The following is a 72,089-nucleotide window of genomic DNA, read 5'->3' on the forward strand; positions in this document are numbered from 1 at the left end:
ATCCTCTAGTCATTGAAGGATGTCTTTTTACCTTGGCATCAACCAGCTGGGAAATGGTTTGGGGGGTCGGGGGGAGGAACTGAATCTTGGGCCAGGGCTTTTGGTGACTTAAGGAACCCAGTGGAACCTTCCTCTTCCCTATAGTCATGGGAGTATTCCACTTGTGGACAAAAACAGACATGTAAAAACAGTAACATTGAAACAGCTCAGTTTCACATTGTATTACTTTGTAAAAATCTTTTAAAAAATGTTCTGTTCCTTTCTTCCACTTGACATCAGTAAAATTGTTCAACGCCATGAAACCAATTTGGCTGTAAAATGGAGAAACAGTACCCAAACCAAAGTAAAGTAAAACACCCCAAAGGACACACAGAAAGTCCTCAATAAACCCTCAAGTTTGGCCTTGGGAGTTTACGTATCACAAGAACTGGCAACTCAACCCCCATGCAGTGTGGCTCCCTGAAGGACTGTTGGGTACACACCATCCGTACAGGAGACCGCCAATGACTTCTCTGTTAATTAACACAGCAAGTGTGACACTGGGTAACTTTTTTTTTAAATACAGTACATGGTACACAGGGTCCCTAAGATAGCCCTGCATAAACCCCCGTGAAGACTTGAGCCAAGCACTGGCTGTTTATAAAAATATTATGTTGCTACAAAAGTATAAATTAATACTACTGGTATTAAGAAATATTAAACACATAAAACTTATAAGGATTAAGAAAAATATTCATTAATACCTGTAGAAAACTCTGGCCTAAAAAAGATATTTTTGTGTGTGTGTTTGCTTTTTTGTAAATTTTTTTTTTGTGTTTTTAAAATTTTTTTTTTAAGATGACTTGAGTTTCTTGCACTCGAAGCGAGACACAGATGTGTCTATGGTATTGCCTAGAACGTCTTTACTACTGAGACAGGATGGAGGCTCACACACGTGGTCACTGAGTAGGGGGGCAGGAGGAATGGGGCACCAAGGCGTTCTCAAGATTTACCTGATGTGAACGGATCACCAACGTGAAGTTGTGGGGAAAAGAAAAAAACAAAGATAGGATCAGAAGACAACTGAAAATAATTCATGCGTCTTAAAAAATATCACTGCTTCGGGTTGTTATACAAAATGGTTTCCTGATGCCTGGGATCTGGAAGGCCCTGCCACATGGCTCTTGCTCTTTCATGGTTGGCCAGGCCCAGCCCAAGTCAGGTCACACGCTCGAGCCCTGTTTGGGAAGCCTGGCTGGGTGGGAGAACGGTCCTGGGTGAGCCTTCTGGCACCTAGATTGTGGGAGGAGCCCTCCTTCCAGCGGGCCTGCAAATTCTGGCTCCTAAGGACAAGGTTGGGCTCTGCCCCTTTAAGGAACTTTGGTTCAAAGAGTCAAGGTGCCCAAGGATGGGGTAGGACCTTGGTGGGTGGCATGCCAATGCCAACTCCAAGGCTAGACAACTTCCCATATGGGAGTGGAACCTTAAAGCACCATCCTCTTGTATGTGAGGCCTATACATGCTCAGAGACTACAGGTTCCCTTGGTCAAAGCCAGGGCTCTCCAGACTACCATCCTCAGACCCAAATGAGAAAGGAAGAAAAACCACAGCCACAAAATCCCCCTGGAGAGCCCGAATAGGGGAGATGGGAGGGAAACATGAGGAAACACCGCATCATTGGTTTGCCATAACTGGCCTAGCAAACATTTGCCACAGTGAAGGGGGTGGGGGCAGCCTCCTCGCCAGCTCTCCCACTGCCCTGGGGACAGGAGCCCCTCTGCACTGTCTCCAGGGTATAGCCTGAGCCTCACTCTCTTGGTTCTGTCCTCCAGAAACCTTCTAGACATGTGGCAGACATGGCAGGGTCACACCGCTGCCAAGACCAGGAAGCTAGGAGCTTGGCCTAGCTTACAGGGTAACGAGTGTTCCGTGCTCTCCTCTTCAAGCATGACATGACAAGGTCTGGGGTGGCATTGCACCTACATTGGAGCTTCGATACTTTCCTGGTGACCCCGTGTTCTCAGAGTGAGTATGTACGGCTCCCACCTCTCCTCAGGAAGTCTAGCCCAAGTTCAGGAAAATAGTGGACCTTGCTGAAAAAAAATAAGAAAAAAAAGGGGGGGGGCTCTAAAGCAGAGACTCCGCTTCACAGTGACAAGCTTCTGCCTTGCAGAAGTCTTCCGTTTCTTCAAAGTGCAGGAGATAAAAGTTGTCGAACTGAACTGAAGACTCTTGGCCAGCCCACACGGCTGGTGTCCAGGTTCTTCCTAGAAGCCTGGAGATGAGTTCTCACCAGTGTCACCAGCTGCCCTTCTCACCAGGAAGCAGCTTACCTTTCCCTCAGCCAAGGGCCAACCCCGCAAATGCAGAGTCACCAAGTGGAACAGTGATGGCATTGTTGTTCCTGCTATAGCACGCAGCTTCCTGTGCAAGCCAGCCCTAGGGGTGGGATTCAGGCAGCTGTGTTCACACAGAACTCATTGCATCGTGGGCGCTGAAAGCCATGCAAGGTAAGCTTGTCAGGAGGGCTCGGGTGTTGGGAACAGAACCATGCTGAAACAAGTGCTTCCGTGTACAACCATTCCTCATAGACCTGAGATCTCTTGAGTGACTGAATCCCAGGCAAACAAGCTGCAGGCCCTGGCTTGGGCTTCACCAGTAAAACAAAGTGACTGCAGACTGGGGTAGACCTTGCCAACGGAAGCGCCTCTTTTCTACTTCTGTGTTTGGGTCTATGGATGTTAAAGCAATGACCATTTTTGTCCAGAGAATCATACAGCTTAAGGTAGGCTGTATGCTAGAAATGGCCCAGCTTCCTGGTGTCCCAGCCCCCAATAGCCTATGGTAGAAAGACCTATAGTGGTCACAGAATCAGGAGGCAGATGACAAAATCCTTCTGAAGTCTGAGGCCAGCCCAGGCCACTGCAGATCCACTGAAAGAGCCTATCTTAGTGCTTTGGCTGAACTAGAATTTGGTAAGTTGGATATTGCTGTCGATGGGGCCTGTGGCTGAACCTGGGAGATCTTTGGGATTTACTGAGCTGTTGATTGAGGATGGGCACTGTGGAGATGACCCATACGACGGCAGACACTGGGCACAGTTTTTCCGGTTGGGAACACTAGAGAGAAACGACAGCCTACCACCTTACAATCTTTAAGGATGAGGCAACCCAGAGACGGGATTCTGAGGATTTAAATGGGGCTCACGCTGAACCTAGAGAGGCAACCTAAGCCCCAAGGACAGGTGATTCAAGGTGCAAATGAACTGGACGGGAGGTGACAGCCTATGACCAGATGCCTGGAGTTTAACACTAATTTTCTTTCTGGAAGGAGAATATTCCATACTCCAAAAGAATACCTGCAGTGCGCATCTGGGCTTGGCTGTGACAGGAGCTCGGGCCCAGCTCTGCCTGAGGATCTGTTTTCACTGACTGCACTAAGCACCCAGCTTCCAGTGTGGCTACAAGGGCTGGGTTATGGCCCCATTCCCAACAGAAGAGGGAGACTGGAGGTATCCTTCGCCATCAATCCAGAGTCCACCTCCTGGAATGCCATGGGCAGTGTGAAGACATTCCTACATTCTTCAGGGATCGACGCTCAGTTCTTGTCTGGATCTCTCCACTGTGGACAGAGGTTCCTCTGATGATAAGGGCCAAGTTGAAGACGCCGTGATGGAAATGTCTAGAACATCCCCTGCAGTAGGTATTGTATGGTGGTTCCTGAGACCATAGCTTGCTGGAGTCGATGTGGACGCAGCCTTCTCTGATCTGTTTGTACGTCTGAAACTCTACAGGAGAGCTTGCTTAGTCTTGTGAGGTGAAGAGTGTGGGCTTACGTCTCAAGGATGGAGTTCTGGAACCTTGAGCATAACTGGAAGCCGCTGAGTCTTTAAACCATCTTCGCTCCCCTCCTGCCCTGGTGACCCAGGGAAGAGGGCTACGGGTACAGAGCTTTTGAAGTCGAGGTATCTTTCAGTTGAGTAATGCTTTATGTTGGAGGAGGGGGGCAGTCCAAGCCCCAGGTAGAAGAGATGCTTTTGCAAATAACCCCTCAGGGGCGGCCATTCTCAGCCTGAAGTGTAAGCATCCCCACACCACTGCTGTGGTCTCTGGAGGGATCAGAGACACCAAGCTAAAGACCCTCACAGGGTGGTTATGCTCGTCATCCTGTGAAGAGAATGGCAGCCCCCTCTTGGCATCTGGACTGTGTGTAAAAGCATTAGTTCCTGGCCAAGGGGATTAGACGCAAGGGTTAAAAATCCCTTTCACAGCATTTAGTCAAGCACATCCACCTGCAGGATGCCAACTGCTCAGCCAGCAACATGCTGGTCTGAGGTGCCTGTGGGGACCTCTGAGGGCCACACACTCCCAGAACCCCTGGGATTTGGGGAGGGAGAGAGACTGTGGGTCTGGCAGACACAAACATGGACTTAGTGTCCCTGCAGAACTGGAGGTCAGGCTGTGGTGAGGGAACAGTCTGAGTACAGGAGACAGACATTCAAGAAGTGGACATTCACACTACCACAGGCAGGAACCAGGCAACGGCTCTCTCGATGACATTCAGGACCCCTAAAGCCACATGCTTCCCATGATAGCTTCCACCAAGCCCCACAGCCAAGGACCCACGACTCCTCCCAACTCCCTACTCCAGACCCACAGCCATGGCCTTGACCTTGGTTTTGCAAGTCCTGAACACCGCCACTGAGATGAGCTCGTTTACAGTGTGACATAGGAATAAAAAGGGGCAAGTAAAACAAACAAGACTCCGGAACATAAGTCAGACATTCAGTGCCTCCCAGAAGAGTCTAAATCACATGTGAAAAGAAACCCAATCCCCCAAAAGATAAAAAAAAAAAAAAAAAAAAAAGCATGACGATAATTAAAAAAAAAAAAAAAGGAGTGGAGAGTTAGCTATATGTCTCTGGAAAAAGAAAGTTGTTTTCTCTCTTATATTAAAAAGTAGAACATCAGCTTTACATTTCTAGAGCCTCCTTTCCTGATTTGGGGAGATAGATAGTGTGTATTCTAAGGCAGCTGCCCTGGACATCTGAGCGGGAGGTCACAGGTACAGCAGCTTAATGCCCTGAAGGTGAAACAAGAAATAAAGTCCAGTGCAGAATCTGTCCATCTGACGCAGTCTGGGGAATCGGTCAGAGCAGCTGGGGCACCATGGGTTGAGGGAATGAAGGGATGGTGAGGGAGGGCTGGGGTCGGGGGTGGGGGTTCAAGCCACTTCAGCCCTCAGCTGCCTGAATATTTCACAACCCCAGCCTCTCCCAATCTGCACACCTGAAAATGGAGTCCTTAGAGCCCCTGTCTGAGAAAAACGAAACCACTCCTACTTTCCCAGTCTCTTAGCTTTCCTGGCACACCCCGCTCAATGCAAACACACCTGAGGAAAGGCATGCGTGCACGCACCAGGGTTGTGTGTTTGTGTGTGTGTCTGTCTCTGAGTGTGTGTGTGCGCACACATGTGGAGGTCCTCTGGCTGTGCATTTGAGTATGAGCTTCCCACACCCTTTACCCATGCAATGTCATGTGTGTGGGTATGGACACATGTGCATACACTACACAACACACACACACACACACACACACACACACACACACACACACACACACACACACCGAAAAAAAAGCACTTAATTTCCCAAGGGGCATTTACAATGAGGTTCCACAGTGTTTAGAACTTAAATTTCTTTGTTTGTGACAGTGTTGTGTGTGTGTTTTCCTAATGTCTTTCTTCTTTTTGTCTTTTCTTTTTTCTTTCCCTCAAAGTAGAGTCTTAAAGCATGTTGGATTTCAAAAACATGAGCTTGTTCATATCTTCGGGACTAAGCAGTCGCCTCCTTTTGATCAGAAGTGCTTGTTCACACATATTTACACACCCACTGCGAGCCCCCACAGCAGGAACTGCCAGGAGCCAGAAGGCTAGTTTGGCCAGTTTTGTGTGCTTTTGGGTCACGCATGACCAGTACTGGAAGAGATCGGGAGTGGCCTGAAAGAGGGGTTCCTGAAGGTAATCGTATACCTCATTCTTGCCCAGCCGGTCATCCTCCTGAGCTGCGGGGTGCTCTCCAGTGGCTGAGCGGGCCTTCTTGGCAGAAGGCTCGAAGTCGGCCTCCTCAGCCCAGGACTCCTTTACCTCATTGATGAGCTCACACACCTTGCTGATGATCTCCTCGTGCTGGTAGGGTGGCACTGGCCGCAGTTTCTGCTGAGGATCCAGGATCATGGCCACCTTGTGGGCTGGGTGCACCTTGAAGTTCTCCTTGAGTGCTTCCAGAAAGAGATGGCACAGCTTGCTGACGGTGCCCGCATCGTTGGCCTTGGCTGTGAACAGTTTCTCTAGCCTGACGTAGATAGGGAGCACCAGCTGCAGGGTGGGCTGGCTCTCGTTGCTTAGCTCTATGACCGCCTGCTTCACCGGTGTCAAGATGGCGGCCAGGTTGCTCAGCAAATGCTTGTTGAGGCTCTGGATGAGGTTCATCTTCTTGGCACGGCTGTAGAACTCGCAGATCTGCTCATAACGCTCATGCACCAGCAGCAGCGAGTCTGTCACTGAGTTCCAGCAGGGTGGTGGTGACGTCTCCTCCAGAGAGCCGAAGGTCTCCTTGGCCAGGCCGGTCGAGCCTGCCAGATCCTCACACACATTCAGAAGCTCGATCACCTCATGCATGCTGCGGGCCTGCAGCGTCCGCTTGCTCAGCACACTCTGCACCACTGAGTTCAAGGCACAGGCTGAGCAGCGAAGGCACATGCCAGCCTTAGAGAAGGCGGACGTGCTCACCCGGCAATCTGTCACATATACGGTCCGGATCTCCGACATCACGAACTCTGATAGCACGTTCTGCACCCAGTGATGCACCAAGTCACCACTGTCACGAATGTCTGCGCCCTTCACACCCAGCACGTAGCTCTTGATGTGGTTACCCTCAGCCTGGTAGGCTGTGAGGATGTAGCAGGAGTCAGGGCCCACACTCTGGGAGTGACAAGTCACCCCGATGCCCAGGCAAGCGTTGCTGCCCAGGGCACATGTCACCTTCACCTTCACCTGGTTGTACATGCGTGGCAGGTGCTTCAGTGCCAGGGTGTTAAAGTTGCCCAAGATCTCAGTGACTGAGAAGGCCCCGTAGCGGGCACCACTGTCTACCAAGGTCTGAGCCAACTTGAGGAACTCCTTCCCACTGACCACGCTCAGTGCACCCAGGTCAGCACACATGACCCGCAGTAGCCTCTCTGCGATGTTTTGCCGCTCCTTCTCAGGGATTACACTGTTAGGTGTCAAACTGCTGGTTGTGGCTAGCAGGGGACACAGAAAGAGAAAGGATTAACATTTGACATTCAAAGCTGCTTAACATGGCAGCAGCAATATCCTAAATGGCTAGCAGAAAGAATAGCAAATAGATTTTGTCTTGCATATGGATTGGTGTGGTCTGAACCATATCCCTAGGGTACCATAGGGATAAAGTTCTATGGTTGATAAGTAATGTCTGCTGTGGGCCTAAGTATGGTATACAGGGGTATGCATGCAACATACATGCCACATGTGTCAGTCACATAAACCTTTGAATACAACATTTTCCTTTAGTCTCCCAGGAAGTACAGGTGTTAGAAATGAGAGATGGGCTATAGATGCAGTGGGGAGACAGAGTGTAGATGCAGTGGGGAGACAGACTGTAGATGCAGTGGGGAGACAGAGTGCAGATGCAGTGGGGAGACAGACTGTAGATGCAGGGAGACAGAGTGCAGATGCAGTGGGGAGACAGGCTGTAGATGCTGTGGGAAGACAGACTATAGATGCAGTGGGGAGACAGAGTGTAGATGAAGTGGGGAGAAAGGCTGTAGATGCAGTGGGAGACAGAGTGTGGGTGGGGGGAGACAGTGCAGATGCAGTGGGGAGACAGACTGTAGATGCAGTGGGAGACAGGTTGTAGGTGTAGTGGGGAGACAGGCTGTAGATGTAGTGGGGAGACAGGTTGTAGATGTAGTGGGGAGACAGGTTGTAGATGTAGTGGGGAGACAGGTGTAGGTGCAGTGGGGAGACAGAGTGTAGATGCAGTGGGGAGACAGGCTGTAGATGCTGTGGGAAGACAGACAGTATAGATGCAGTGGGGAGACACAGTGTAGATGCTGTGGGAAGACAGACTACAGATGCAGTGGGGCTGCAGGACTTCCAGGAGCCCCTGGCTCCAGCATGCCGAGACCTACTGTTGTTGGCACTGTTCCTCTGGGCCTGAGGTTTCCACTTTTCTTCCACTGCAGCAGGTGGAGATCGAGACTGGTTAGAGGTGATGTTGTTTTCATTGTCAGCTGCAGAACAAAGGTAACAATGGGTCACATGGAAGGGTAGGAGGAAGCTGAAGAGCAAGGAAGGAGCATGGGGGCAGGGGCAGAGGGTGGAAGGGGAGGAGCAGCAAGGGGTAAAGCAACACACGCCACGAGGAGTTGAGTTCAGGCTTCTCACACAACTGTCTATGGTTTCAAAGCCTCATCTGTACAATGCAGAAACTTAGGACAATGGTATGGTGTAGTGGCTATTCCTGGTGGTCACCTGATTATATCTGGAATGAACTACAATCCAGAATTGGAAGGTTCACCTTTGATCCTGATCTTGAGGCTGGGAGATACAAGTTTCTGACCTGGGTCTTGGTATGGAGATCTTGAGGCAAAGTGGCTATGAATCCTAGGAGCTTAAGGCAAGGAGATCTCTGAGTTCAAGGTTACCTGGGACAAAGCTAGTCCTAGACCCAGGTGCGGTGGCACACACCTTTAATCTGGGTAATCTGGGACACACCTTCTGCTGGAGACCTACATAAGGACATTGGAAGAAGGAAGAGTCAGTCAGTCTCTCTCTCTCTCTCTCTCTCTTTTTCTCTCTCTCTCTCTCTCTCTCTCTTGTTTTCACTTAGCTACTGTGGAACTAGATCCTTAGACTTCCATTCATAGCTGTGGCTGATCATTGTTGGGGAGTTGGACTACCGACTGTAAGTAAGTCATTGACCAATTCTCTTACTATATAGAGACTACCCATAAGTTCTGTGACTCTAGAGAACCCTGACTAAGACAGTATGGCTACCTTGCAACATCAAGAAGGACTACGGAGACAGCAGGGAAAGGCCTAGGACATAGAGACTCTTACAAAGTCCATGATGCTTACCCAGAGGCCACCAGCTTTGTGACCCATCTACAGAGGAAACCACCACAACTTGCCACGGGAAATAAAGAGAAGGGGAATGGTCTGAGCAGTATGAAGAGGGGTGGGACTGGAGACATGAGGGTGGAGAAAAACATCCTTATGTGAGGAGCCTTCCTGCCACCCGAGGCCATGGTGAAGTCCTGACTCCTGCTGAGGACCATGTCTGGCTCGATGGCCATGGAGCAGTCAGGGTCTATAGCTCATATTACCACTCGTGCAACTATGTTGATGTTCACTGTCTGTGGCACTCAGAAGAACTGGCCCTACACCATGCCTAGGTAGCACAGTAGAGCTGGCCCTGCTGGTGTGGTGGTGGTGGTGGTGGGGCGGGGGAGGACACAGGTGAGCCTCATGAGAGCAAGAGAGCCAGCCCAGCCCTTCATCTGCCTTGCCTTGGTGTGGGTGGGGAAGAGTTGTTTCCCTCTTGCCCCCTGCTGCCTGTAACATGGCAGGTGGGAAACGGGTCCAGAGGCCTGGTCCCTCACTGGCTGAGTAGTTAGGAGGGCAGGCCCTGCACCTTGCCTAGGTGACACAGTAGAGCTGGCCCTGGTAGTCAGGTGCAGGTGAGCTGGCACTGAGGTCATGATTTCAGGAGAGCTGGCCCTATCCCTTGTCGGCTGCAGCACTGGGTGAGCTAGCCAGGACAGTGCTAAAGAGCTTGCCCTGGTGGTGTGGGTGCAGGAGAGCTGTTGGGCTGACAAATTCAGCTATAACCCAGGCCTACAACCAGAGCTTTGAGTTGGTCCATCCCAATATCTACTTCATCTATGAACTGCTGGAACACATGAAGAGGCTGTTTCTGCAGAACTAAAGCTGCAAGATCTCCATGACAAGGGCAACAACAGGATATCTGAGAGGAGTCCCGGTGAGGATCTAGTATTGATAGTGTAGCAGAAGCCAGAGGCTTCAAACCAGACAGTGACTCACTGCAACGAACATCTGCAAGTAAAGATGTGTGGACAAAAGACGTGGGACATACTGGGACACATTACAGCTAACATGACAAGATGTGTGATGTATGTATGTATGTATGTATGTATGTATGTATGTATGTATATATGTATATATTACTCTCTAATATTTTCTTTTTGGGGGAGTTATAAGGGCAGAGGGTAGATACAAAGGGATGGAGAGATGAATGGGATTGGGGTGCATGATGTGACATTCACAAAGAATCAAGAATCTTTTTCTTAAGAGCAAAACCAATGAAAACAAAAGCTCATTTTTTATAAAGATTAATACACTTGATAAGCCTCTCACCAGAGGATAAAAATCACTAGGATCAATAATGAAGAGTCATCACTACAGAGCCCACAGATGTCAAAAGTACTAAAAGTAATATGAACTTTAGCCCAATGAATTCAACAAGTTAGGCCAGACACACACCTCAAACCCACAAAGATCGCTCATCAGAGAAAAAAATAGATTACTTGAATCCTATGCTCATTAAAGAAATACCTCATGGTTAAGTAACTTTCCATAAAGAAACCTCCAGACCCTTATAGGTTCACAGGCTAATCAGGATAATTTGTTTTGTTGTAAAAAAAAACAAAGCAAAACAAACCTTAAGTAATCACATAAATTCTACACAAATTCTTCTAGAACACATGGGTAGCAAAACTACCCCACAATTTATTTTATGAGACTAGTATTGTCATTTATATTCTTGATGACAGCCATTCTGACTGAAGTGAGATGGATCTTTTAATTAAACATTTTTAAAAAATGTATGTGTATGTGTGTTTTGCCTGCATATATGTCTGTTACTACATGCATGTCTGGTACCTGTGAAGACCAGAAGATGGCATCAGATCCCCTGGGACTGGAGTTACAGATGGTTGTATACTGTCATGTGGGAGCTGGGAATTAAACCCAGGTCCTATGCAAGAGTAGCCAGTGCTCTAAATCACTGAGACAGCTCCCTAGCCCCATGAGATGAACTCTTAAAGTAGCTTTAGTATGCATGTCCCTGAGTGCTAAGAATGTGGTACACTTTAAAAAGGTGTTTATTAACTATCTGTATTTCTTCTTTTGAGAACTCTCTGCTTACTTCCATAATCTCCTTTATAGTTGAGTTGTTTGTTTTCTTTATGTCCAGTTTCTTGAGTTCTTTCTAGACTCTGTCCAACATACAGATGCATTTTTTTCTCTCTTTTTGTAGGCCACCTCTTTATTCTATTGGCAGTTTTCTTTACTGTACAGAAGCCTTTTAGTTTCAGGAGATTCCCTTTGTCTACCGTTGGTCTTATTTTCTGTGCTTCTATGACTCCTTTCAGAAAGTAAATATTTAAGGTGCCTCCCTACTTCCTTCTCTGGCAGTTTCAGGGAATTAGTTCTTATGTCAATGCCCTCGGTCCATCTGGAGTTGAATTTTGTACAAAGTGAGAGACAGATCTAGTTTCATAGTAAACTAGTGCAGACACTTTGGAAATCAGGTTTCTCAAAGCAAAACAATACAACACAACTAGAAATCCCACTACCAGATGACCCAGCTATACTTCCCCTGGGCGTATACGCAAAAGACCTTATATCATACTCCACAGATACTTGCATATACATGCTTGATGGGCAAGAGCAAGGAAATGAAAGCCTAGACGCCCATCAACTGATCAATGGATATTGAAAATGGGGTACAAATACTCAATGGAACTTCAATCAACTAGAAAGAAAAGTTAAATCGTGAAGTTTTCATGTAAATGACTTGAACTAGAAAACTACTATACTGAGTGAAATAACCCAGCCCAGGAAAAACACCAAGCGGTCTCTTTCATATGTGAACCTCATCTTCCATTCTTGAACTCTGTTTAACTAGAGCATTCCTCCTGTGTAGTCTGGAGGCTATAAAGAGAAAAGTAGGATGGGGGAGGGGCACCTTACAGGAGTGTGGTTAGAACACAGGCAAAAATAAGTAGAGAGTGACAAAACTAGGAGTGTCAATATTTAACCAGGGTGGGGGTGGTAGATTAGGGAGAGAGGGTGGGTGAGAGTTAACCAAAATTAAGGATGAACAAAAGAGCCACAAGAAAATTTACTATTTTGTAAGCAATTAAAAGATATAGAGATTAATGAGACACCCATCATAGCTTGATAATGCTTCTCCTAGAAGCACTGGGTTACCATACAAAATTCCTGGTGCCAGATGTGGGGTACCTCCAAAAGAATTGGTCAGGAGGTTCCAGAGGGCCCAAAACAACATAGGTTCTTGTCCTTTCTCTTGGATGCCAATCAGAACTACAGTGTAAAACCCCATTGCTGAAAACTCTACATATACCAGTTATAAGAAAAAGAGAAACCAAGCTGGATCTCACTGGAAATAGCCTCCCTCCTAGCTAACTTTCAAAGAGCCAGAGGTTGTGATGCAGGCAGCTAGAACAGAAAAGGCATCAGAGAACTTACCTAGCTGTGACTCTTACTAATTACAAAATCAACCTTCTAGGCAAGACATGTCCACCTGTGTAGTTGTGGTACAACTGTTGTGCAATCCACTAATCACCCTCTGATTCAATTCGAGCCCCACGCCACAGAAAGGAATCCATGCTTAGTACAGTAAGCCAGGCCAACAATCCATACTTGGGGAAGCCATTGTTTAACTAAAATGACAAAATATCTCTTTCGTACAAATAGATGGAGACTACTACCAGCCTTAATGAGAGAAGCTTCTCTTCACAGTGGATATACGTGGATGCAGAGATTCGTGGCTGCCCAGGGGGCCAAGGATAAGTGATGTCTGAGTGCCAAGCTCTAACAAAAGAATTTGTACTACTCCTCTTCAGGCGTAGGGAAATTGAGGATGGGAGATCAGGAAGAATGAAGTGCCACAAACAGGGAGAAGGGCTGAAAAATGTCACTTAGGTATTACACAACCATTACCGTCTTGAACTCACAGCAGTTATGGCTTCCTGCACTGAGCCTATAGAAGACTTTCCCTGTCAACAACCAGCCATGGATGTGGAGGCTATGGAGCCTTATCCCTTACTGCTACACTATTAGCTATAACAGACTCTGGGAGATGGGAATTAATCATCTTCAATTGCTTGCCCACTGCTAAGCTCACCATGATCCAATGGATAATTCTAAACCCAGGGTCACACAGGACAGCTGTAGATAAATTTAGTTAAGTCACAAAATAAACCAGATGGACAGGAGTGTGATGAAACGCTTTTGGGGGGAAGGAGAAAAGTGGGGCTGGGGTGGGGTGGCAGAAACTGAGAAAGAGTAGGAATGAGAACAGATAGAACTCATTCTCTTCATATTCAAATATCTCAGACTCTGAAATGTGTGAACTGAGACACTTCTGCTTCCAAGCATTTCAGAAGAGGGATATTCAACTTGTACCTCCGATGGGTGATGGAGTAAGGTCAGGCTAGTCACTGAAGGCATCATAGTCTTTGAATACATCACCTCTGCAGCCCTCTTTGGGAGGAAAGGTTTGAAAAACTCTTACAGCAGAAAAACAGGAATTCCAAAGTCGTGAAGTGGTTCAAGGGAAATTAAGTGGTTCAGAAATCAGGGTTGGCCACTTCCCCAGTCTACACCAGAGAACCACTGATTTAATTTATCCTCTGCAAAGACTCCTGGGCATCCTTTAACTGTGCTCTCTACCCCTACTGGTGAGAGGTGCAAGGGCCCAGTTCTGAGGGGTCAAGTCCACTGACTCCAACAGGGCAGACCACAGCTTCAGCGTAAATGTTAAAGGCTGTGCAATCTAAACAGAGATCATTCCCAGAGTGAGAATCCCGGTCTAATTATCACTGATTTTATAACCCTGACAAGTGAATTCAATCACTTTTGCTTCAGACTCTTTCCCTGGTATGTGTGTGAGCATGTGCAAGCGTGTGCAGGAAGGCCAGATGACAGTCCTGCCTGTTGTTCTTTAGGGGTCACCCCCCCACTTTTTTGACAGAGTCTATCACTGGTATCTACCTTACTAGACAGGCCAGGCTGGCTGGTCAGGAAGCCCCAAGGAGTCACCTCTCTTTGCTCCCACCCCAGGCTGGGATTCTAAGTGGGCATTGCCATGCCTAACCGTTCTATGTGGGTTTTGGGAACTGAACTCAGATCCTCATTCCTGCAAGGCAAAGACTATACTTAGGAGCCATTTTTTTCTAGCTCTTTAGCATCTTTTTCCGTGAAGTGGAGTTAATGTGGCATTTAGAGAGCTACTTTGAGAATTAAATGGTGAATATATATATATAACTCCCAGACCAAGACCCGGCAGCAAGTATCAGTTGAAATGTTTCTAGATACTTATGAGCTATGCCAGAGATTGTCTTCTAGGCCTTTATAAAGGGGATGGAAATGCCAGCATTTGTAGTTTCTTGTACCACAGTCAACATACCCGACCCATGGCCAGTGCCCAAAGCAAGCACTCACTACCGTTCACTACAGTTGGCATCACGACTGCTAGTCCTACTGCTGACCTGTCACCAAGGCAGACAGGTTCACTAGTGTGAATTAGCCTTGCCATTCAGAGGCTCTTAATGAGATTGGTGTTACTGGAGGCTGATCCCTTTATCAGAGACGTTGTGAACTGTGCAGCTCACAATGCTTAATTTCCCTCCATGAAGCCAATCCTTTAATCCTGATTCAGCCTGGCTGGGATTCCGCCGAGCTTTGCGCTGGATTGTGAGGGAGGCATTCTCTGGCTGCGCTGGACCAGCACAAAGCAGCCCTTCAATGACTCTGAACAAGCCAAGAGGCTGGGGGATAGTGCAGCTACTTCCTGCTCAACCCAGACTTGATTCATCATGGTTCTGTCCACCACCAGCCAGAATGACGGGGAAGCACCCACATCCAAAGTCACACCTAGTTACAACTTCCTGCAGGACACACACACACACACACACACACACACACACACACACACACACACACACAGTGAGAGACAGAGACACACACAGAGACAGAGAGACAGAGGCAGAAAGAGAAACAGATAGAGACAGATGGAAATGGGAGGGTGATGAACAAATATGAATTAACTGTGGGAGCCTGGGCTGTGTGGCTCAGGAACCAGGCTTTGTACCCAAAGAGAGAGACCATGGCTACTACCCTCCAGAGCTATAAGTTCCCATTGAGGGCATGCGTAAATGCTTTGAGCCATCCCTGGCTGATCATGGAGTCATTGGGAAATGGGAGATACCCGAAATGTGAGGCAAAGACACCAGGCAACAGGAGTCTGTGTGTCCTTGCTTTAAAGATGAGAACAGTTTTCTGCCTGATGTCTCATGTCATTTAGGGAGCAGAACTAGAGCCCTGGAGTCCTGATTACCACTCAAAAGCTTGTGTTTGTGGAATGACTTATAAGGAGGTGAAACCCTCTCAAGGCAATATGAATGACTGCCTCATGTACAGCACACTCTTTGAAACGAGTGAACAGAGGAGTAACATCGCATTATCTAATGGAAGATGGAGTCTACCCCTGTGTTGTGGTTTGATAAGAACAGCTCCCATTCTATATATTTGAACACTTAGTCACTAGGGAGTGGTACTACTTGAAAAGCATTGGGAAGTGTGTTCTTGTTGGGGTACCTGTGTCCTTGTGGGAGGAAGTGTGTCACTGGGATGGGCTCTGAGGTTTCAAAAGCCCAAGTCAGGCTTAGTGACTCTCTTCCTGCCACCCACGGAACTAAATGTTGAACTCTCTGCTACTTCACCAGAACCTTGTTGGCTGTGTGGCGCCCCGTTCTCTGACATGACGATAATGGACTAAACCTCTGAAACTATAAGCAAGGCTTCAATTAAATGCTTTCTTTTTTTATAAGAATTGCTGTGGACATGGTGTCTCTTCACAGTAACAGAAATTGACTAAGCCGGAGTTGACACCAGGGAGTGGGGCATTCCTGTGATGGGCCTGATAGCTTGTGGGTAGAATGATGACTTTGGAACTTTGGATTAGAAAATGGATTGAAGGCCTTACGTGGGGCTTAATGGGCCATATTAGCAGGAGCATGGGAAGCAACAGAAAGCAGTCTGGGGGTGACGTGAGCTATGAGGCCCAGCTCAAGGACTTTCGGGGGGAATAAATATTATAAATGGCCTAGAGACCCTTTTTGTGATATTTTGGCAAAGAATGGGGCTACTTCCCCCCTTGACTGTGGTTATTAGTGGCCACTCTTATGCAGATCTATTATGAAAAGGAGCGAGCTTATTAAAGAAAAATGCAAAATGTACAGTTTGAAGAGAAAAGCAGACCAGGAAGTGTAACAGAGCTATGTCCTGAATTCAAAGACATAAAAAGTTTTTTTTTTTTAAATGCCTGAAGCTAAATGAATAAAGGAAGCGGTAACCTCAGGGTAAGACCTTACCCAGCTGAGCTTCCAACTTGTGAAGAGGAATTAAAGAAAAGATTAAGCAGTGAAGGAAGCCATCAGCAACACAAAACTGGTGCAGATGGAATCGAACAAGGGGGCCATGTTCCAGCCCCAACAAGCAGCAGAACTTGGCAGCTTCGGCCACACCCTGGCTTTAGAGTTGGTGATGAGCGTTGGACTTCTGAAGACTATGATAAACTACAGGGATTCTTGAAGTGGAACTGAATGCATTTTGCTTTACAATATGGCTGCCAGCCTATGGGGGAATGTGGGATTCCAGAGAGTGGAATGTGGTGGTTTGAATAAGAATGGCCCCCATACACTATATATATTTGAATGCTTGGTCATCAGGGAATGGCACTACTTGGGAAGGATTAGGAAGTGTGGCATAGTGGAGTAGGTGTGGCCTTGTGGAAGAAAGTGTGTCACCAGAGGTAGGCGTTGAGGAAGCTAAAGTTGGGCCTGATATTTCTCTCTTCCTGCTGCCTGTGGATCTGGGTGTAGAGCTCTCGGCTACTTCTCCAGCACCATATTTGCCTGTGAGCCACCATGCTCCCTGCTATGGAGATCGTAGACTAAACCTCTGAAGCTGTAGGCAAGCCCCAGTTGAATCTTGTAAGAGGTGCTGTGGTTATGGTGTCTCTTCAGAGCAACAGAAGAGTGGCTCAGTCTGGAGGACGACCTGACAGGCTTGTAAACCTCAGGGGACACAAACGATAGGTGACAACCATGCCGACTACCAGCAGCCCCCATCATGCACCGCACACACTTCATACAGTATTTCCTTTTTTTCCTTTGATCTTCTTTTGATACGAGGTCTGTGTCACCAAGGAAGGCCTCAAATTTGTGATCCTCCTGTCTCAGGTTCCCGGGGCCGGAATTATAGTGTGTGCCACCACCCACTTCACGTGTTATTTCAAATGCCTCTAGAAGAACTGGCTGGGTGGACAGGCACCAGCTGCCCCTTTGTCTAGACTCACAGTTCCTTTTGCAAAGTGTTGGATTGTTCCTGGACAGAGGCCCTGAGCAGCCTTCCATCACAGACATAGGATGGTCATGTGCCAATGGAGACAGCATTTAGGATCTGTGTCACTGTAACCCCTTACCTCTCCCCACACCTACCAGTCAGAGAGGAAAGCCTTTGACTTTCCCAGGGGTGTATGGACTGTAAGAGGGCAGGGACCGGAATCCCTGAGTATCCACGTAGGAGGTCCCCAGCCAGGCTTCTTGCAGTGACTGTGTGGCTGCATAGTAACTGTCTGTGAAAATGCTGGGGCCTGGGGACTCTCCCTGTGGACACACAGTAATTCTGCCTAAGCAGAATTTACACCAGAAGCTGGTGCCAGCGTGATTAATATCTGCGGGTGCAGACTGGAAAGCTGGACAGCTATGTATCTGCAAAGGGTAAGGGTGGGTTTGGAAGGGGGCAGTGGATGGCTGAGCCTGTGAGGGAGAGCAGAGCCCTGTGGACTTGCTCTGTCCCAACTCTCCCTCCGCCCTGCTAATTCCCTCATGGGCTCCAGTTTGAGAACCGGAGCTCTGGAGAGGCAGAAATGGTGAGTGCACATGAAGGTCTGAGCACAACCTTCCCAACTGCTGGCCTCTCTACCATCAGCTCCTGCTCATGTTGACCTCGAACCTATTTAGAGGTCTCTTTTTAGGGCCTGCAACTTCTGGGAAGCCCATCTTCCTCCCTCCTCCCCAAACCACCCTGGGATAGAGCTGAGATGCCATAGTTCAGACTAGCTAGTGATGAAGGACTGGCTGGCTGGGGCTCAGTAGGTAAGTTCCTGGAGAGTGACAGAGATGCGTGTCCGGTTACGGGTGGGATGGGGAGGGTGTGTGTGTGCTCTGAGCAGGTTCTGCTAGTCGCTTCCAATTTCGTGTTTGGGGCCCTCTGGGCCTTACCTGCATGGGACTGCATGTGCTCCAGCAGGTTGCTGTAGAACTGAAACTGGATCCCACAGGCGCCACACGTGTAAGGTTCTGGAGAGACAGGTAGGCATGTGACAGGTGGGCATGTGACAGGCGGCCCATACTCAGGTACCCTGACACTGGGCTGCAGGCAGCTTTGGAGGTAGGGATCCAGGTGCATACTTGGGGCCCTGGGCCCAGCCTGTCCACTGGCCTGTCACTAGCCTGGAGACAGAAAGGCTGGGGAAAGGCAGGAGCACAGAGAGGGGAAGCCACGCAGATACAGGCTGCTAATTCAGTGGGCCTGCTGCTTACTGGGGGCTTACTCCGTGGCAGGCACTGTTCTGAGCACATGGGAAGGACAACATCCAGGCACCAAGAGCTCCCAGGAAACAGACTCTGTCCCTTGGGACTCAGAGCTTAACCCTCTGCCCGTGGGATCACACGAGGGTCACTGCTCACAGAGGGAACCAATGAACGGATGCACAGATGAACAAGGAAACTCACAAGGGGAGGGAGGAAGCAATGAGAAAAGAGAAGGAGAGGGGGCAGTGAGGCAGTGGGTATGAGGGAGGAGCGGAGGATGGGCTGAGCCGAAATGACTGCACCTGCCGAAAGCTCAGAGTATTCAGGACTCCCACTGGTGCCTGGCAAAGAAAGGGTAGTGGAAGGAAAGAAAGACAACACTGTTAGGTAGAAGGGGAGGGAAAGAGCGAGGAAGGCGGTTAGGAAGAGAAGTCCTGAGGCTGTCTGGATAACCAGAGGTGGGTGACCTGTCCCCCCTCCTGTGGGCTCAAGGTTCCACCTACCTGGGTACCTAGCCACCCTCCGGGGCCCTTAGCAGCTTCCTGAGGCTATTACTGGGTGTTTCCCCGAGGGCGGCCAAAGGCCTGTCTATACCTCAGGGAGGCCAGCAGAGTCTTTCTCTGTCCTGCCTTGCCCTCTTCAACCCCCCAGGAGGAGCATCACTTACTCTGCAGGAGAGGGAAAGGGTTGGAAATCAGGGGACTTGCAGTTTCTGCAAAAGAGAAACAGTTTAGCTAAGTGCTTTTCCGTCCTGGGGCTGGGAAGTCATCACAGCTGGTGAGCCAGGGGCCGTCTCAGTGAAGGGAGCCCCTCGGTGGGCACACAGTCTGTGTGGGAAGGTGGGCGAGAGGGTACTGGCAGAGGCACAGTCATCAGGGGAGGCAGTATCACGGGATACCGGTAGGGCCATTTCCTTAAGGCCACTTCCTTAGGGTGCTCTGATGGTGAGGCTGTGTGACTCAGGTGTGATGCCCAATATGGCCACACATTTGGCCACTTGGTTGTTTCCTGGCCAGCTCTCCTGCTGTCTGACATTGCCAGAGAGTGGGGCTGGGAAGCCTCCAATACAGCAGGCAGCAGAGTGGGGTGCAGGCAGAGTACTGGGGTTCTGGCTCCACCTGTAGTACGGGGAGACCTGGGGCTACAATGGACTTATCCAGAGTCTCAGTTTCCTCATCTAGAAAGTGGGGGAGCGACAAGAACATTATCCCCACAGGACTGTGGTAAGGGTGAAAACATACAACACACAAAGCTCTGAACACATGCCAGCCACGTCATAAGTGCTCAATGAATGGTAGCTGCCAGCAGCAGCCCATGACAGTGCCATTCCTACACAAACATTAGCCCTGGTGGCAGGAGAGGTGTAAGGGGTGCAGCATGGCTTGGGTGGGGAGCCCAGGGCGTGACAGGAGACCTTGGTTCTAGCTCTAGGCTGCCACTTAATCTTCTGTGGCTCCGGGCAGGTCATGCCATCCCTCCTACACCAACCCCTTACAGAAGCTCTGAGGATCACAGTGACAATCCAAGTAGTCCCCTCCAGTCCTGGCCATCACTGTGCATACACCCTTCCTATCCCTAAGATAGGGATTGCTGGTGACCATCCATATTCCTGCCAAGGCTAAATAAACCCTGGAGTCTCCCAAGCTGTGACTAGTACAAGGCAGCCACCAGGTGGCAGCAAACACTACCAGGATCTCTCAGGCAAGGGCACAGCACTGCAGGATCTAGAAGAGAATCTGTTCTGGTTGGAGACTTAGTATGGGTGCAGAACCTGGGATCTCTGGCCCCTGAACCTCTGCTGTACCCCATTTGCTTCTCCTGGAAAGAAACCTGCTACATATGGCATTCCTCAACTTAGCAAATGGCTCTCTTAGAGTTATCCATCTGGTCTGGCTAAATTGAGGCCTGAGTTTGGGATTAAGGAAGTTCCCCTCTCTGTGGGCAAGGGCCAAAGGACAAAATGCAGACACAGAAGGGCATCCATGGATAGAAAGGCCCCTCTGCTTCTCATAAGTTCTGCTGTCTCTCTATTTCCCCAACCAGCTCCGCTTCCAACAAGCCCCACCATGCACCAGAAGACCCCAGTCATAGGTACCTGCTCTTCTGTGGGAGGTGACACTAGAATATAGCCCACACCTGAAGTCACATGTCACACCGCAGGCACACTCACCATTGGAATTCTGTGAGCTCCTATTGGTCTCTTCAAAGTGGTTCTGTGCTTTGCTTTCTACTCGGCGACTGAAGGTGTTTTCTGCTGGAAAGAGGCAGAGAGGGGGTTGATATGCCACGGGGAACGGTCAGCTTGCCTGTCAGGGCCGAGTGGGCAGGAGGCCCCTGAGGCTCAGAAAATGTGTGTCTGGGAGATAGAGGGATGGAGAGGGAAGGGGTGACCTGCCCAAGGACACACTGGTGAAATGCATACAGCAAATAGGTCAGGGCCCCATTTTCTACTCCAGGGCCATGTATGTAAGGTTGAGTCATTGGGATGAACTTTCTTGTTTTCTCTGGCAGATTCTGCTGCTACAGCCTGCAAATGAGGATTGAGGATGTCAGACCATTTCCTGGAGGCAACTTTGACCCAACAAGTATCCTAAGGCATAAAGGATGTCCTGGGACAAAACACGTGACAAGGAGGGATGGGGTAGTTTCACACTTGCTCTGGGAAGGCCAAAGACTGGGTGAGGATGGTCAGAGCTCATAGAGGAACAGGAGCACTTGGCCCCTTGTCAGCCCTGTCTATAGAGAACATTCCCCAAAGCTTACCATCTCCCAGGATCTCCCTGAAATCTCATAACGCAGGGATGGGCTCAGCCAAGCAAAACTCTATACTGATAGCCCCACCCACAGGAGAAGAAGATAACCCAGCTTTTCTTCCCATGATGCTTGGGTACTATAGAGCACAGCTGACCCCAGGAGGAGAAGCTCTCAGGAAAGTCAATTTGAGAAACTCTGCCATCCCTGCTCCTTTAAACAGCTTGGATGAGGCTACCAAAGGCTTGGAGAAACTGACCAGTAGGAGAGCCACTGAGCTTCAACTTAACCTGTCACCAAAACATGGGGATTTTTAAAGATTAGATTCCACAATATCCTTCCAAATGGTGCCATTTGGAAATCACTTGGAGAAACACCACTCACCAGGTCCATCCCACCCAACAAAGTGCTGGGTATTGGTGCTCTGGGGTGAAGAATGACATGGATAACGGATAACACAGACAGCCAGAGGCAGTGCCTATAGGTCTGCTCAGGGCTTTTCCATTTACCTCAAACTCTCCAAAAGCCTGTAGAAGCTTTTGGCACTGTAAGGATCATGCCCCTCCTCCCCACCCCCGTTCCCCTAACAGCCTGGGCTGAGTCCCTCCAGGCAGCATGCAAACTGACAGAGGCCCATTCATTCTCTATGTACAGAGGGTGAGGGGCTCTCACTCCGGAGCACCTATGTATACCAGATAAGCCTCCCGATATCATGAGGCTGTGCAGTACCACACACTGAACAGGCTGAGAAACAAACTGAAGCCACCAGGCTCCTGGACCCACTAGGACAGCACATGAGGCTTGATCTGGGGGCAGGTACCTCGCCTGTGAGAAGGAAGAGATCCCCTTCTCTGCCTTAGTCTGTGTTCACAGGAAAACAGGCAGGTGGGTATTTCAGGTGAAATATAAACCCACGTGTACATGTCCACTTGAACACAAACAGCCATGTTCTGCAGGAGATGACAGTGACAATCTTGACCTACCCTGGTGCCCTTAGACTTGACCATACAGTTTGTCCAAGTAAGATCCATGATACGGCTTCCAAAGTCTCACAGGGACAGCCACTGAGGTACCCATGGTTTGCTAGACACTCGCCTGGAGATAGTGACATTCAATGACTGACAAATGCTGGTCCCCACAGACAATTCTCTGCAGATGCTATGGACCTTTAAAAACTCAGCCACAAAGCTCAAGAAGAGAGCAAAGCCAAGAAAGCCATGACCCTACAACCTAGTGAGTCAATGTCTACCACCAAGGAGACCATGGCAGACGATCTTTCTAATTGTTTTAAAGTGCTGAGGATGAACCCCATGCAAGGCCTCCACAATCATTCTTATCGCTGAGCTATCTCCCCAACCCCCTTTTCTTACTTCAAGACAGGGTCTAAGTTGATTAGTCTGGCCTTGAAGCTACTCTACAGCCCAAGCAGGGCTTGAACTTTTGATCCTCCTGACTTAGCCTCCCGCCTAAAGGCAAAACCACAACAGTCACAGCACTTGAGAAATCCACACTTCAAGGTTGGTCAACTCCCCTCCTTTTGGGAAGTATAAGTACAATAAACACAAAACCACAGCCTGGCCAAAATTAGCTTCTTAAACCAGAGGAAAGGCAAGCACAACTAATTACCTAGCCAGGCCACCAATGAATACTAGGCTACTAATGAATGACCTCAGTGGCCCATTCATCTGACCTCTCAATGCAAGCACTCTATGTTTAGTGGACAGCTTTGGCCTCCTGAAAGCAACTGAAAGACCCAGAGCTCAGAAAGTATAGCACTATCATCTGGGTATGTGGCCCAAGGTTTTTTCATGCAAATCTGAGTCCTAGGACTCCTGGAAGCTGGTACCTAGCACATAGTATGTCTTCTATTTTGGAAGAAATGATCACTGGGGACCTTGCTACCCAGTCATGTTCTGGAGCCATAGCCCCTTTTTGCATAGGCCTGGAAACTTCTGGGGCTGACATCCTCTGGTTTCCTGCTGGGCCTCTAGCTTCCTCCTGGAGGGTTTCATTAAGTCAACTCTAGGGAATGGGGAGCCCAGAGACAGAGCCACAGTGAGCCACCCATTTGATGGAGAACATTTCTATGCTGAAATAGTCTGAAATAGTCTGAAAGGTGAAACTGAAAGCTCGTGGCAAGGGGTCCACATAGGGCTGGATGATCACAGACAACAGAAAGGTCACAATCAAAGGTGATACCTGCTATCCTGCCATGGGGCCACTGTGGCAGGGATGTAGCAGGGGGTTGTGGGGATTGTGGAACAGGGGAAGTGCACAGATACCTACTGTAAAGGAGGCACGAACCATTGTCCTGCAGGAACATGGCCCAGGAGTCAGAAACCCAAACTTCTTTCTATACAGACTCTCCTCATGTTCAAACACTTCCTATTAATCTTTAATAAAAAGGCTTTTAAGCTTCACAAAGACCAAATAAAACAGAACCCATTAGGCCATGATTTGGGAAAACATCAAATTACTTTTAAAATGTTTGCAAATTTTGTTGTATAGACCTCCAATTGATAATGGCCTGCCAGGGTTACAGAGGTGGCCAGAGGCCATGGGTCCCGATCTGTCCCAAAGCATGATGGGAACTCCAGTCTCGTTCTTGCAGGGGAACAGGCGGTGGGTGGGAAGCCAGGGAGGCATGGGTAATAAAGGTTGTCAGTACCTGCAGTTGCCTTGCTCGCTGGAGATCCCGAGTTCGGAGTCCGGAACGTCTGAGTTTGTGTAGCTGGAGGGGTGCGGTGTAAGAGGGTGGTGCATCGGACCACGGAGCCTGGAGCTTTTTTCCCCGACTGGTTCGTCTGGGTCTTCGCTGCCACGAAGCGTGGAGATGGGGTGACCTCTGGATGGGAACACTCAGAACCCGTGTCTGGATCTTCTGGTGGCTCCCACCCGGGGGCGGTACCTGAGAGGGTCATGCTCTCAGTCCTTGAGGGCCCTTGGAGCCTGCCGAGTAAGTGGCCTCTCAGCCACGGGTCCCTCAATGCCCACTCTGACACCTCTCTGCCCAGCCTGCCCTCATTCTACAGAAAGCAAGGGTTCAAGCTCCCACCAGGAGCCCAAGAACCTTTGAAAGTCGAGACTCTTCCCTAGTTTTCCTTTCACCTTCGGGGAAGCCTGACCTCTGGTTCCTGCTCAGAGCTTCCTGTTTGCTCCCATCACCTCTGTGCAGTCTCTGAGAATCTACATCTCTAGCCTTGGGGCATCTGGCCTAGTTACCCCAGCCCTAAGAACATCTTCTAGCATATCTGCTTCTCAGCCCTTTTCCTTCAAAGGGAATCTGGCTCGTGAGTGATGGTGAGGAGCAGAAGGTGGTTTGGGGCTGGATAGTGGAGTAAAGAAGGGAGAGGGGCTCTACAAAACCCTGTGGACAGGGGCTGGGAACTGCTCTTCTTCAGAGACTCGGGGCCTGCCATTGTCACACAGGTATGCCTGTCCCCTGTAAGGTTTGGGAAGCCTTCTTTACCCACATCCTCTAGGGAGCCAGGTCCTGAGAGTGGTGGTCTTGGGTGGGCAGAGTGCTTTGAGCCTGGTTCTAAACTGACTCACTCAGAAGAGAAGCAAACAAGGCCTGCTTCATGAGACCACGGAAGGTCTACAGCTATGTCTCCCAATGGAAAGAACAGGACCAGGCAGAGAGGGAATTCCAGAAACCCCAGGAGTGAGCACCGTCCTGAAAGCCCTATCTATACACAGGGCCTGGGTCACAGCTCTGAGCCAATTTGGTTTTCTGGCTCCATGGGGCAGGTCCTTGCTACAATTCTGTTCTCAGTGCAATGCCCATACTGGAAGTTGGAGACTCAAACTCCATGTCAGAGGCTGAGATGAAAGGTTAGCAGCCCTCAGCTTCCAGTCATTCCTCATACCGATGCAGAAGCTGAGGCCCAAGAAATCCAGGCCCAGTGCAAATCACAGTTCTCTTCCATGAGGAGTTGAGCACGCTTCGTACCTCAGAGATGCTTGTCTTTACAGGGCCAGCTGTGCCACAGGAAGGGGAGTCATTTAGTCATAGCTCTAACAACATCCGGCCTGGCTGAGGAGATCCCTAGGGCCTCAGTCTGAGGGAAGCTAAGGGAGCTCCCATTGGCAGGATATCTCATGTTTCACCTTTCTTTCTGATTTGCATCAAATTGGAAGGATGGCTTATCTGATGGTTTCTCCCAACATCTTCAACACTATGTTGCTGCCCTGGGAACACCTCTGACTGTTGACTGTCTCCCAGGGGGAGGAACAGTTGAGGGCTGAGGCTGGAGAAGCTAGCCCATCATGAAAGCCTAGCTCCAGGGCTTCTAACCTCAACAGTCCTGGGCTCCATACTCTATAGGGCACATAGTTCCCTTGCCTAATGTCACTGATAAAGCAGGATGGCCCTCTCTGAGTCTGTAGCCCCACAGGGATTCAGTAAGACATCTATAAAGCCAGAGAGATGCCCTTAAAGTAACGGCTCCACACAAGGCAGTTGCTACTGATGTTCCTTCTTAGAGACAGGAAAACTAAGGCCCAGGAACCCTAACGTGGTTCTTAAGGACACACATGAAGAAAGGTGCTGCATACTCTATAGGGCACCAGGGATCTCAGGCAGCCAGAAGCTCAGGGAGGCCAAAGAATGTTATAGATCCCCTCCACGAATCATGAGACACTGATTCACACATCCAGAGCCCTGGGTACAAGGACAGAGTATCTACAAGCTGCTTTCCTCAGAGACCTGTCTGTCGCTGCAGAACCATGTCTGGGGGTAGTTTCACATTTTATTCCTGCTGCGACAATCCTAGTATTCCTTATACCAGGGACCTCAGGGAACCTATGAGATACCTGATCCAATCAACCGAGGTAATCATCTGTTCACTCCAGCTGCCCTGCCTGGGCCTTCTCGCCTCTTCAGGCTCTGCTGAGGCCCCTCACTTTCTTAACTCCTCTAACACCTGTTCTCTTTCCATCTCAAGGCCTTCGTCCAGGCTGTTCCCTTTGATCCCCTAACACTGTGACTGTTGGACCTATGTGCTGCCCCCGGAAAGCACTTCCTCAGGAAGCCCTCCTTGAAAGTGCGTTTCTTGACCATCCACACATCTCATCACCACTTCCTTTCCATGAACTGACTGCCATCAATGACGTGTGTTATAACCATGGATGACCCTGCTCTCTAAAGGTCACCATTTCAGGATCACTCAATGGGTTGACCCTGAGCATGGATGGGTCCCTGCAGGTTCCCAACTGACATTACCCACCAGTCTGCTCCAAATGTTGACCTCCTATGGAACCCATATGAGCTGGAGCTGCTACCTAGGCTTGCACTAGGAATGAGCATCTCAGACAGACTGCCTACTTCCCATTGTAAGAAACACGAGATTTTTATTCATAACACACATAAACAATCACAGGGTACAAAGTCCCTCCTATAGGACGTTCAAAAATTAACCCAGGTAGAAAAAAATTCAGAGAAAAGTTAAGAGGGTAGGGAGGCATGGGTTGTCTCTATAAGGCAGAGGTGAAACCAAGGAAGTCCGTGCACAAAGGCTGAAGGTGGGAACGGGTGGAAACTTCATGGTCTGGAGAGAAGACTTCTGGCCATGATGCAGTGGCTGGGATGGGACTGGAGTTCCTGATGAAGCCAGACAAACAAATTGTACACTCTACTGGAGGTAATAAGCTCAGAGGACTGAGTAGGGCCCACTGGGCAACACCCACTCACTGAACCTAAACCAAAAGAACTGTGATCCAGGGCAGGACTTGTGATGAGGCTGGACAGGGCAGGACGGAATAACAAAGAAGAGATAACTGAGCCAAGAAAGAATTCCAGAAATGTGCAGCGAGCCTTCCTTAAAGACTTCAGCTGAATTGTAAATCATTTGTGTAGAGCAAGTCTCTGCTGAGAAAACAGCCCTGTGCATGCGTGCGTGTGCATGTGTGTATACTCAGAGGTTTCAAAGAAGCTGCACAAGATGAGACGGTCTTTCTGGTCTCACCTGCCAGGAAGGAGGAGGCCTGATGACTTCAGCAGAAAGGCTCTGCCTTGGAAGAGCTAATGTAACCCTGGAATTAGGACTCCTGACTTCATCTAACCCTTTCTCAAAACAAGACTACAAAGTATCGAGTTGATCTGTAAGAAAATCTGCCAGGATGAAGGTGATGCTTTTCAGAGGAAGAAAACACAACCCAGTTACACTCACAACATACCTTCTACAATGGGCAGCATAAAACACTTACTTTTGAGGAGAACCAGAAAAAAAATGTAGTTAAAAATCAAAAGGAAGACCAATAAGAAGCAGAAATAAAAATGATAATAAAATTATGAGTGAAAATCCTTAAAGCAGCTATTATAAATGTACCCAGTATCCAGAGGTTTAAAAAAGACCACGAGTATAACAGAGCACAAGGAGAGCTGTTAAGAAGGAATTTGCAGAGATTAGATGTTATAGAAGAAAAGATTGATGAATCTGAAAGCAGGGCAAACTGAAGCACAGAGGAATAATAAGGCTGAAAAAAAATAAACACTGACTGAGCTGACTGTAAGTACTTTCAGACATCTAATAAATATGCAATTAAAGTCGCAGAAGAAAAAGAAATTAGGGAAGAAAAATATAAATCTCTTGGTCAAAGCTGATGAATCTCAGCAAAAATCAGGTTGGTAAGAACTAGTATTACTGGTTAGTACTTAAAAGGCTTCAAAGGGCTGGAAAGATGACTCAGTGGCTATGACCTAAATACATGATAGGCTATAATACATCGAAGATGTATACTATAAACTACAAAGTAAAAAAGAGCTAGTAGCAGAATATTAACAAAATAATTGAAAATACTTTATTAGTACTGCAGTACTAGTAGGCAACAAAATAAGAGTAAAAATGATCAATGTGAATGGAAAAGTAAATAGTGGCAAATGAAATCCAAACATGTCAATAAGCTGCAATAAATGTAAATGTATTAAAGTGTCCAATTAAAAGGAAACAGTTCTATTTTCTGTTTACTTTCACATTTATTGTACCATGACTTTATGTTCCTTTTGTGTGTGTGTGTGTGTGTGTGTGTGTGTGTGTGTGTGTGTGTGTGTGTGACAGGGTTTCTTTATGTAGTCCTGGCTGGCCTGGAACTCATTAAGTAGACCGGGTTGGCCTTGAACTCACAGAAAATCTCATGCCTTTGCCTTCTGAGGGTTGGGATTAAAGGCGTGTACCATCATTCCTGGCTTATATGTTCCATTTTTAATTTGAAGCTTAAAAATAAATTTTAAAAATATTCTAAAAGGGGAAAAGCACAGATTACCACAGCAGATAAAGAAGTCAGAACTACTTATATCTTTATACTTAAAATGACAGAAAAAGAGCAAAACTAAAGCCTGGGGAAAGAAACACTGTATAAAAGAAAAAGAGCCCCCTCTGTGTGGAGGCCATAATACAAGGTAGGGAAGATTACAGAAGAACTGACATGAGAGATAAAGGTCACTGCACCATCTGCAGTGATACTTCAGTTCTCAAACACAGTGACATCGTGTGTGCATTCACCAGCAGACATCCAAACCAACTAGTCAGAGATGGATGCATCTTAAAGAGGAAATGGAAAAGCCCAGAATGGCAGCTGAGGCTTCTGAGGCCTTGGGGATAGTACCTGATAAGGCAAACCAATTTCTTTTTGAAGTGAAGAAAGGCCAGAGAGACTTGAACATTATCAATTAACTTAACCTAACTGATGCTACAAAACAAATCACACACTTATTCAAATTAATTAATTAATTAGTTAATTAATTAATTTTGGTAAACAAACATGGAAGATGTAGCAAAGAGAGACCATATATATGGTTGACCATAAAACAAAACTCAATAAATTCCAAAGATCAGAAATAATAATATATATTTGATCACAACAGAATTAAATTAAAATCAATTACAATTTTATAGAAATACTTGTTTTTATATTTTAAATATATTTAATAAACATAAATATATAACAAAATTATATTTTATTATATTTAAATAAATCAACTGTTAATTTATTAAATTTACCAAATTAATGTTATTATATATTTAATAGATATAAATATATAATAAAAATAAATATAGAAATTTAAATAATTATATGGAAAGGGAAAACATTTCCCAAATGATGTTTCTTATGAAGGAAATGCAAGATTTGACAATATAAGTGTTGAATTTCTATCAAAATATTTATAGAAAGCAATTTCAACTCTACATAAATTCTTCAGAAAATGGAAGAGAAGGAAATTTTCTGTGAAACTGCTTCTATGAAACAGCATTATTATGACACACAATTAATTAATTAATTAATTAATTAAATTAGTGAGGACATTATAGGAAGAGCATGGTACTGGTTGGAGTTAAAATGGCTCAATTACCTTCGAAAACTGTAGCTAATCGGTGTATATGTATGTGTTTGTGCACATTGTGTGTTATGAGCACACTTACCCACGTGTGTACATATGCAATCTAGAGGTCAACTTCACACAGCTTCATTAGTACTCTACATTATTGTTTTTGCTGTTTCTGTTAATCTTGGACTTCAAATTTTGCTTTATGATATGGCTGCAAGCCTATGGGATCCAGGGAGTAGAATGTGGTGGTTTGAATAAGAATGGCACCCCATAGGCTCATGTAGTTGAATGCGTGGTCATCAGGGAATGGCACTACTTGAGAAGGATTAGGAGGTAAGCCTTGTTGGGGTAGATGAGGACAGACCTTAACCTCAGACCACTTTACTAGCTTTCCATGTTGTTTGTACTGTTGGTGGTGGTGTTAGTAGTAGCACTTTTGAGATAGGGTCTGTCACTGAATTCAGACTGGCTGTATAGCAAGTGCTTGATACTCACTTCTCTCTATTCCACAGTACGGAGATCACCAGCATGAATGCCACATTCAGCTTTTAAGTGGATGCTGGGGAACCAAATTAAGGTCCTCAGGCTTGCACACCAGGCATTTTACCCAATCTGCAAGCCTCAACAACTAGCTGTCATTAACATATACCAGCCAGATGATCTAGCCATACCACAAAGACTTGTTACAGCAGCTCCATCTGCATGAGGTCCAAGGGGGAGGCAATCCAAAGAATTCACCCACGTGTAAGCAGACATAGGTTGGGTGATGCCCATCACAAATTACTTGCCTTTCAGTGCTCTGGTCAATGACAGACCACAGTATATGGTAGTGATTCCATAACACTATACCACTTTAAAAAGTCACAGTTGTCTTATTTTGTGTAAATTATACACTCTGATGCTTGTACAATAAAACACCCTAATGACACATTTCTCAGAATGTGCCTGTCCTTAAGTGATGTATGGCTGTATTCATTCATCCACTGAACAGAGAGACCTACAGAAAGGCAGGCTAATGCTCAATGATAAAACACATTCTGTCACAGTCCATATATGTAAGAAATGCAAATTCATAAACAATAATATAAGCAGATTGGTGACTGCTGGGAGATGGGACTATGGTAAGTAAGGGATTACAAAAGGGCACAGGGTGACTGTGGATTTACATTTATTATCTGAATCTTGTGCACCCATGGACCAAAGCTTGCTTACCACTTTTACAAAGTATGGTGGGAACTTTGTTATAGGATTAACATTATTTCACTGGGGGTGTTTTGTGTTCTAAAGACTCATTTATTGATAAAGGATCCTGAGTAACACCCCATGGGGCACGTTCCTAATCTAAGACTGTAGTTTCCTGCCTTTGGGAGAGTTTGGTTAAATGTCAGGAAAAATCCAGAGAAATTTTGTTATCGAAGTGAGTGGGAAAGGTGTCCTTAAAAGAAAGTAAGTGCTTAAGCTATGCTGGCTACCCTGTAATTCAGAGTTCCTCTGCAAAATCTGCACTGTGACGGCATCTTTAGTATGTGCTTCTATATAAGTGTGTATATATAAAACCAGTTGTATACATCAAATATATACTATTTTGAAACAGAAATTTTGAAAGAGAAGAAACATCCCAATGTTGTAACTTTCTTCAGCTCATGCCACACTCCACTTTTCTGATATTCTCAACTATTTTAATAAAACATAGGCCCAATGACTCATTAAAAAAAAACATGCCATTCACTAATCTAGCAAAAAAAAAGTTAAGAATCCACATAACCACCTTAACAGAAGGAAAAAGCCACATAACCCTAATTTACAGGCCCAACTTCCAGCAGGCTCCAAGTGAAGGGTCTTGAGAACTTGCGTCAGCTGATACAATAGGAAGTGATGACAAGATGGCACTGAGCCATAAGACACTCTCTACGATGGGAAGCAGGCAGTGCACACGTTCAGCTCTCCCATTTGACACTGACCATACCAACACCATAGCCATGGATGAGCCAAAGACCCAACACCATAGCCATGGACAGGCCAGAAGACCCAACACCATAGCCATGAGCCAAAGACCCAACACCATAGCCATGGATGAGCCAAAGACCCAACACCATAGCCATGGATGAGCCAAAGACCCAACACCATAGCCATGGATGAGCCAAAGACCCAACACCATAGCCATGGATGAGCCAAAGACCCAACACCATAGCCATGGATGAACCAAAGACCCAACACCATAGCCATGATGAGCCAAAGACCCAACACCATAGCCATGGATGAGCCAAAGACCCAACACCATAGCCAAAGACCCAACACCATAGCCATGGACAGGCCAGAAGACCCAACACCATAGCCATGGATGAGCCAAAGACCTAATAGCACTGAAATGCCAGCGCCACAGATTTAATGCAATCCCAAACAAAATTTCAACTGATTTTTTTCTTTCTGCTCTCACTTCCCCTTCTCCCTCTTGTTCTCTTCCTTGGCTGCTCTTTTCCTCTTTCCTCCCTACCCTTCCTCATCATTGTTATTTTGGTAGAAACTGGCAAGCCTCTAACATTTACGTGAAAAGATAAAGTTCCTAGATGAGCCATATATCTTTTTAAATAGAAGAATAAAGTCAAAATGTAAGAAGAGCAGTTTTAAGATTTCCTAAAGAGCTGTAATAAATAAGACCGATGGTGTATGTATAAAGATAGAAAAATGGATCAATAGAAAAGAAAGCCGTTTACCCTTAGACACTCAACTAGTCACAGCAAGGGACTGAACAAGAAAAGGTTATGCCAACAAATAGTGTCAGACGACTGCAGTCTACACAGAGTAAGTCCAACCTCATGCCTCACCTCAGTCACAGGCAAACTCAACTCAACTGCAGATCTAAATGTGGATGTTAAAAAGGTCTGGAACACTCTAACCAGCACGAACAAGACTGGTTCATTATGAGGCAGGCAAGGATACTTAAGGAAAGATTCAGAAAGCACCTACTGTAGAAAAAGAATGATAAAGTATGCTTCAGGAATGACAGTCACCTGCTCATCAGTGTGTGTTGCACAGAAACTACCAGGTCTGCCAGAGAAAAATACCCACGTGACAAGGGATGCGGACCAACTCAAATGGACAAGAATTCTGACAGCCAATGAAAGGACAAACCACCACCACCAAAAAACAAAAACAAAAACAAAAACAAAAAGAAACCAAAAACAAACAAACAAACAAAAACCCCCAAACCAAAAACAGACAAACAAACAAAAAAACCACAGGGAAAAATTATCTACACAAATATTTTTCAGACTAAAATAAGGAGATGGACAGTGAGTCAATGCTACCATGAAATAGAGGTAAAAGCCACAAGATGCCACTGTCCACACAACCAGAAGCAGACTGCTTGATACACCTAATACCCCAGGCAATGGAGTTCCTGGGGAGCCTATGGGCTATTTTGAAATGGTTTGTCAGTTATAATAATAAAAAAAGGAAACAAATTTATTCCTCAGTAGCTCATCCCTTGGTATCTACCTTTGAGGAATGACCCCCAAGCCCACAGACAGTACCACAAAAGTGTCATCCTAACGCTGGTACTGACCCAAGCTGACAGGTAAGTGATCAAACAGACTCAGATTCTGCATAGTGGGGGAATCCATCAGCAGTAACAAAGGAGCTAATATTACAACACATGCAAGGCTTCAAAATGTTTTGAGAGTGAAATCAAAAGCAGACATAAGCGCACACATGGGACTCAGGAGAACTTCACCAGTCAGCCTTCTGGATTCTTGCCAGACCCAGGGACACATCCTCAGCCATGGCCAACACCCAATCATACCTTCCCACTCTGCTCCTACCTCTCCCAAAGCCAGCCCTACACAGCCCCATCCTGAGGCTACTGTCTCCTGCCCAGCCTTGATGAAGCCAATCTTGGCTGACACTAGCCTAAATCTCATGATACTTTTTTTTTAAAGGTGCTTTTAAAATCCTCAGAAGACATCAGAAAGTGGGGACCAGAGAAACACATTCAACAGACAGATGCCTACAGAAAAACAGAGCCTACAACACAGATAAAAACCAAACAAAAATAAAAGAAATATAGGGTGTCCACTGGGACAGAAGCACTGGGCTATCAGAGAAGTCAGGGTGTACGTGGTGTTCCTCTTCCTGTTGTGTGCCAATGCACATGACGCACAGCTTCAGGGTGGAGGGGTAGGCTTACAGATGCCTGGAGGAATTCAGGGCCTACCCACCATCTTACTAACATAATGAATAGAACAGCATGCTCTGGGAAGAAAAGAGATAGCACAGATGCTGACGAGCTGCCTCAGGTCTTGTGAGAAGTCCTCTCACAAGTGCACTCTAGGTAGCACACTCTTTGGCACTGGGCAGCAGCTCCCCACAAACAGCCCTGACGCTGGGTACCAACATCAGGAGTAGACATCAAATGGACAGGATGGTACCCAGTCCATGGGAGCCGCTGGCTGGCTGGTGGTTCTCTCTCTCTCTCTCTCTCTCTCTCTCTCTCTCTCTCTCTCTCTCTCTCTCTCTCTCTCTCTCTCTGTATGCATTAGGGCCACAGTAGATGCCTACCTGAAAGTCATCTCCTGTTGCTGATGTCAGTCCAGATTCTGGGGTAGAAAGACCACAAGAACTCCCACAGATCGAAACCTGGTCCCAGAGAAGCTCACCATGCAAAGGGTCACACAACAGCCCAGCACAGAACTAATCTAAGAACTACAGCCCAGTGCAAATACAGGATTGAAGCTGCCATCCAAAGAGGGGTGACCCTCAGCCTTATCACTCTGCCAGCAGAGAGGAATTCCTTGGGAAGCAACCCCTTTTGAGCAGTGATACCTCTCCCCTTACTCGGATACTCTCAGGGAGGCTACCTGCCTATGCTGCTGCCAAAGGCCTGGGACCACCCCAGACAGTGGCTTAGATGCTGTGACCCTGTTGTAGGCTGTCCCTCTCCCCAACTTTTCTCATTCTCAAAGTGGGGGATCATCCCCACAGTTATGTAGTGAGATGTCCACACAGGTAAATTAGCAGAGGCTCCTAAACACCTCACCCTACTGCCTGAGAGGCTATGTAAGTCCTGCCTCATCCCAACTTATGTCTCTCCACTGCACAGGAAAGGGTGAGAGGCTGAGAACCTCCAGCTCATACATTTAGGGATAGACCTTCCCCTGACTGCCATCTGCAGAAAGCTACCCAGGAAGTCACCAGGTAGGCTTCCAGGCATCAGGAGACTGGAGGGCTAGATGCTCCCTGGAGGGGCCGTGGCGTAACTTCCTATCCTTGCCAGGGGAGGAGTAAGGGATGACCATGGTCTCCAGTAACCCTGCGAGCCCTGGGCCCAATTTTCAGGTCTTTTGCTTTCCACCGTAGCATGCTGTTTGTCTCCTTAGTTTTCTACCACTCGGTCTATCTTGCTCTCCCATCACCAAGGTTGGGCCTTGGTCCACTAGAAGGAAATCTACATCACAAGATAGATACTGTGGGGGTGTGAGTAGAGTCAGGACATCCACCACGTGCTGGTGTCTGGAAAAGGTGGGGACAGGGTCCACTGCAGTTCTTGGACAAACCACATCTATTAGACACCTACTCTATGAGAGAGTATCCTAAGCTACTTTGAGCAGGCTCTTCTGAGTCAGTTTCTGAGCAGGCTTTCTAGGCCATTCTACCTCAAAGTCTACCTCGTGGGCCCAGGACAGACCCAGACACCTGATAGCCCAAACCCAAGTTCACCTTATGGACACCTTCCCTGGCAAGGCTCCAGAGTCCTGGCCAGTGGCTAACCACTGTCCCTCCCCAGGTCTCCCCATCCCCCGACTGGAGAAGTAACTCACTGATGGGGGCATGTAAGGCCACGTGCTCCTGGTAGGGCGTGTAGTACTTGTACTGCTTTCCACAGAACTCACAGGTGTAATTGCCAGTTTCTGCAGAAGGAGAAAGAAGTGTGAGAACAGGCACCTGCCCCCCCAAGAGATTAGCTCTCTCTTAGCACCCAAACTGCGATTCATTGTGGGCTCACCAACCAGACTCAACTTGGACTGTGGAGTTGGTACTCTCTGGTTCATCCCGGTGTGGCCTCTTTTTCAATTCCTGACAGTTGGTGCTCTGTGTATGGGGTGGGGCTGCTGAGATGGGTGCATGTACACATGTGCATGGGTTCTCATACGCGCGGAGGCCTGAGGTCAACTCGGGGCATTTTCCTCCACAGTCGTTTACTTCATATTTTGAGGAAAGGTCTCTTGCTGGGCTTTTGGATGACTGGCTGGCCAGTACCTTTGTTTGCCAGCTTGGGATCGCAGGCATACGCCACCTGCTGCACCTGATTTTTTATTTGGGTCCTGGGGATCTGAAGAAAGGTCCTCATGTCTCCATGCAAACACTTTACGAACTGAACCAACTCTCCTGCCCCTAACCACTTCATCCCTCCAATTTCCTCACTGTAAGAGGGAGGTAACAGCAGGGATGTCCAGAGGACTGCCGTGAGGGTTAGCTCTGAGTATGGAATTCTTAGAACAGTGCCTGGCATGTCCCAGTCTCAGGTCTCGAAAGCCCCAGTCCTGGTGCTAAGAAGAACCCAGCTGGACACCTAAAGCCAGCCATTCCATCAGCCTCTCTGCAAGCCTTGCCCACTGCAGGAGTCACAACCATGGTCCCTTATCTCCAGGGTGTCCCTAACCACCAGAGCTGAGGTCCTACTTCTTAGTCCTCACTAGGCTTGAATATTTGTTGTTTGCTTATTTATCATTATATGTGTCTGAGGTGTGTGGGTGCATGCATGCTACAGAGTACATGTAGAGGTCACAGAACAACTTAATGGGGTTGGTTCAACCCTCTTTCTACCTTTGCATGGGTTCTGGGGACCAAGCTTTGGTATCAGGCATGAGGTAATGAGGCAAGCACTTTATCTCTGAGCCATCTTGCTGGCCCATCCCTGGGCTCTTACCAGTATATCTCTCTAGGTTCTGCCCAAATTCTCCTTTAAAGATGCCTGATGTAAAATGGTTCGTTTGGGGTCAGTTATAAAATACTGACAAATATGAGCTCAAAATTTTTTTAAAGGAGCAAGTGCCATCTTCGACGATCCCTATACCAAGGGGAACATCATCTACCAGGGCATCAACAGCTGCCCCGGCCCTGCCCCATGTTTCTCTCCGGTGTTTCTCTGCTGCTACCATTTGTCTGGCTCCTATGGCCTTGAATTAGCCAGCCCTGATCGATATCCTCTTTGTAACCTGGTGTATTCAATCGACAATACTTTGTGGACATCTTGCCCAATCAATAAGTATTGATCTCCAGGACTGCCTTTATTGGCTACATGGCTCCCATGGGACTTGGGAATTTGCTGAGCCAGTTGCCCTCCACCAAGGGACACTCAGATTGTTTCAAGTCGCCCCACCCCCTTATTAAAAAATGCTGGAATCCACACCCGTGCAGGGGCTTTTGCACACTTGGTACATGATCTAAAAATAAAGGTCGCTGCTCAGGAGACTGCCCGTGGCTTCCGAGGGATAGGTGGGGAAGGGCAAGCCTTTTGGAGGCTTCTGCTAGCCATGGCACCATCACCCAACCACATCCTGTACTATGACTACCCCTCTATTTTGCATATTTGACCTGGGAAGGAGGACCCAATTACCTTACAGGTTTATTTTCCATTTCTTTGATTTCTAAGGAAATTGATTATTTTTCTTGTATAATTAACTGTAGTTTTTCTTTTGTGAATCTCCTTTAAAAATCACTAAACTATTTGTAGGTTCACGGTACCAACATTCTGTCACATGTATTACGGGCAGCCTTGTCTCTGCTGGCTTCTTAGTCTCCCTTTGCTTTCCTCTCCCAAGATGGATGCTTTAGGATTTTGCGTAGTTAAACGATTTTTGGATCTGACTCATGAATACTGAAAAGGTGTGTGATCTTAGTCCCTGTCAAGGTTATTAGATCAACTGTATTAATTATATTATTTCAGTCTTATATAACCTTATCCGTTTGCTCCAGCCAAGACTAGAGGCTGCAATAAACTCCCCCACTCCATTGCTTTTCTGGATTCACTTTTTAATTTAGGCACATTATTGCTTGGTGTATGAAAATTTGTGGCTCAAAATCTTTACTGGCGGACTAGGAAACTTGCTTAGCATGTAGGATGCCCTATGTTCCCTCCCCAGTTCTGCATAAACTGCACATGGTGGTGCACACTTGTAATCCCAGCAGTAGGGATGCAAGGCAAGAGGTTCAATATGATCCTCATCTACATATGGGATTCTCTGTTATCCTGGGCTATGTGACATGAGACCCTGTCCTAACACACTGCACCTAAGTGGTTCCCAGACCAGTAACATTAACACCAAAGGAGGCTGACAGAAACCCAAGATCTGTTAAAAGAAAATCTCTATGGGTGTGGCCCATAAGTTCGTTTTAATGAGAACGTCCCAATGCATGGGAAAGTTTAAGAAGCATTGCTCAAACATTTAATTAAACCATTTTATTAGTTCGTCTGGCGTTAATATTATTAAGTTCCTAGTGATTTGTGAGGTCGTGATTCCTACGTGTTTGCATGTGTCTAATGACATGTTCCTACACAATCCTATGCTTTCATTCATTAAGCAGGGATGACACTGATGTGGGGGCTGAGCAGAAACTGTCATGTCCTTATCCTCAAGGAGCTACGTAGAAAGGGAGGCAGATGATCAAACCATCACACAACTTCAAAGCTGCACCCACAGTATGCAGGCACAAGGAGACAGACAGCGCCACAATAAGCCATGACGGGGGCCTTTAATCTCTTTAAGGGAGAAGGGCAAAGTCCCCAAGAAAGTACACACAGAAGAAACGAGAAAAGATAAGGGAAGAACTAGGTACGATGCTGGTAAACCATTAGTGACTGGGATTACTTCAAATGAGCTTGACAGCTTCCGTTTTCTCACCGGGGAGATTATACGGCTTGCTTTTATTGCCATGATCGATTTGGCTTTACATGGTGAACAAACCCAAAATGTTCCAACAAGATGCCCCAAGAAGGGAACTCCAAGCTCTGAATCTCTATGCCACACATAATGTCATTACAAATATTTAAGATCACTTAGAGGTTATCTACACACATATATGAAAGGTAAGTACATTCTGCATTTAGACTCAGATCCCATCCTGGAATATTTCATTATGATATGCAAAAATCTAAACATCAAAACCTATTATTGGTTTTAAACATCTTGGCTGCAGGAGCGTCAACCTGCACTTTTTTCTGTGCTTTTTACACTGGCTTGTCCTCTGGTGCTCTGGCTGCTTAGGGTAGGAGCTCTTTGCTTTTCCATTTTCACCTGTGTTCCATTATTTTTCAATATTCCTTATTATTTTAGACAGCACTGATAATTGTTAACAGTGGGACAGAAATGGCATTTTAAAGCCTTTTACTTTTGAGAAAGGGCATTTAACCGGCCACTTACTAAGCTGAAACAATATTTATTTGTATTTACTTGTCTCTTTATGGATACCATGTGTGCGGATGCCCATGGAGACCAGGAGTGGGTGTCTGATCTCCTGAAGCTGGGGTTATAGGCGTGTGCTATAAACTTCTGGATGTGGGCACTGGGAATTGAACTCCGGTCCTCTAGGAGAGCAACCTTTAACCACTGACACTCTCTCCAGACCTTTTTCTGAGACATTTTAGCACATGTAAGAAAGTCTCACAGCACAGATCAACCACCAGGCTCTACTCCAGAGATTCTGATGCCACAGGTTTGGTCTGGAGTCAAAGAATCTCCATCTTGGATAAACTCTGAGGAGCTGAACCTGCTGGCAAGGACCACACTCTGAGCCCATAGGATTAGCTAGTCGGTTGTTGTGCACAGCACTGTAACACTTTACTGTGTTAATCACCAATCCATGCCTCTCTTTTACTTTCAATTTTTATTCTGTTTTAGGGGCAGGATTTCACACAGCTCATGCTGGCTCTGAACTCACTACATGGTTGAGTTTGGCATGCCCCACTATGCCCAATTTATCTGGTGCTAGAGATAGAGCCCAGGGAGGGTCTGAGCACATTAGGCCAAGTATCCAACTACCAGTTGAGCTACTCTTGGTCCAGTTTTATAACTCACACCTACATTAGGATAATCTATAGCATATGCACTCAGCTTCTGTAATTTGACCTACAATGGTTTAAAATGTACTTGTTCTGAGTTCACACATCCCCTGACACTACAGCTTCTCGGGTGCTTACACATGCTCCACCAATCAGTTTGCTGAGTATATTTTTAAAAAACGTTTTTCTAAATGCACTTTTTATTTGCATGTCAATTCCAATTTGTCCAGGTATAAAATTCTTATAGCCTCTCTCCTTCCAAACATACCCACTTTCTTAGCACATACAATATTGCCAAGATGATGTTCTTATTCTCAAGACGTTTGCTTGAAACTCAGGGGTAGATATGACTTGTTTTCTACATGTAGATGGCTCATTTTCCCTCTTTCTACCTACAGGTTTAAAGCCACTAGGATCTTCTGATGTCAGGATAGCCACATCCTGACATTATGACAAGCCTTTCAAACTCTCACACACAGAAGCTCCATTAGCTCAGCAACTTTTTCTTCTATGATATCTTTGCGATCTTTGTCACACCGGTCACATTATCAGTTCCTTTGAGCCGGTTCCCTGTTCTTACACATTTCTCATGATCTTCTGTTACCTTTTCGATTATCCTTCATGTTGCTAATTACTTCCGTGCAGACCAATTCTGTCATTAACGCCATGCAGTGCTCCATTCTGCTTTTGTATTGTTTCCCCAAAAATCCTTTCTCATCTTCTTCTGTTCTGTTCCTTTTTATCTTATCCTACTGCTTTTCACCATACAACCCCAAGCACCACAGAACCACAGGGCCATACAACCATAAACTGTCCATCTACTACCCACATGCTGAAGTGCTAGATTCTACTGTGAGGCCATATGGAGTTGGGACCTTTGAGACTTGATTAGGATTTGGTGAGATGGTGAGGGGAGGAACCACATGGGACTAGTGTCCTTAGAAGAGACATCAGGTCTCAGTGTCCCATCTCCCTTCCCCTGCCACCCAGAAGGGGTGACATATGAAGGTCATCTGCAAACCAGGAAGACACAACTCACCAGAACCTAACCCCATGGGCAGGCCAACATTGGGCTTCCAGATGTTGTAGCAGTTACTGTTAATCCTTTAGGTTGTGCGGTTTGTTATGGAAGCCCATGTGGGAGATGAGTGGTAACAACTTCCTCTTTCTCCTCCTCCACCACTTCTTCCTCCCTTTCCCCTCCACACAGGATTCTTGCTTTATAGTCTAAGCTGGCCTTGAACTTGAAATTCTCCTGGCTTAGCACTCAGTACTAGGATTACAAGAAAGCACTGCCGTATTGAACCTATATTAATTTCTTACATGTGATGTACAGAAATGGTTCTGTCTAGACTTGGTGACAGTGTTTAGAGATACAGTCTTCCCTGGACTCTTCTACGCACTTTCCTTGTCAAGTGGGGTTTTCATTGTTCCTGAGCTTTTGTTTCTGATTTTCATGTTCTCTCCCTTATCCAAGCATAAAGATCATGTGAGCCAGCTTCCCTTTCTCATAGATGAAAACTGTCCTCCACGTCCCTCCTGCCACGGCCACAGCAGCCAACCCCGCTCTGCAGCTGATGGCGACTGGCAGCCAGCCAGCACTCTTCTTCCAACGACTGTCCTGTTTACTAGGACTTTGCTTCCTCCTCTCCCATAGGCTCAGCTGATGCTTCGTGGAAAGCAGACTCTCCTCCAGGAACCCTCCTGGACCTGGGGCTTCCCTTAGGGTACCCAGGCTCCCCTTGTCCTATGCCCATTATATTTTTTAGAGATTCATGGCACGGGCTTCCTCGTGTAGTATCCTCTTCCTCTCCCACACACCCTCACTCTACAGGGATCCTGACATGGCTGCTGCTACCTTAGTTCTGCTGGGGCAAGCTAGGGGTGTGCTGATTACCAACCCTGGGTTCCTCAGGGAAATTCCAGCAGACTCAGTGGGGAGTCCTCCAGACCCTAGAAAGGGCTGCACATCAGATTATGCACAGAACAAGGTCCATCCTGCTCCACACCCTATTTTGTTTGTTTGGTTGGTTGGTTTGGCTTTGAAGATGCAGATTCTCTGTGTGGTTCTGGCAGCCCTAGAACTCACTCTGTAGACCAGGCTGCCCTCAAACTCTGAGATCCACGAGAGCCATCTGTCTTTGCTTCCTGGAGTTCTGGGATTAAAGGCATGTGCACCCTGCATCTTAATGGGCAGTCTGTAGGTTCTACTTAGTTAATGTGACAAGGACCACACTAATTTACTTACAATAGTGTTTTACCTAATCCCTGTGTCCATGCTGAATGGGGAGGGCTGTAGTCATTCCATGGCAAGATGGATCAGACAGACTTCACAAGTAGGAGGACACCATCCAGCTTGGTGCAGAGTTGGGGTGTAGGTTTGGGCCAGCTCTCAAATTCCTGTCCCTGTTGGCTTCCCAGTAACACCCTCATCTCACACCCTGGATAAGAGTCAGGAACTGGGCTGGACATATATTCCCTAGCTGTGGAGATGTTCTAATTTCTGTCCCCAGCTTCCAGGTGAGCGGAAGCGCCCTGGCAGGGGTGAGCACCTGCTGAGCTTCTACAGCGTCACTCTCAGTTTGGAGTTTCTTTTCCCAGCCCACAAGATGATCTTCACACTCCCATGTGTCCAATGTTTGCCGTGTATGCAACAGGCACTGCATGAGGCCCTCTGCAGACACAGTTCCCTCTGCAGGCTCCTGAATGAGTCGAGAAGAGCAACCCCTGAGCATCTTGAGAGAGCAGGAGGAAAAGGCCCTACGGGCAGCATCTGGAACCTTCCAAGATCCCAGGCAGAGCTCCCTTCTACACGGCATCCCCCTCTTTTGTGTGTTAGCTCATCAGATTCCTTTCCCCCACATTCTGTTTTGGTGTGTACTTTTGCAAACAGCCTTGGATCCTTATCGTAACAACAGTCCATAAAACTCTCTTCTTGTAGGACAGTTACTGAAGCACAGGAAACACATGAAAGGAACATTCTGGAACTCTGAAGGGACAAACAGAAAAGTCTCCCTCTTTGTGGTCCTACTGTACCTGCTTCCACTGACCATGGAGATCTCTCCCTATCTAGTCTCCTCCTAGTGGCCTGAGTTCCTCTCTACCCTGACTCTGGCTCAGCTCCATAAAGACCAAGACACCGGATCCTAAAACTCAGAGTCCTCAAAGCCATGAATCCACCACTGTGTCTCCTCCCTTTGCCAGAGCCAGTGTGCATGTGTACACACCATACACACCTCTGCCTGTGAGGTAGGGCTCCATTCCCACCTGTATTTGCCTTGAAAGCTTCTCAGTTTTCATTCTTTGGGTTCTCGCTCTCTGCTCACTTGTCTACGATCCCACACCCCTGATCTCCATGTGAGTTGCCCAAGTACAGAGCCATGTCTGTCAACTACATCTGTACAACCTTCAAGACAAGTTTGCTGAAGACAAACAACTTATAAGAGTGGTTCTTGTCCTTGGGGGTTTGATGGGGTGTCTACATCTGGAAGAAGCTGCCCTACTCAGCTCTGTTCACTGAGGTATCCCTCAAATGTCCTCGGTCATTACCCTCTGAGCACCTAGCATGTTCTAGGCACCATGTTAACATGCAGTCTGCAACCTCATTAGCATCTACCACTGCTATGGGAGGCAGAAGTTCAGGAGGCCAACAGGGAACCATAAATGAATTGCCAAAACAAGGCTAGCATGCAGCTGTGGGCTGGCTACTGTCATTCCCGTGACCTTGACCACACCCTGACTGCAGCTCCTTGAAGGCTAATGTCCTGAGACTGCTCAGCCCAACTGTCAGCTGCAAAGTTCCAGATACAGCCTTCCTAGAGTACAGTTCAGCCCACCTCCCTCACCCAACCCCACCAGCCCTTGACCCCAGGGTCCCGCATACTTGGTCCGATTTTCTGGAAAGGCTCTGGAGGCTCCTCCTTCACCTCATCAGTGGCCACGACACCTTGGTCAAAGGGGTCTGTGGGAGAACACACGGCCTTAAGCATGCTGCTCACCTCAGATATAAGAGCCCAGCTGGGGACAGAGAAAACGGGCGGTCACAAAGACTTACCTGCCTGATTCTCGGGAGCCCCTTCCACACTGAACACTGTACCCAGGCGGGAGGCGACAGCCGCAGGAGGAAAAAACAAACAGGAGTCCTGTTAGTCCCTGGAAATTGCTACTTCTGCCAGCCATGCCTAGGTTTATGGGGTTGCCTGTGCCACCAGAAGGCCTGACCTGGCCCATGAGGAAACCATGAAGAAGGCAGGGCCACAGTAAGACACATTGCCCAACCCTGGCCCACTCTTCCTTCCTCCTCACTAGGGGCTCGGAATGCCCCAGCAGGCATGGGATGGAAGAACAGGAGGAAAGGGGCTCAAAGAGGATGAAGGGAAACAGGAGGTGAGAGGAGAGTGGGGCAGAGGCAGCAGGCCTTACACTGCTCCTCAGTGGTGAAGGTGTAGGACTGGATAGGGAACCTCGAGTCCTTTCTGGGCATAAAACCCTCTTTCTAGGAATCTTAACATTCTACAGAGGAATAGCTTGAATTTATTGTTCTAACACCCACCTCTATAATCTAAGATGTCAAAGGATATCATTCATTTTAACAAATTGGTTTAATTTCACTATAGAATGCAAACACTCAATATAAAACTGTAAAATAGACCTGACCTCAAGTTTCAATATTCAACTCACTTTGAACTATTTAAAAAAACCCCAGCAGTTACATTTGGATCTGCCACAGAAGGGAACACGTATATGAAGGGACATTCCCTCCCCAGAATCCTGCATGGTAGGTTCCTCTCCCCGGGGATATGGCACTATGTGGTGACAGTGATCTGGAAGAAGGGCACTTCTCTGGTGTGACTCCCAAGAGTGAGGGGCCTGACTCACCATCCACAGCATGGAGGTCTCGGTGCTCCTGGAAGCAGCTGTAGTATTTGTATTTCTTCCCACAGATGTCACACGTGTACCTGAAATTGTCTGGGGAGAGGGAACAGAAAGATACAGAGCTTAACAGCACACTGGTCACTCAGGGTGAGGTTGCTGCTCAGTACACCAGACCCTGGAATCAAGATGGAAGCAAGCCAGTCCGGCCCCAGTTGTAGGGTCCGATGGAGAACTTGATCCTGATCCATTGGGCCTCAGCAACGCCCACCTCTTCTGAACAGAAGCGGCTGTGGTCCTACTCACTCCCTGGACCTCTGAGCAGCTCCTCCTCCATGCTTAGGCAAGGCCCCCTCTATCCCACTCTGAACTTCCATTCCAGGGCAGCCTTAGAGTGCATTCTGGGACTATAAGGCTTGGATTGTGACAGCAGGTGTCCTCTGTGGAGATCCTAAGACACCTGGGAGTTCTGATTCCCCAAACTGACCCTCAAACCCTCCCTGCGAGAGCTAAGTTCTCTAGGACCTGACTCTAGAGGATCTCATCTCCCATCTCAGAAGAGTAACAATTACTGCAGCTCCCATGGAGAAGGCCAGGTAGATGTAACTGTGATCAAGGTAGCTGGGCCAGGCTCTTCTCTTGGGTTCTCTCAACTTGTCCTTTCAACAGAGGGGAGAAGCAGTCTCCTATGAATGTATGAGTGATCTGCCCAAGCCCTATGGAGGCCTGGCTTCAGAGGTATGCTGATGCCCCTTGCAGCTAGTGTTCACACCCCATGTAACTCCTTCTCTTGGTGATTAGGAGAATGTGGTCAAAGTGATGGGGTGTCATTCTGAAGTTAGGTGACAGGCAGTTAGGGCCTTGGCCTTGCACAGGCCACCAGATCCCTGCCTGCTCACCCTGTGGTGGCTGCTATGTTCTCAGTTTAGTCATAGAGAGATGCAGGTAGCAAGGAGTTGAGTCTGACCCTCTGAGGTCCTTAGACCAGTAGTTTGAGAGGGACGGGACCCTGTAACCCTCACCTCCTCACCCAACCAAACCTAGAAGAAACCCCTACAAGCTGAGCCCTGGGATGAGACCACAGCTCTGGCCAACCCTACCTGTAGTCCTGTGGAGTCTCTGAGCCAGAGGACCCTGAAAAGCCACATTCAAATTCCTAACCATAGAGACTAGGAGAAAACCAGGCTTGGTTGCTTTGCGTCATTAAGTTTTATAGACTTGTTCTACTAAGATAGCTAACACTGGCCCAAGTTTGCCTGTTCTGTAGGCCTCCTACAGTGAGGCCAGCAGCAACCAGGCCTGCACCTTTCCTTCCAGGGCACACCCTCTTGCATTTGGACTAGCTGAGACCCAGTGTATGTGAATGACCCGTGGAGAGCCTGTGAATTCTATCTCCCCAGGGTCCCTAGGCAGCATGCAGAGAAACAGCAGCTTCCTGAAAGCTGCACAGAGGGAAGAAGAGAGAGCTAGGGACCAACTATTCACTTAACTTAAAGCCAAAGCAAGTCAGGGTACACGGCCATTCTGTGCTTAGATAAACCACGCTGGGGTGCTGTGTTCTTTCTGGACCCGTTTCCTGCTCCTTGGCATCCAGTAGAAGAGCCAATGAAATACTCCATGCCAAGGCTGTACCACCCTGGGTAGGATAGGAAGGTTTCTGCCCCCCTAGCTGAAGTCAGAGACATGAAGAACAGTAGCCATCTTTCTTCCCACCTCTGCCTTCATCTCATCTCTGGAACTGGTGTCTTCTGAGGGTGTCTTATCAGACACCAAGACTGCAGAGATGAGCTGTCACCACCTGAGGAGCTCATAGCTTAGACACTTGTAGCTATTCACAGGATCTAAGTACCAGGCTCTTCCAAGGGAGAAGCTGGTCTCTGCTCCCCCTCCCCCTCCCCACATTCCCTATCTAATTTCTGAAGGGGGGTCAGGGACACAAATCAGGTGACCCCAGGTCCTCTCTAGAGCTGCTACTTTAATACCACCTCTGTCCCCATGGCAAGCAGGGATTTTTCCTCAGAAAAAAACCTTCTTCCTATTCTGTCCCATAATCCTCAGCTTCTCTCATAATTCTATCTTCTTCTCTGGATACCAAGAGGGAAAGCTACCCAGGGGCTAATTCCAGATGAGGCTTCATCCTGACTTTCCTCTCCCAGATTGCCCAGAGTTGCCTGCCCTCTGCCACTGCTCCCTCTGCTTGCTTCTGTCTGCCCACAGTGTCTCCTGTCAGCAGGCCTGCTCCCTTTTCCACAGGCCGCATTTCCCTCCCGCAGCTTCCTGTCACTGAAAGCCACCCCACCCTCCCCGCTGAATCCACCTTGTCTTCTCATATTCCAGAATTTTAATGGAAGGGTTGAATAGGGAGAGAGAGTTATTCCCAAAGGAGTCTGTCAGTTAAACCATGTTTTCACAAGAGAGCTTGGAGTCCCAGGAATGCCACCATAGACCTGTCACAGGAGGCAGATTCTGGGATGAGACACTTAAGTCCAAACCCCACTCTACCATTCACAAAAGTATGACTGACTTTGGATTCACTCCCTAATGCCCCTGTGAGATGGGAATAACAGCCTATAGAATGAAGAATGGAACAAGATACAGCTGTAAGGCATTTTCTTAATTACTGATTGCTCAGAGAGCAAGGGCCCAGCCCATTGTGAATGGTGCCATCCCTGGGCTGGTGGTCCTGGGTTCTGTAAGAAAGCAGACTAAGGAAGCCAGCCAGTAAGCAGTCCCCTCCATGGCCTCTGCGTCAGTTCCTGCCTCCAGGTTTCTGCCCTGTTTGAGTTCCTGTCCTGACTTCCTTTACTGATGAACACTGCTGTGGGAGTATAAGCCAAATACATCTCTTTTCTCCACAGGTTGTTTTTGGTTGTGGTGTTTCATCATGGCAATAGTAACCCTAAGTAAGACAGAACACAATAGCTATCACCTGACTAACAAGGTAGATGTCACCCAGCAGGGTTTTCCAGAGAAGACCTAGGAGATGAATATGAGAGCTGGAGAAGGTATATGGTGGGGGACTGGTCTTCGATCCTCTCATACTGAGAGATGGTTGAGCAGGTGGGTGTATCTCTGTGTGTGATACTGGACTGTCTCCCAGTATCCCAGTATCTGTGCATGACAGATCCTTAGACTAGGAAGCATAAGGACTGTTTGGCCAGGCCTGTCTCTACTGCTAAGAAGATGAATGACTTCCACTCTCTGGGACCCGGAGTCTTCATGTGCAAAGTGGCAGTCTGAAGTTGACAGGAGCCTTTCAGCTCCAATGCCCTACAGCTCTGTGCCAAGGCTGACCCATACGCTCACTAGACACAGAGCGCTGCTCCAGGCCTGATCTAGGTTGAGACATAAGACAGAAAAGACAACATTCTGGCTATGGGAAAAATGGCCCATAAAGAGGAAGGAAATACATAAGGAAAGGTCTAAAAACACATTTACCACAGCACCAACACCAGTGAGCTCATGCAGTGGAAACCAGATACAGCACAACAGCCCATTGACAGGCTTCTACCGAGGCCAGAGACCCAGAATAGCCAAGGAAGGAAGGATAAATAGGGAAGGTCTTTAAATGTGTGGCTGACCACAGGCAGACCACAGGGGTGAGAAAAGAAGGGAGGAGTAATTGAAGCAGACAGAGACAGGGCTGGGCTGTGGGAGAGACAGCTGCCGTGCCTCCCCAGCTATAGTATACGGCAGGTGTCTAGCCAACCTGAACTCAGGATCTACATCAGCTTTGCTTCCCACTCAGAGTCAGTGACTCAACAACAATGACCTCAGGGCTTGGCTTCAGGTACAGAGTCTTCTTCAGCTCCGGCTAGTGTAAACACTGACCTGCTCTGCTTTGGGGAATATTCATTATCTTTGAGTATTCTATAATGGGGCAACAAAAAAATGAACAGGATCACATTCTGGCTCTTGGGGTCCGATCCTGTCACCATCTTTACTGGTAGGGATCTAGCCTCATGTCCCCTTGGAGTTTCACTACATGTGAGGGGCTGGGGACGGAGATACCATGCCCCTCCTCACTATCTAGTCCTCCACAAAAAACATGCCTTGGCCCCCACAGAATAAAGCGTTTATGTCTTAAGCAAGTAGCTTGGTCTTTCTACCCACAGAAAGTGCTGTGGACCTTTGCTCAAGAAGCAGAAAGCAGACTCTTTCTAGGGTGCCCAATCTTCTGACTTCCATTAGCACTCCTTGCACCCGCCCTGCCCCCATGCCCGTGCTTTCTGACAGTAGACGAGCTCCTCTGTGCCTGGCTTCATTCATCAGAGAAGAGCTCTGTGCACACACCCATTGGTACCTAGACCGCATCCATCCACACTTCTATGTGCGGTCCTTTAGGTGACTGGACTTACCCAGCCACTCCCACCACTCAGTACCTGGTGGCTTCTGCTTTCGAGTTGTCAGGGACAACACTCTAAGAACATTTGAGTTTGATGGACCTAGATACATGTCCATCTGTGACAGTCACTGAAGGTAGAGCTCTTAAAGCTCATGTCCACAGAGAGGGTGGAAGCGTAGAGGTTTGACCTCAGAGTGTACCCCGTGGGCTGTCTGCTTGTTATCCCATGAGGGTGGAGTTGGAGGGAGGGCAAGCAGGACTTGTGGGCATCTATCACAGGGCCCCAGCATCTAGAACCCTGCCTGAAACAAAGCACCACGATGCAACTGTCCCAGGGGCTGAGTGTCCTCTGGGAGAACTGTTCCCCAACATAGGTTACAGAACCCGAAGCCCATAACTCGGGGTCCAAAGTACACTGACAGTTTCTTCTGGGGATGTTCACGGTGGCATGGGACACCCAGAGCAAAGATGTCAATTATGTTCGTGTGAGTACAACTCAAGGTTTCCCAGAGATACTTGGTCAGAGCACCCTTTTGTGAGAGGAATCTCCTCAGAATGTGCATGCTATGGAACCCACTTTGAGAAGGCCTGATCTTATTTCAGAAGACCCCTCTGGTCCTAAGGCCTGGCCTCCAGCTACATGTCTGTCAGAGGCTGTCCTGGGGAGGAAGGAACAGCTACTTCCCATGCCCCGTGCTTGGTCCCCACCAACCCAGGATGTGGGAAAAGTACTTACTGCTCTGGGAGGCTCCCTCTCCTGAGGTGGCTTCAGTATCTGTGAGAGAAAGAAGGAGATAGGAAGGAGATGGCCAACAGGCAAGAATGATGACGGGGGAAGGGCTGGGCCAAGGGAGAGACAGAGTGGAGCAGCTATGGGGTGTTGGGAAGTGCTGTCCACCCATGGACATTCTGAAGGACAAGGCTCATTTCTGCCTTGAGGCTCAAAGTCAGCAAGGCCTGCACCTAGGTCTCTCTTTCCCATCACATGACTCAGGAGGGGGCAAGTGCCAGTTCATTTATCCCCTGACCTACAGAATGGGAAACAGCTTCCGGCCCCTCTCTTGAGTTGTCAGGAGGGACAGGGAGGGGACGTGAGCACATGGCCTCGTGGGGGAGGGGGAGGTGATAACAGAGCCAGACGGAGCATCCCTAAGGTTCTCAGAGGCCAAAGCCAGGGGCCTAACACCTGAATCCTCATTATTCTTCCCACATCAAGAAGGCTTCTTCCTTCCTCCAATGGCCCTCCCTCCTCCATTGAAGGAGCGTGAGCTGTCAGAGCCCAGAGGGATACCAAGCAGAGCACAGGATAACCAGATGCCAGTCACCTCGGTGTGCCCGCACGTGCGTCTGGAAGCAGTTGTAGTACTTGTACTTCTTGCCACAGATCCCGCATTCATAGGACCCTGGAAAACAGCAGGAAAAGAGCCCATTAGCTATCTTGTCTCCACAAGGCCCAGCACCCACAGCTGTCACTGGGTAGGGATGGAGCCTTGGCAGACATTGAGGACCAACAGAGATGGCACTGAGCTGGAGTTCATGGAACCTGTACTTTACAGCCACCTGCAGCCGCCTCTGTGCCTCAGCTTCCGAATCTGTAAGATGAAGGTGGTGGCCGTGACTGAGTCCTGACCGTCTACATTGAGAGGAGAAAGGAGAGGGACCCAGAGTGCTCTGCGATGAGCCACCACACCATAAGGATGTCACTCAGGCTGACCTGCTCCCAGCAGGGAACAGAGAGGATTTCCACAGGCTTCACGGTGAGGCCACGGGGCTTCCAGTCCCTGTTCAGCACCTGCCAACAGCCTGACCCTGGGAACCTCTCCAGACCTCACAGACTTTGGTCTGTTCACCTGCCTCCAGCTGGTTCTTCATTTCCTCTAGCAAGTGTCCAGTCCCAGACAGACGAGCTCGCCAAGAAGAGCAGTCCCCACCTGCTGAGGAACCGTGGTGCTCTCAGACACAGAGAACAGGCTCACAGTACACACACACACACACACACACACACACACACACACACACACACACACACACACACACACACAGCTAGCTTCTCCCTCTTGGAGCCTTTTCCAGGTGCAGAGAGTTAAAATGGCTGACCCTCAAGTGGACCCCAAAATGACCCACCATGTAGGGCCTGAAACAAAGTCCATGGCAGGGAGGCTGGATCCTACCAACAGGCCTAAGCTGTCAAGGGACCCCAGGTAAAGTGCCTCCTCCTCTCCACTGGGCAAAGGCCTCCTGCAGGTTCAAGGCTACTTGGACCCAGCTCCTACCTTCCAGAAGAGACAGGCCAGGAAGAATGTGCAAGAAGTCTTGGTCCCAGGACAGGCCATACACCAGTCGCTATGTCTGGGGACCGAGGCAGGAGCCTTCCCAGAAAACTCCTGGCACCCTGCAGTCAAGGTGGGGAACATCACTTCTTCTTTAGCGCAGCTCCAGAGAAGGAGTTTGGCCATTCACAGTTTGTACCTCAGTGTCTCCTCTAGAGACGGCAACGAGGCTAATGAGAAGGCCGAATGAGCACCAGGCTCTCTGTATTCACATGGGGGTGACCATGGTTACTAATGGCCGCTCTCTGTTCCTGGGCCTAGAAGCAGAGACTCTTCTGTCAGGCAGCCTTGAAGAGTCTGGGTGCTGATCCTCTCCTCCTACCTGAACTCACTTTTACCTGTCTGAGTGTTGGACTCCTCACCTGCCTCTTACAGTGACAGCAAGACACAGACAGAGCACATGAGCCACTGGCACAGCAGAAGTACTAGGGGACAGTGGCCGATGCCTGTGTTACTGTGAGACGCTCCGGGGCCACTGCCATCCTATTTCCACACAGCACTCAGAAGCTGGGCTCTGAGGAGTTTCTGCATACATCACCCCTGACGCGCTGGGAAGGACACAAGCCCATAGTGGTAGAGCACATTTATGTCTCTGCATTCAGCCCTGTGGCTGGCACACGGTGAGGACTCAGTATTTCATGGTGGCTTGCTGATATACTCACTCATCAATCACTAAGTGATAACTTCCTGACTTTCTTTTTGGTGCCTTCACCCACTCTAACAGCTTCTGCCAGTTTCTTTCCACCAACCAAGGATTTATTGAGCTTTTGCGATGGCCAGGCACCAAGGCTCGGCAGCAAGATAGATGTGATCCTTGCCCTCCATCTAATGGGGGGCAGAAGGGTCAGTAGGCCTGGAGAAAACTTGGTGATGGTGTTGTGACAGCCAATGTAGGACCTGGAGGCTCGAGGCGAGACCCTGGCCAGCTATAGTGAGGAGTGCAGTCTACAGAGTCAATGCTACTTATAATGAGTGGCTTTAAGGCCATCCATCCATCTCCTCTGCTTATAGAGAGCTGAGGGCGCGTGCTGCCATGCTCTCTGACCATCTCCCAACCCCCTTCGAGAGTAGGACGGGCACCATATGCTGGCTGGAGGGATTCCCAAGCTCATCCCACATGCGGCAATCCCTGTGTGTGGAAGGTGCTAAATGGGCTGGGAAGCAGGGAGCTCCCCAGGGTGGTGGCCTCACTGAACAGTAAGGGCAACCAACCTGGGTCCAAATATTAGCTCACTGCCAACCAGTCAGGAAAGCCCCCAGTAAGTGACAGGACTCCCCTCTGTGAACAACAGCCAGATGGTGAGTCCTTAGCACGAGGCCTGGTAGTGAGCAGGAACTCACTAAGTGAGGGCTGTGGTCACCACCAGTCTTTCAAATGTGCTTCCTTCAGAACCAAAGTTCCAGAATGCTCAGGAGGAGGGTGATCCTGGCCAACAGGGACAGAGAAAATGCTTAATGCCTAGCCTTGTGCTGGGGATACACAAGGCACAAAGCTGCTTCAGGCTGGAAGTCCTGCAGGGAAGGACTGAGGTCCCAAACGTGGGTAGCTGTGGGATGCTCCTCCTTCCACGTCTGGGATCTGTAGGAAGTGCTGCTGAAATGGTTCAGAGAGCCTAAACCACCAGATGTCCAGATGTCCTGTCATCCCTTAGGGTAGATTCAAGATCTGCTCACAATGGCTGGATGGGATGAGGGTGGCCCCTCAGGCCCTGAGGTACTAGCAGAGCTTGCTCACTCAGGGTATACAGCTGGCAGCCACGGCCAGCTGTGCCCACCCTCCATGCTGACCCAAATCAGGCCACATCCCTCAGCCATCACGTACCAGATGCATATCTCAAAGCTTGGTCAAAAATCCAGGTCCCTGAATACCGACTCCGAACAGATCCGCCGTGGGGGCTGCCTTCCGGAGCTTTTCCATCTGAATTACGTAAGAAATCAGAAAGAGCCCTTAACGTTGGAGAATGCCTTATTATTTAGCTTAGGGTCAAGGCCAGCTGGGGAAAAGGGTGGCCAGGCACCTGGACTATCAGGGCTTCAGTCCTCCTCGCTGACATTAACAAGAGTAGGTAGGGGACTATGTGGCAACCTCCTCGACTTGATAACTTTTGCTGGCAGCTGGGTGATATGACATGTCTATCATCCCCAAACTCAGGAGGCTGAGGTGGGAGGACGGCGGGTTTAAAGCTAGCTGGCTACACTACATAGTGAGCTTTAGGCCAACTAAGCTACAGAGCTAGACTCTTTCTCAAAACTAATAAACAGGGCTAGAGAGACAGCTCAGCTGGTATAGTACTAGCCTTGCAAGCATGAGGATCTAAATTCAATCCCCAGAAATCATGTAAAAGACACTGGTCATGAGGTACATTCCTATAATCCTAGCACTGCGGAGGTCAGGATAGATAGATCGATCCCTGGTGCTGGCTGGTAAGCCAGGTTATTATACTTGGTAAGTTCTGGGCCAACAAGAGCCCCTTCCTGGATCCAAAGGAGGTGGGGTGGTGGTACCTGAGGAATGGTATGTGAGAACCTGAGGTTGTGCTATGGCCTCTACACACACACACACACACACACACACACACACACACACACACACACACACACACACACACACACACACACGTATCTAACAGAACTGTAAATGAAGAAGCCATTAAGAACATAGACCCTCACCTGGTTTTTAGCATACATCTTGGAGGGAGTTCAAAGAATCAAGTCACACCATGAAGCAAAGCCCATGGTCCGTGGCTCCCTGCTCACACATTCTAGCCATCCAAGCACTTTCCCTACAAACACTAGCAATCAGCATGAAGGGAAGGCCAAGCCCTGTCTCGTTCTACTGAAGGTAAGAAATCTTCATTCGCAGATACAGGAGCCAATTGAGGAAGGAAGAAAGTTGTATCTGTTTCATCAAGAAGTGTGTTTTTGATAATTCTTTATTTTTACACTTACTATTTATCTAAATTTGTTCTTGACAAGTTGCAGGCTAATCACAACTCAGTGGGGGGGAGGGGGACTAAGAGGTTTTAAAGTGCAGAGCTTTATGATCCCAGGAAAAATTTTTCCCCCAGAAATTTCTATTTCAATTTATGTACCTCTTGTTGTGGCAGATGAGTGTGAAACAGTGATCAATAAAAGACTTTCAAGCATAAAAAATATATTACATTAGGAAAAAACCCTGTGGGGGAAGCGGGCTAGAAATGGGAGTTCAAGGAGGGGGAGGGGGAAAGGAAGATATAAAATCTCAGTCTGCTAAAGATGAGCTTGTTCAGATGTCCTCTAAAAGTGACAACGGCGGGCCCTAAAAAGCAGTGGCATTGTGATTATTTTGCAAAATGCCACCTTTAAAAAGCAATACAATATCCGAGGAACTATAACATGTGCAGTTGATGAGAAATGAAAAGACGTTCTTGCAGGAGGCCTGAACTGAGGGTGTTTGGTGCCCATCACCTCAGTCATCCTGGACGTGCCAATGACCTGAGTGGAGCTGGTGCCAGAGCCCAGCTCGTGTTTTAGTCCACCTCTAAAGCTCTTCTCACAACACTGCTCCCTTTGGTCCTAACGGTCCAGCGTGCTTAGTCCACTGAGCATTCCAGACAGTGGGGTAGACCCCGCTCTTCCAATTTACAGCCAGGACCCCCTTCCAACAGGGATTCTCCACCCGAACCCCTTCCCGGTTTACCCCAGATGGAGAGTCAACAGCAGAGGGAACTGGGCCTGGAGGGCAACCCGCACTGCTCCTCCCCTTGTGGCTGCAGCAAAAAAAAACCCCTAAGTGTTGCTTCTGGTGCGCTCAGGCACATAGATCTGCCAATAGCCTATTGAAATAGGAAACGCACTATCGGCTGGCATTACCAAGTAGGACCTGGCACCTTTCCTCCTGGATTTGTCAAGCACTGAAGCCCACGTGGGTGTCTGAACTTGTCACTCCATCCAGAGCTACAGCCCTGTGGCTTCCAAATGACTGGGGTTCCCTCTTCCTCCTCCACTCTCCATCCCAGGATGGCTTTTGCACGCAGCATGCCTATTCTCTGCCCAGGACACCTCCCTGCAGAATCTAGTTTCCATCTGACTCATGATTCTCGTAGCTGGGCTAGCCGCCATCCTTGCCTACCTCCGGGACCAGAAACTCATTCTCTCATAGGTTTTACCTTGTTATCAATAATTCCTGTCACAAGCGACTTCCTGGTAGCCACTCCATACTGGCTGCATCTCCCAGAATATGTATGTTTAGTGTCCCAAAATACTGTAGGTAGTGAGAATTTAGCCTCCATCACTCCGCCCCTTGGCCCCTACAGGCTCCTCTGCTTCTCCAGGAAGCAATTCTCGGCTTGCCCATGTACCCCTCTCTATACCGCCTTAACATCTGAAAATGACCTGGCTGGCTCAGTATTCACAAGAAGCAGAGTCCAGTGGAGGCAAAACTGTCTCCATGAACATGGGACACCCAGGCTCTGGTTGGTTCCACAGCACCGGGAAGAGCACTTACTCCATGATGGGAAAACTAGAAAACCAGAACGAGTGCCTGTGGTCCTTATCTCTTGGGACCAGACAGTGGTCTGTGATGATGTCCTAGCTGTGGTAAGCACAAGTGGCCTTCCTGATGTCGATCTAGCATGATGACAGCAAACAGGTCCCACTGCCAATTTCTGGATTCCCGCTGACTGGCAGTGCACTGCATTGAGGAGTTTGTGTTGAGGAGTCAGTTAATGATGCTAACCATGAACCTGGAATTTGGAGTGGCAACAGTGGTGCCTGCATGTGTCATTCTTCATAAAGGAACTAAAACCTCGTGTATCCCAGCCCCTCCCCAGGCTGTAGGGCAGAGCTCTACCTACAGCATATCAAATGAGCAAGGCATCGGCTCACACATCCACTCACTTCTCTAGCAATACTGTCAGGCTCAATATCATCTCTGCTTTTGTTAAGAAAAAAAATATGAACCCTGGGTCTGGCCCATAAATCCCAAACTGACTGTAACTGCTTTGACATGCTAAGATCAAGACATGCCCTTCTCAGCACAGGCCCTCTCTAGGTAGTAGCCAGCCTTCTGGGCACCGACAGCTACAGCAGGATTCTCCGAGCCAATGTCATCCATGTACCCATGACCCTGGTTCCTTCAAAGGAAATGTCTTGAATAATGTTTGTGTCCCTGGGAAAACTGTTGATGGCTTACGTCCAGTGAGGACTTGGGTATGCTTCATTGCCCGAAGCCGTGTGACTGAACAGGGACACTATTCTCTTCAGTAACAGAGCCTACTTCTGAGCTCAGAGTGTGCTGTGTGAGCAAAGCACATGCCTGTTACCATGGGACTCAGAACCATGAACACTCAGATACCAGGGCAAGAAGGCACACACACCAGCACTTCACTTATGCTCAAAAGCAGGGCCAAGGCAGATGCTATCAGGAGAGCAGGCTCTTAGAAACAGGAGTTGTACACCACCAGAGTGCTGTGTGGCAAGTACTGTCCTGCTTCCCACAAGATATGGGGTCAGGTCAAGCGAGAGTTTGCAGACCCTGCTGTCCACATCTACACCCAGCACAGACTCTAACAGTCAACCATTCCCTCTTTGAGATTCTCAACATTAAACTCTCTCCACAGCCACAGATGAGACCAGGACCTGGGCTCCAGGCAAAATCTATTTTCCAGCAAGAGATGAGTTTGTTTCTCTTCCTACAGATAGTCCCTGGGTTCTATCTGTGGCTTTGACAACAAAGTCAGGACAGCGTTCTGTTAGCCTGACCCTCTGCACAAACCACACAGCAAGAAGGATTTGCCTTGGGGACAGGAGAGGAGCCATATGGTCCTATGTGGCACAGCTTTCCAGATGGTGGCTTTCCTTGGGGTCATCTCGGAGTATTCTATAATCTCTTCTACCAAGAGGAGGCTACAGGAAATTACCCAACACACTCAAGACTTAAGCTGTAGGTAGGGCAACCTAGAAGGGAATGGGAACTCATCTGGGACTGACTTTCTTTCTCATCCCCACCCCAGGTCTATATCGCATTGGCTTATTTCTTAGACTAGGGAGAAAAGCAGGTACTTCACATAACCAGCACTCAGACTTTCCTATTTCAAGAGTTTGTTCATCCATCACTAGGCACAGTACCAAGTACTTAGCACTCCTCCTACCACGTCCTCATATAACACTGTATGGTGGGTATTGTGGCACACAGAGGCCTCACGCCATGAGTCAGAGAGCCTAGGCGTGCTTTCCATTGCAGGCACCACAGAGATGAACCGTTCATCAGTCAGCACTGTTCTGTCTACTACTGTTTCAGTTCCCACATCCATGAGGTGAGCAGGTGGGTCCTCAAAATAAGAACCTTTGGCTGGCAGGAAGACCAGGGCCTTCACTGTGTGGGTCACTGGCTCAGGGAAGGTGCTCCACAGTTCCCTGATCTGCCTGCTGGACCCTGACCAGATCTGCACTCAGCTGCCCTCCATAGGACACCTGGGGAAGGGTAGCAATGGCTGCTGGCCTTGAAGTGTATTAGCGTGAGAATAAAGGCATGCCCTCTTCTCCAGTCACAGGTCCTGGAGGAAGCTTGGTCTTGGTCTTGGTCTTGGGGACTGAACGCTGAGGGGTAGAGATAGGCAAGGCTCCCCACCAAACATCTTTTGTCCAGCTGTCCTTCATCCTGCCCGAAGGATGCAGGTACTTCTTAGCCTCCTCAGATGAAGGGCAGCCATATGAATAGTTTGGTCTGGCATCTAAATGGAAGCCACACCTCCTCCTTCTCGCTCTAGCAGTCAGTGGCCTGCATGAGTTCATCTAGGGCTTGCTATCCTCTGCCATCTGGCCCTTTATGAAAATGGCTACCTGTGCTAGAGCCTAGAGACAAGTAGAGCCCTGTGTGAGCCACAGTGGACTATGTCGAGGAGAAATAAATTTTTAGGGTTCTGAGTTACCAAGACCAACGACTTTTGAGACCTTTCATTACTGCAGCATCACCAAGCCCCATCCTGACATCCAGTCATAGTAACATAACCAACATAGCTTCCCACAGGCCAGCATCTTGTTAGGCACTGTGGAGCAGGAGTAGGGAGCAGAAATCAGGCAGGTCCTAGAGATCTAACCTCCAGGGGCTCCCATGGAACAGGCACAGTCCATGGTGACCCCTCTGGCCAGAGGAGATCAGAAAGGAGGAAAGACAGCTCTGGAATTGCCCTTGAAGGAAAAGCTGAACTTGGGAAATGGATGGAGGAATTCCCAGAAGGGGAGCAGGAAGAGCAGACGGGATTACAGACGTGCTGAGAGGTCTGGGATGAGCAGAAGCCAAAAACTAAAAACGGACAATGGAGGACCCCGGTGCTGTGGCCTTGGTTCTGGAGAAGGCAGGAGTCAGTCTCAAGGTTTGTATAGAGAAACAACATGGTGTGTGTTTTGTATTTCCTGTAGCTTCCTTGAAACCAGCTCAACAGAGTATGTCAGGCAGAGAGACACAAAAGATGGCTGGTCATGGAACCCATATGGGGCCATGAATGACAGCTGGAAGGGAGCAGGAACATAGGAAGAGAACAGGCATAGGACTTGAGGGTTAATCGTGGAAACAAAGAGCATCTCCCCGTGATGCCTTGTGGGTCACAAACAGTATGCAAACCTGGAAGACAGAGGGGCTTAGACGGAAGGAGGGACAGGCCAGACCTGGACCACTAAAGGTAGATGACCATATAGGGGGGAAGAGCACACCCAAGAACACTCGGGACATGATAACCATGGAGGGAGATGAGGATGGACGTATCCATGTGCAGCCAGACTCAGAAGCACCTCAGTAGCAGGGTAAGGAAGGAGGGCTTTGTCTCGCTGTCTCTGGGATTCAAAGCTGTGGCTCATCAATATGCTGAGCCATCAATGTGTTGTTTGGCAGATTTCAAAAGCCAACCTGAGAGCCAATGTTGAAAGCCAGAGGAATTCACACCAAGATGTTCACATGGTGGGCACAGGATCTGTGCAGAGATCTGGCGGGGCTGAGCCACTTGAACCACTTGAGGTGACTCTCAAGAGGCTGTCAAACGTTGTGATGTGGGGCCGTTGGACGCAGCTCCCACTTCCTGCTCCACAGGCTCAGTAAGCTATCAGGGCCGTAAGGCCATCTGAGTCCTTGAACCTGGCAGTAGTATGGGGAGTCACTTAGAGAGCTGAGGAGGGAAATCACAGCCTTAGAGCAGGTTACCACTAGACTCTTCCACGTACAGGAAGGCACACAACTATCCCCGATCAAAAAGAACCTCCCCAAAATTCCCCCAATCAGGCCAGGGACAAAGCAGACAGGACTCTTGTATTCAGAATTCTGAGCAAGCAGTAAGGGCCTGTGTGGTTCACTGGGCCAGCGACAGAGCTCGACAGAACCATGGGGTCTTGTTACACCAGGCAGAAAGTGAACTCTTCAGGTTAGAACTCACCACGCAAAGCCAAGCAGGAGCTCTGCTTTCTACACGGGGCAGAGCGAGCCACTGAAGGTGGCCTTCCAGACTACACATTTCTACCCTGGTTGCGGTTCTCACTCAGGCACTCACCTAGGGTCTGCTGGTTGCGGACGCCACCGATCACCACGCAGATCTCGGCAGGCACATCGCCAGTGCCATCCTGGCCGCCTGCATTCTCCTCCTTGGCCTCGCCCTGCCAGATGACCTCCTGTATGTAGTCGTCTGGTACTTCTGTTTTCACCTTCACCTCCGTCATCGTCCCCTGCTCAGCAATCAGCGAGGCCTCAGCCGGCTCCGGGCCCTCCACCTTGGTGCTCTTTTGACTGTGCTTCAAGAGTTCCCTGAGAAAGAAGAGAAGCCATTCAGAGGGGACCCAGGACTTTCCATTGGCACACAGGGAAACCCACCAGTTCTTAGTACCACACAGACTCACAACAAGGCTGTGTATTAAATATAAAGGAGGGTTCCCTGGCCTCTCACACGGCCCCATTTTACATCTGGGTAAGTGAAGGTCTAAAGCCTTCCAGAGTACCCAGCTCACCCTGTCATTTGTTGGTACCTTTCACAACTGGAGTTACAAGTAACCTCAAAAGGCACCTCTGGATACTGGGAATGCATTCCTGTATCAAGGCAGGGAGCCTTGACAGATGCAGGTTCTGGATCAGGCAGCTTGGGCCCTGGTCCGCCAGCTGTACTGTGAGCAGTGTGCTCAGGGCATGCCAAATCTCTTGCTGTGTTTCTGCTCCTTGGCAGCAGGGCCACAGAGCACATCCAGGCTCTTCTCTTCCCACTTTAAATGGGAAAACTCCAGTCTCAAGAGGCTCTCCTGGTGAGGGTGTCATGGAGCCAACAGTCTGGCAAAGGACAGCTCTCCAAACGTTTGAGAACACCCTCAAGGAACTGAGGTCAGATAGAGCTGGGCATATTCTGTAGTTGGGAACAGAGCCTTGACTTGCCTAGGTTGGAAAAGCAGGTGCAGAAAACCATGTGTAGCCAGGGCTCTGGCACCCACACTCAAGTTACTCTTCTAACATGATCTCCATGGCCCCCACATCCTTTCAGCAGGTGAACTATCCTCACGATGTCTATTTGGGATGTGAGGAGGCAAGGAAGACGCAGGGTGGAAATCAAATCTCATTCCAGGCAGTTCCTGGGGATACTGCCTGCCTATGCCCAACCCTTTCATCTACTCAGAGAAGCCTAGACTCAAGGCATGTTCAGGTCCAGGCACATGACAAGCCAAGCCAACCACTGTGAAGGCATGGGGCCTCCATGATGAGATTAGTGACTTTATATGAGGCATTCTTGGACCAGCAAGAAGGCTCAGCCAATAAAAGCAATTTGGTAAAGCCCTGATGGCTCGAATTTCATCCCTGTGACCCACACGGTGGAAGGAAAGAACGGGTTGCTCTCTGACCTCCACACACTTTACAGCATGCACTTGCTCCAAGATAAATAAATAAATCTACAAAAGTTATTCTCGCCAATGGGGAACACGGTGGTTATCTTCAAGCTTGGTAGTGCCCCCTCCCCAGAGCCCAAGCCATCTGACCCCCGACGTGGCCGCAAGTCTCCAGCTTTGTGAAACACTGAGCCTCGAGTTCCATTAACCACCCAGGTGGTCTGTTACCACCACACAAGGAAAATAGCACAAACGCCTCTGTTACTTCCCTAACGTGAAGCTTGGACCCGCCACCTCCCCTCGAGGCCTGGGTCTCCTCATCTGCAAAGCACAGGTAACAGGGTTGTCACATAAGAGGCGATCAGTGTACACACAGAAAACATTTAGCAGAGTACTTAGCCCATTAATAATGACCTGTTATAAGGTTCCTATGAATCCATCTGCTAGGAGACCTCACCAGAGCTGAATTCATGCTGGCTCTTCCACAAGTGTTAAGTCGAATAAAATACTCAGCCTTTTATCACATCAACAGAAACCAGACTAATACAGCGAGTATGGAAGATCCAAGGGAAAACGTACACAGCATATTTGCTGGTGCATGAACTACAATGCATTCAACTCACTTTGGGTTTCCATCACAGCTGGGAGCTAGGTGTGTGAGAACCTGAACTTCTTGTGGACATAGGAAGGAAGGATTAATGAAAGGTGGCCGGCTGCAAATCACATTTTTCAGACACGAAGGGAGTTGCAAAAGGCCTGGATGTGTCCTAATCTCACCAAGGTTTGGAAGCTCAGAAACAGGACAGGAAGGAACATCAACGTCTCCTCCCCAGCTTGTTCCACTATGTTCTCAATTTCAGTCCCACAGCCCACTCTGAAAAGACCCCATGTCCCTTCTTGATCATTAAGTCCTCATTGGTTCCAGGCCACCCTGTGAGGACAAGAGGTGCTGTGGGTAGTAACAAATTTGGAGTTTTGGGTTCTGTTTAAAAAAACAAAACAAAGAAGTATCATGAGAGTAAGTTTTTGTTTTAATCCCAGGTGTGGGATATGGGGCTGCATCAAATTGTCCACAGCAGCTGATTATGATTTGCCGCATGCTTTAGCAGGGGCGTGGTTTTGCCAGCTGCAGATAGTTTCTGGGACTGTGTGATGCTGGGGATTCTGGGGATTCTGGGGACTTTTCAGAGGGTACATAATTACTAGGTCCCTGAGAGGTGGGTGGGTTGGTTGTTTGCTGTTGATTGTTTGCTGTTGGTTGGTGGTGGTCGTGGTTTGCTATGTAGTGATGTGCAAAGAAGAAACAAGAAATTAGATATCCTGACAGCAAAGATCAAACTTGCCCCAAGGCAAGAAGTAGTCTAATGATAACATCACCCCCTTTCCTTTCTATCCTTATTCCCTCCCATCTAGTGTTAGGGGGTTGAAAGGTTAGGGAAAGGGTGGAGAAGGGTGGAAGAAAGAAGAACCCACAACGTAGCTAACACCAGACTGTTTCACCCTAACCTGCTTGCCCATCTACCCTGCAATGTTGGTCAAAACACTTTCCCTGAACCTTTGTTTCCATGTCCATTGTGTGAGAATCCTTGCTGGACACAAGGAGGGGTGGGGATATCTGTAAAGAATCCAACTTCAATATCCATACAAATTCATGATAGTGACATTGGCTCATGAGGTCACTTTGGCCACCTTGAAGCCTTCCCAGCATGATAAAGCCATATCCTTCCCACAAGTGACTCTCACGGCTGTCCAGCATGCTTGTGGATCTTTTTTGGCAAAGCTGGCACATCTGACTCCATGGTCTAGCCTCTTGGTCATCACCTTGCTCTATTTTCTTCATAGTCCTGGCTACTAATCTGAAAATGTCTTGTCCATTAATGACTTACCAAACCCTCCACCCAAGAGCAGCCTGTGCACCACTGTATCTCGAATATACGGTAATTACTCCATAAATACTGTAATGTTTAATGCTCAAGAGAAGACTTGTTTCCTGGTAAACAGGCACTGGGACTTTTGTGTGCTGTGACCCACAAGGGCCCACTGGGACAACAGACAGATCCATGCTGAAGGTAGCCATACCATCTGTGATAAGACCGGGTGGAAATATACCAGGGAGACTCAGGGCATGGAGCCAACTCAGACCTTGAGGCCACATCTCCTGACCCCTGGGATGTCCAGCCAAGTCATTAGGGTTCTGGAGTGAGGAAGAGCGAATGACTTTCTCCCAGGGACAGGTAGACCCCTAGTCCCTCCCCCACACACCTGCCACATTCTAAATGAGTCTGAGCTTGCTCTGGAGACCCAGCTGTAGCAGCGTGAGCAGCCTGACCCCCCTAACTCCGCCTATGGAAGATGGGGATGAGAAACAGTCTCTCTTGACACAGGTGAGCATGAGAGCAGGGCACAAAGCCATCGGCTGCCCTTCCTTAAATGCTTGCGGTGCCAAGGACACGGCAGCTTCCATCTCTTCTCTGACTCCTACACTGAGATTTACAAGCCCGAGCCTCTCTCTTTCTCAGCTGCTCCGCATTTAATTGGGTGTCCTAATAACAACGGCATCACACAAGTACTTGGATCACTTTGAATTAGTGGCGCAGCTCCTTCCAACTTCTTAAAAAATTTTTTTTCATATATCATTTTTTAAAATAGAGCTCATTATTTTAATTATATCCATTTAAATGTACAGTGGAGCCCTTGAATATTCTCAGCACGAATCATTAGGTATATTAGTGGAAAAGCACTCGGAATCTATCTACATGCTGACACTCCATAATCTATTCTATTTGTGTCGCTGTAAAATAGATTTATATATAGATAACTACAAAATAGTTGCTCAAGATATGCTGTGAATTTTATATTTAACCCGAGTCACACTTCAACATAAAATCCAAAGATGGGCACTAAAAGGGTATTTCTCAGTAAGTACCTGCTCTCCCTGCTCTCCCTGGTTATTGAGAGCATGCATTGCCCAGAGAGAGGCCAAATGGGTCCCCTACCCAAGGAGGTGCTAAGATCTCCTGCCCATCTCCTGGGTAATGGTCCTCCAAGTGTGGTCCTCCACGGCTTGTGCAAAGGCTCCGAGGAGGTTAGGACGGTGAGGATAGCCCCGAGTAAGGCCTCATTTCCTTCATTTCCAAAAGACAGACACAATTTTGTTTCGTTGCTTGACATAAAGATATTTGAACTTCTTCCTTGTAGTGAGGTGACTGGAGTTTCCCCAAAATACATGTTTACATCCTAACCCCAGAATGTAGGAACATGTTTCTATTTTTTTTAACATGTATGTGTACGTATGCATGTTCGCATGCAGGCTTGAGAGAGAGAGAGAGAGAGAGAGAGAGAGAGAGAGAGAGAGAGAGAGAGTGAGTGTGTGTGTGTGTGTGTGTGTGTGTGTGTGTGTTGGGGGTGCTGGTTACAGGCAAGACACTGACACTGGATTTTCTTGGATCTCTACTTTACCGAGGCCATACCCATCGCAGATACAGGGTCTCTTCCTGGATCCAGACCTCATGGAACCATTGGTCGCCTGACTAAAGAGCTTGCTCAGAGGATTCCCTGTTCCCATCTCTCCTGTGAGTGCTGGGGCTACAGGCCTGCCACCACACCCTCCTGGCTTTTGTGCAAGTGCTTGAGATATGAACCCTGGACCTCATGCTGTATGACAAGTACTTTATCCACTAAGCTACCTCCCCTGGTATGAATGTGAGCTTATTTGGAAAGAGCGGATGCTCTCAGATGTAAGGATACTGGAGGTGAACTTGTCCTATATGCATTAGCGAGTGCTGCTGAGAGCACAGATATTTGAGACAGAAGAGGTCCCAGAGAAATGGAGGAAGCTATTTGACATCCAGGTAAATGTGGGCATAAATCAAGGAACAGTAATAGCTGCCAATAGCAGAAGGCAGTGCACACACCCCTCCCCCAAGGCCTCTAGGGTGCCTGCTAACCTGCTGGCCCTCAAATTTCTGAATTCTGGCTCAAGATTTTGAAGGAATAAACTTCTGCTGCTCTAACGCACCCAATCCAAGGTACAAAATGCCCTTCTTCTCTGTGAGAGATGTATTCAAGATTCCCTAATGGTGTATGCTTGAAGCTTGGGCTGTGCTGACACTCTTTCTATGTGCCCACAGCTCTACCACACCACACCAAAGGCACCCTGCCCTTCCACTGTGCCTGTGCTCAGGTCTCCTTGGCATCATGACTTTTGTGCCTTGGAAACATTATTAAGTGACATTGCTGTTAGTCAAATAGAAGTGGAGATAGCTGAGGTGAGAACCAAAATAGTTACTAGTGAGAAGAGGTGGGTGGCATATACATACACATACATACACATACACATACACATATCATACACATACATATACATGTTCACATACCATACACATACCATACACATACCATACACACACATATCATACACATACATATACATGCTTACATACAATTCATATACCATATACATACCATACACATACACATACCATACATATACCCATTCACATTCACATACCATACATATACCATACACATACACATATTATACACATACATATACATGTTCACATACCATACATATACCATATACATACTATACACACACCATACATATACCCATTCACATTCACATACCATACATATACCATACACATACACATGCCATATACATACCATGCACATACACATATCACACACATACCATATATATACATATATATATCATACACATACACATGCCACACACATACATATGCCATACGCATATACATACCATACATATACATATACCACACACACACACACACACAGTACGGATATACTGACTAGCATCCTGAGGATACCAGGACTGCATGGGATTTCACGATACCATGGAGAATAGTAAGTCACTGAAAAACGTACATGCTATTTACTTATGGAACTTTTTTGTTGAATTTCTTTTGGCTATAGTTCTGAAACCACAGAAAGCGAAACCATGAGCAAGGGAGGGGGCTGGGGAAGGGAGACTACTGTCGCTGATGGCGAGGCCGCAGGGAACAAGTCACTTCGAAGCAATAGCTCCAAGCAGCAGACTCTCCCTGCCCCGTTCTCACTCCTCTTGTTCCTGGCTCACTGTCCTAGGCATGTGGCCAGTCTCCTGTGCCCAAGCACTGTGCATGAGACCCCAGAAACAACCTTCCTCCTCTGGGTCCTACCCACCCACTTATCCACATTGCTCAAGTGACCACTTGCTACAATGTAACCTTTGGACATGCAGCCAAGAGACTGGCTTCCTTCTGAGAGACTAGGAGAGTGATAAGGACTCTGGAGGGAGACTCTGGAGACACAGGGGACCAGCCCAGGGCCTGAACTTGCTGTTCTGCCCGTTCCTAATCCTCCCTCCGTTACCTGCCCATCAACAACCCTCCAAATTCTCTATGCTTCCATTCCTGTCATATATGGCTGGTATATTTTAATAAATAGTCGAGAAGAAAAGATTAAATTAATAGATTAAAACTATTAACGTATTAAGCAACTCTTAACATTCTAGAAACTCAAAATAACCCACAATGCATAAATACATCATTACTTTGAGATAATTCTTAGGCACTTAATTTTCTTCAATGCACGGTGTCAGTCAGCCACAACACTGAGTAATATTGCCGCTCAGAGAGACAGAATAAAGACTTAAATATTAAGAGAAAATTCCCTGGTTAATTGAAAACTAATGCAGGGAATAGCAAGAGACCCTGTCAAGTCACAAATGCCAAGATTTAGCTACTGGGGTGTTTTGCTTAAAGCTGGGAGCTTACTTCATGAGCACTGGGGCACATGGGAGGTTGACTCAGACCTGACTATTACACTGGATGTGTGTTTGCAGCATTTTAAGTAAACATGTGGCCTTCAGAGACACTGGCGGTACAGTCTGTGAGCTGTCCCAAATGTGTCCTGTTCTCTGCTCTCACACCTAACAAGACCATGCATGGCCCCAGATAGCAGTGCCCACACAGCATCCTTTGAGTAGAAGCCATGCGGGGGTCGTCCCTCTACGGACCTGCTTCAGGACACACAGGTTCAGAGGGCAGGTGGCTCTATGCGCAGTCTTCACGCAGGGCTCCAAGCCAGACTCAACATTCTCTTCCTGCCCACTCACCTGATTTCCTGACTAGGCTCTGACTCAGTAACTCTCCTTTGCCTCCTCCTGTCACCTGCTTCTCCGTAGGACTGACAGGGAGCCGTCCTCCCAGGATTGCTGCTCCTCTTCCACCCCTTGGCCCCATGCTAGTAGATGCTCTATAGTCCTTCCCTCTCCTGTGTTTCTTCCTCAGTCCCCAGCCAGACCTTAAAACCACTGGGCAACACACCCAACACCTGCTGCACCTAGCCATCTCTAAGCACAGCCCTCTCCAGCTCACGAATTCAATTCTCAGACCTGCCCTGTGGTTAGCCTCACGGGGGCCCAGGATGAGAAGCTAGACGCACAGCCAGCTAATACTAGATTCTCCAGCCTGGCCGCTGCACCACTCTTTGTGTCTCATCAGGAATGGTAATGCTGACCACTGAAACAGTTCAGAAGATTAAAGGCCAGGCATGTATGTGAGGTACCCAGTATGGTACTGTAAGGTACTGCCTTCAGTTGGCTCTGTCTCCTTAGGCTCTATGTCCATATTGCATCCGAGAGAGAGAGAGAGAGAGAGAGAGAGAGAGAGAGAGAGAGAGAGAGAAACAGAGAGACAGAGACAGAGAGAGACACAGAAAGAAAATATTGGGCATTGATAGAGTTTTATCCCTAAGCTGTACAGTTTAGCAGCCATCACAATTATACTAGTGATGAATAACCCAGGGGCAATTCAAAGCATATGGAAGATTATGCAGAGGTTATAAGCATATACAACACATTTGACAGACGGGCTCTGAGTATCATAGGATACTCGTAACCCCAGTATTCTTGGGGTGGGTGGGAGTCCTGAACATCCTTTATCCCACACAGGCATCTGTCCACATCAGGGATCCTACAAGTAGTCTTTCTTTGGTCCCCACAAAGGAAACAAAGTGTGACTTTTGCTCAGACTATGAAGCGAAGGCTGGCCTTGGACCATTGGTGGAATGCTTTCTACATGAAGGGACCAGAGGAATCTTCGGCCCCAATAAAAACAAAAGTAGTGGTGAGCATGGCTGCTCTCCAGTCAGCAGCAAAGATGGGGCAGAGACTAGGGACGCACTGCAGGGGAAAAAGACAGGATAAAACAGAAGGTAGCTGTGGAGTAGGGGGACTTTACCTCTGTGCTTTGACTGGTGTATGAGCAAGTTTCTGCTGAGTGAGGGTGCATCTTCTCCCATCAGCAGTCAGGTTCCCAGGAAGAACCCCCACCCCACCCGCTCATGGAGCACACATAGCCAGATTCAGGATAGAGAGATTCAAGCAAAAGTCCCAGGAGACCCTGCTCAGATCTCTGTGCAAAGTCACCCCAAACTCAAATGCCCTTTGGTGAAAGCGACCTGTGCGGTCCTGATATATGTGAAGGAGGTTGTGCATTTCTCTGTTTCCAGTAGACAGCAAGAGTTGCATAGGAACATTCTAGAACTTGTTCTATTTACAGCTGAGGCTTAACAGTAACTGATTAAGCAAAGGGTGAACTCTGCCTATCAGTAAAGCAACCAGCTCCTTGGAGCAAGGGCACAAACACTAGAGTTGACCTAGTGTGTGACTGGGTACAGGACCACACTTTGCCTAGAGTCTGGCAGAGGGAAAAGAGCCATTCTTGATCATCAAATCCAAGCTCTGTCACTAAGCTCCATCGTATAAGCCTGGAGCCACAGGCAGAAGCCTCTGACTGAATGAGCCAGTGCTCACAGAATCCATCCATCCACACCTGTGCCTTTCTCTAGCGCCAGCTGAAGGTCACTGGTAATGAAGCGTGTTTGTCTGGGACAACCTTTATTTTACTGCAGAAAACCAGCACACTAACAAGAACCGTTCTTTAAAGAATGGTTATGCAGGCTCGCACACGAGGTCATGATTGCAGAGGCTACTGGGAAAAGGCCTTGGCTTTCAGGGTAGGACTCCGCTAAGCCCAAAACCATTTAATCTCGCCGGGTGACCTTGGACATCTCCAACTGGCTCTGAAGGAGGACACCATAGTAGGTGCTTTGAGGAGAAAAGAAGGTATGTATAATGTCAAGGCACAGTGACCAGATCCCAAGAGGCCCTCGGCAACCAAGCTCCAACCTCGCCCTCTCCCCTACCCAAGCCAGCATGTGGTAAACATCTACACAGTAGACGCTCACTGACCACCTGCTGTGGCTAGGTGCTGTGCAGAGGGCATACACATCTTAGCACACCGAGATGCGGAACTGACACAACCTCCATTATACAGATGAGGAAAACAAAATGCACTGAAATGTAGAGGTCAGGTGACTACCAGTCAGCGCTAACACCAAGATCTGAACCCAGGCAGACTCTGTGTGAAACTGCTCAGTCCTCACTCACACTGATGTGTGAAGGGAAGGGAAGGGAAGATGTGCAACTAAGTAAGAAAGCAAGCGAGCCAGCGACTGAGCGAGCAAGCAGGGAATGCCAAGGTCATGGGGAGGGGACCATGCAGACATGACTGCCCAGTCTGGGACTGTCCCAGGACCTAGCAGGAGGCTGTAGGTTTTCAGATGTAGGCTTCTCTCAGTCAGTACCTCAGAGTTCAAAATACAAGTCCATCATGTGTTACCTCTTATGCTTTCCTTTTATAGCCCTGCCAATCTGAACCTGAGACTATTTCTGCCAACATCGCCAACTCGTTCCTGATAGACTCCACCTTCAAACCATGAGCCCACATAACCTTTTCTTACATTGCTTCTTGTCAGGTGTTTGGTCATGGCAATAAGAAAATTAGTAATAGAATTTGTCTATGATTTATATATTACAGGTCCCTAATCACAGACTATATTCAAACAATATGCAACAGGTTATTTCTTCTTTCTTCTTACTGTCATTTACGTCACTGTTGTACATTTTACATATGCTATAAAGTTTTAATTCCTTCTCACAATTGCCCTCTGGTGTCTATAGGGCTTCCTTCTGGGACCCACTATGGACACTGGCACACAGGGATATTGTTCTAGTGGCTCCTGATGTCAAGCGCTATAATGGCCGAAGTCTTAGCAATGGCATCTGAGGGACTAGGCAGCCACACTGCCCTCTTCGATGCTACACCAACTCAAAGGACATGCCCCAGTTGCAGGGCCTGGCACCTGTACTTCTTTCTAGCTGAACTACACGTCCCTCAAAGAACCGACAGGATTGGTCTCTCTCAGGTCCTTGGTCAAGAGTCACCCCCTCCAGGTGACTAAGCACCAGTCTGAAGAGGCAGCCACCTCTCTTGGTCTCCCTGCCACCCTCCCCTGCCTTTTCCACCATAACATTCATTAGATTCCCACAAGCAGGCACTTTACATATTTGTCCCCCTAGAACCCCAATTTCCCAAGGACAGGGCCTGCAGTCTGTTGTGCCCACAGCAGTATTATCAGAACCTAGGCACTTAATATCTTACGGTATGGATGGAAGAATGAATCAATGAATGAATGGGAGAGGCCTGGCTTTCTCCTCTTCTGGACCCTGTGTACCTGCTACATACAAGGGAGCAGTGAGTGGCCGATCCCCTCCTATCTCTAGCTGTCCAGAGGGTTTGACTAGACCACTAGGATCTTTCCACCCTGAAAACCTTCCACAGGCCAAACGGGCACAGTTCTTCAGGACAGCACGCTTAAAGCTGTCTGCATCTGCTTAATTATGAAGCCTGCTTCTCCTCTAGAACGTTGCAGTTAAGGCCCTTTGCCCCCTGGAACAGCAGCATTTGGCAGCTGTGGCGGTCCAGATGTAGCAACCTGCACATCAGATCGACATTCTGGATCGACAGATCCAGAACCCAAGTGCTGGACCACTGGGTTGTAAACGTGGCCTAGCTTCCCCTACAGGGAGGTACTGCAAACCACACTCATCTGCTCCTTAACACCAGGAGCGCTGCCTCTCCTTGCCCCCCTCAATTTAACTGCTGGTTCCTCAGCAGCCCATGCTGTTGGTTTTGGGGGTTAGCCAGAGGCCCTCAGGAAAAAGATCAAAACTGTGTATTCTAGGCCAAAAAACAGGGCGTGGGGATAAAAGGGAACTTGGAGCAATAGAAAGAAATCACGACAGGTGGGGAGCGTGGGCCCAAAGAGGTCAGCTGTCCACCTTCAAGGTCGAGGTCTCTAGTCTCAGTCTTGACTTTGGGGGGGAGGATTTTGAAGCCTTCATTTTCCATCTGAAACCAGCTCGGTGGGCTCGGTGTTCCAGGGTCCACCACACCCTACCTAGTCAGGATTACCTTCTCTAGAGGTATCACCTCAGGCAATGCTTCAACATGCCAGTCACTCCTGGGCACACTGAGCTACTCAACAGACATACTGTGTGGTCATTTAGAAGTGGTTCTCAGTCTGTGGGTCAAAACCCTCTTGAAGGGTCAAATGAACCTTTCACAAGGGTCACCCAAGACCATTGGAAAACATGGATATTTAGGCTAGAATTCATAACAGTAGTAAAATTACAGTTAGAAAATAACAACAAGAATAATTTTGTGGTTGGGTCATCACAACACGAGGAACTGTATTAAAGGGTCACAGCATTAGGAAGGTTGAGAACCACTGATTTAGAGGATACAGTTAGTTCCAGTTACAGAATCATAATACTGATCTGGGAACCCCTACCTTTATCTGTCTTTTCCTGTTTTAAGATAGGGTCTCCCTAAGCTATTGAGGCTAGCCTTGAACTCTTTCTGCAACCCAGAAAGACCTTGAACTCATAGTCCTTCTGTCTCTCAGCCTTCCAAGTAGTTAGGGTGTCATGTCTACACCACCAGGCCCAGCT

General features: G+C 48.1%; 1 protein-coding gene across 4 annotated transcripts; it reads right to left on the minus strand.

Moving 5' to 3' along the window:
• Window positions 1-4,922: 4,922 nt before the first annotated feature.
• Znf618 (zinc finger protein 618) lies at window positions 4,923-60,319 on the minus strand. Of its 4 annotated transcripts, none has more exons than XM_032903131.1 (13): window positions 59,908-60,319; window positions 53,211-53,306; window positions 50,384-50,461; window positions 49,795-49,833; window positions 44,720-44,809; window positions 43,896-43,931; window positions 43,725-43,802; window positions 35,601-35,690; window positions 24,127-24,366; window positions 20,878-20,958; window positions 18,396-18,473; window positions 8,190-8,291; window positions 4,923-7,280 (listed from the first exon to the last, which is right to left on the minus strand). In XM_032903131.1, the coding sequence occupies exons 1-13, from the start codon at window positions 60,305-60,307 to the stop codon at window positions 5,764-5,766; spliced, it is 2,925 nt and encodes a 974-aa protein (XP_032759022.1). In that variant the 5' UTR covers window positions 60,308-60,319; the 3' UTR covers window positions 4,923-5,763. The 4 variants fall into 4 exon arrangements, with proteins under 4 accessions (XP_032759022.1, XP_032758997.1, XP_032759015.1 ...); XM_032903106.1 differs by having other exon boundaries at window positions 20,878-20,961; XM_032903124.1 differs by lacking the exon at window positions 53,211-53,306 and having other exon boundaries at window positions 59,908-60,318.
• Window positions 60,320-72,089: the final 11,770 nt, after the last annotated feature.

Source organism: Rattus rattus, chromosome 1, assembly GCF_011064425.1.
Source record: "Rattus rattus isolate New Zealand chromosome 1, Rrattus_CSIRO_v1, whole genome shotgun sequence".
Classification (NCBI taxonomy): domain Eukaryota; kingdom Metazoa; phylum Chordata; class Mammalia; order Rodentia; family Muridae; genus Rattus; species Rattus rattus.

Bases quoted from the DNA above. Each gene is read 5' to 3' on its own strand.
- Znf618 (XM_032903106.1), bottom strand. From the start codon at position 60,307: ATGGGGCCGTGTGAGAGGCCAGGGAACCCTCCTTTATATTTAATACAC. The intron at 20,962-24,126 runs GTACTGACAACC...GCCTCTTTCCAG, and splicing joins AGCGAGCAAGGCAACTGCAG to CAGAAAACACCTTCAGTCGC. The intron at 18,474-20,877 runs GTGAGTGTGCCT...CTGTCTCTCCAG, and splicing joins GAGCTCACAGAATTCCAATG to AACCTTACACGTGTGGCGCC.